Source organism: Bufo bufo, chromosome 1, assembly GCF_905171765.1.
Source record: "Bufo bufo chromosome 1, aBufBuf1.1, whole genome shotgun sequence".
Taxonomy (NCBI): Eukaryota; Metazoa; Chordata; class Amphibia; order Anura; family Bufonidae; genus Bufo; species Bufo bufo.
In genome coordinates, this window is record NC_053389.1 from 138,205,296 (window position 1) to 138,277,384 (window position 72,089).

The following is a 72,089-nucleotide window of genomic DNA, read 5'->3' on the forward strand; positions in this document are numbered from 1 at the left end:
CAGTGGTCCAAAATTCCGGGTGAGAGGTGTCAGAAGCTTATTGATGGTTATAGGAAGCAACGGATTTCAGTTATTTTTTCCAAAGGGTGTGCAACCAAATATTAAGTTAAGGGTGCCAATAATTTTGTCCAGTCCATTTTTGGAGTTTGGTGTGACATTATGTCCAATTAGCTTTTTTTCCTCCCTTTTTTGGTTTTGTTCCAATACACACAAAGGGAATAAACATGTGTATAGCAAAACATGTGTTACTACAATACTTTTCTGTGAGAAATACTTCATTTTCTTGAACATTTTCAGGGGTGACAACATTTACGGCCATGACTGTATATGTATGAAGTTTTGGGCATTTTATAGGTATTATAAATGTTACTCTGAATGTTTAGCTCCCATCCATAGAAGCTGATAAGATGGAAGTGGGTCAAGTTTTTAATGACTTGTGAAGAATACAGGTTGTCAAAAATATTGCACAATGCACATCCCACAGAGGCAGATCAGTCATGAAATGAGGTCGGAGACATTAATCATAAGGAAGTCTAACCAAGAGTAGTTGCCGCTGGTTTCAAGTATGTCTTATAGTTGGGGAATGGAAATAACAACCGTTGGTCATGGTGGGGCTACCAAATACCAGATGGCATCCCCAAGGGTAAAAGTTATACCCAGAAATCCAGAAATGTAAAATAGTACCTACAAGCTTTTCTAAAGGTCGTGCAAACTGTTGCATTAAGCAGAAAAACCACTCCTCCTCAACTGGCTGGTCACTGGTTGACACACCCTATGTGAAAATGAAACATGCCGACGCCTAGAAGTGAAAGGTATGTCACTGGAAATAGGCACATGGCCTTTTATTCAGATTTCAAACAAAGGTGTCCAGGCCTGACTTGTGCATATTTATTTTATGAGTTATAATGAGATGTTAAAATGGTAAAATTATTCCCAGGTTTATTCGTGTGGGTAATTACCTAAAACAGTCGAGTTGGCAGAACAAATAATAGATATATCATGAAACGTTCATGAAACAATTAGAAAATAAATTGGAAAATCAGACTGGCTTTAATCAGAACAGCATCATATTGTAAATAATTACATGGAGGGGACTAATGGAATAAACGATGCAGTTATTTAAAATGGAAGGAATCCCTCCAGCTTTATGACATTTAACACTTTGTGCTATATGGGTGACATTTTTGCCAAAAATAACTAGGCATATTGCAGCAACATACATTGTTTCATGATTTCTGGTCCATGGCTGAAGATGGAGCATGCATGCAATGCATTATGGAAGGACCAGAAGATGTGCTGCAACATATCTATATAGATACACTGCATTCCCTCATGGCCACTGCTTTGCAATAGGCTCGGGCAAGGAAGGGACTGCAGCTGCAGATGCATAGAGGTGTTGCAGGAATTAGAAATGTATACTGTATTCCCATAGCTTAAAGTGTCGTAATGCAACTCAATGGGTGACATCGGCACTTTTTGGGGGGCAAATGCACAGCATAGAACTCTAAAATGAGGATCCCTGCACCCTGGATGTGTTTTTTTTTTTAAACTAAAACAATTGCCCTGTCAGCAGTGACCACCATCTCTATGGCCAAGGTTAGTTATAACTAGATGTCAGTGCCAAAGCTGGTCAGCTGCCATGGTGGCAGTATTCAGGTCATATGACTGCGATGCTGGTACAGTATGTTGGTAGTGCCACAGACAAGTGGACACAACCATTAAAGGGGTTCTCCGGGAATTAGGAAAAATATAAATACTTAAATATTACTTTATTATAAATATATTCCCAAATACCTTTCATTAGTTATAATGGCTAGTTTTGTCTGTGGAGCAATCATTAGGAGAAATAAAATGGCCGCTGTCCTATTAGTACACACAAAACCTGTCCTAATCACACAGAAGGACAAGTTACTTCAGAGCAGTGAGTTAAAGAGCTGCCTCAACTTCTTCTATGATCCTAAATACAGTTTAATATTATCTTCAGCTAAATCTCTGTAGAAATGGAGTTCATGAGGAGGCATGATGTGGGTGGGGGTGATGTGGCTGATGAGGAGCAGCTCTTGTACGCAGTCTCTATTACCACAGTCTGTCCTGTCCGTCTTCTCTGTACTTCATGTCTCCTCATAAACTCCATTCCCACAGAGATTAAGTTCAAATTCTTATAATCTGTATTCAGGATCATAATCCCTGACAAGTAGGAGAGGAGGATGAGGCAGCTCTTTACCTCAGTGCTCATGTCCTCCTGTATGATTAGGACAGGTTTTGTGTGTATTAACAAGACGGCGGCCATTTTGTTTCTCCTAATGATTGCTCCCTAAACAAAATAAGCCATTACAATTAATGAAAGGTATATTGGAATATATTTACAATAAAGTAATATTTAAGTATTTTCATTTTCTAAATTTTCAGAGAACTCCTTTAACAAACAGTAGAGAGCTACCACTTCTTTCACTAGATATCTGCACAGTCCTGCCACTGTTTTATGGCACTTTTATGCACTGCTTTTTAAGGTTTGGATTACTCACTAGAAAAAAAGTATATTACAAAAAGTGTAGGTATGGTCCCTGATGGACCCAAGCATATAGTTTAATGGCATACGTAACCGATAGGGACCCATTGTAAAAATCTACACCATCTGGTTTTTCCCTCTTCCTTTACAGTTGGAAAAGGGTATACAGATGGATAGCGGCTGGCTTGGTTTAAATTCTCTTGTGGATTTGGGGTTCAGATGTCTGAATTTGGCACAGGGTCTGCAAGGGGCCCCGTTTGGTGTCAGAATTAATTTAAGGCTCTGGTCTGGGATTTGATTTAATTTAAAGGGCTTGTCCAGGCTTTTAATATTGATGGATAGGTCATCAATGTCAGATCGGTGGGGGTCCGACAACCGGCATCCTCGCTGATCAGCTGTGTGATGAGAAGGCACACGCTGTGTCTCTCTTCCTGCTTAACATAGACATAGCAGCGGCGAGCAGGAAGAGGGACAGGAGACGGCACACGTGCACCTTCTCTTCATACAGCTGATCGGCGGAGGTGCTGGGTGTCGGACCCCGCCAATCTGATATTGATGACCTATCCTGAGCAGAGGTCATCAATATTAAAAGCCTTGAAAACCCATTCAATTGTCTGGCCTGGGATCTAAATTAAAGGGATTGTCCAGGATCAGAGCTGAACCCACTTTTTTACCCAGGCAGTCCCACTAAAATATTTAATGTTCACGCAGGGCAAAGGCATTTTATGAAGATCTGGTGACTTACCAGGCTCTGGACTGCTAGGCAGAGGCTTCTGCCAGCATTGAGCCCATTGACGTCACTGGCACTAATGAGCGGGCTTTAGCGTTGCCCTAACGTGTAAAACGGCTAGGGCAGCGCTGTGAGGAATGTGGAGTTTTGATTTAATTCCGGCGATTTGCTCTAGGAGTGGGCAGAAGAAATTAAACTCCAAGGGGGGCCCTGCTTCAAAGGGTGGCCACATATTTATCTTTCACACCCCACTCAGCCACACTGGCAACTCAACTCCTCTGGCTGAGTTGGTCAACAGAACAAAAGAATTCATCAGACATCATGGAACCGGGAGTTCATAAGGGATTATGAATTGCCCGTCCATCCCAGAAATAAACCAGTTACATATCTGCAATCCTGGGACCAAGGCAGACATGCTCCTGGTTGTCGTTTAGGGGTTGGGTGCAAGGAAGGGGAGATACAGAGATCTCCCAGTAGGAACCTTATAACAGCGCCATGTTTGGTCTCCACTTGTAGCCGAAACCCAGCTGGATACAGTGCTGCCAGAACCATCTCCCTGTGATCTTCCGGTGAGGAGCTATGATCCATAATGGGTAATTCTAAATTGCCTCACCGGACACAGGGGAATATGTGACGAATACCGCACTTCGCAGCCCCGCCTGACATCAACTACGTTAGGGTTGCCATCCGTACGGGATTGACCCGGACAGTCCGGGTTTGTAATCCTGTGTCCAGCTGCAAGCCTTTCTCAGACCCGGACACAGGATTCATTTCAAACTGCAGTGCAGACTGTCTGACTTGCTCGCTCACGGTCCTGACAGCTGGCGGTGAGTGAGTGACGGCGAGCTGTGAGCAGCCGGCACTCCGGGACCGGCTCGAACCTGAAGAGGACGAAGCCGCCGGTCAGGATGGATTGGAAGCCAGAGAGCCGGGGGCTGCGGGTGGTCAGGAGCAGGAGCACGAAGACGCTGCTGAAGGAGAGCAGTAAACCCTCACCCCACAGCATGGCGGCCGCGCCGGGACTGAGCCGCTCTCACTCCCAGATCAGGCCGGATAACAATGAGACGAGCCGCGGGCCTGCGCTCCTCCCGTCCCCGGCTCTTCTGCTGCGCTCCTTTCCTATCACGACACCTCCCCTCTCCCCCAGTCTCCGTTACCGGGCCCAGGAAAGCTGCCGGACTCTCACACAACACTCTACAGTCAGTGTGCCGGCCCCGAGTGACGGTTCCCGGGGGATGAGGGCCACATTACTCTAACTGGGGGTCACTAATGGGGCATTATTCTTAATGGGTGGCACTAATGGGGGCATTATTCTTACTGGGGGGCACTAAAAGGGCCATTACTTTTACTGGGGCACACTAATGGGGGCATTACTATTACTGAGGGGGCATTACTATTACTGGGTGCATTACTATTACTGGGGGCGCTAATGGGGGCTTTAATATTCCTGGGGAGCCACAGTATGACAGCGACTTCACACCCCGTGTTAAGCCACGCCCCCACAACCACACCCCCTTTGGGGTGTGGCTTAACTTGCCCGGTATTTTTTGTTGGGAAAGGTGGCAACCCTAAACTATGTCGAGCTCACATGGTACGGTTTTGTCACTGGTTACCCTCCCTGGGGGAGGGGCGTGGCCGACTACAGGTGGAAAGGCCCATGCAGGCCAGAGGCCAGGGTCTTTCTCTGAAGGGGGCCACATCGTGTAATGTGTTTGGGGAGACCTGGATCTGCTGACATCATTGCCCCCATGTGACTACAGCTAAGGACTATAGCAACCAAGAATTCATCATCATAACACAAAGGACTACTCATCTGTATTTGCACATCTGACCACTGTATATCTTCTTTGTCTATATAGTGTTATTTCTAGTGAGCCCTTAAGGCAATTAAATATATAATTTAATCTTGCGCTGTTCTTGTATCTCGATCACGAATCCCCACGTCCATGTTTCGGCATAGTTATACGCTACTGCATGTTGGTTTCTGACCCGATATAATCCCGCTAGCAGACCGGGCTTATATCTAACAAGGAACTGGTGGCAGTCTACCCAGCTGGCAGGGCGCTGTTTCACTAGGGCAGTGAAAAGGCCCTCTCAGCTTGTCAGGGTTGTGAGTGAGTGTGGAGTCACACCGGAGGTAGCGTGGACCACCATCTCTCACTCCCCTGTGCATCCCTGTGCCTGTGTGGACAGGAGGTTTCTGTGTAAGCTGACCTTACGTACTCCCAGGGAGGGCGTAACGTCATGTTTTTTTCTAACCAGTGACGAAACCATACCACGTGACCTCGGCGTAGTTGACGTCAGGCGGGGATGCAAGGTGCGATATTCGTCACGCGCTAAAGCTGGCCCATCAGAGGCAGTGACGTCACCAAATATACTGCTGGGTAGAAGCTTCCACCGGGCAGTGTACCAAAGTAAACCAAAAAAATGTCATTGGTGTGCATGTCACATTCAGGCTTCTCCTGTAAGGCAACTTCAATATTCCATGATCTCCTCATGTCCTCAAAGACGTGAGATTTTTGACTGGTTCTTCTGAAATCAGCTTGATTGACACACAAAAATTTCAGTATAAGAAGCTACAAAAAGCTCAGGGTGGCGGAGATTTAGCAGAACTGGTGCAAAGCAAAAATGGAGCCATTGCCCATAGCAACCAATCAGATTCCAGCTCTCATTTCTCAGAGGCCTGAATCTGATTGGTTGCTAAGAGCATTTTTCCCTTAGTAGCAGTTTTAATTAAAGGGGTTGTTTGCCTTTTTCTTACTGATGATCTATCTTTGGGATAGGTCATCAGCATCTGACTGGCAGGGGTCCTGGGTGTCAGACCCCCACCGATCAGATACTGATGACCTGATGAACCCTATCATTTCTCCATCTGTTTATTAAAGGGCATCTATCAGCAGATTTGTACCTATGAAACTGGCTGACCTGTTAGATGTGCGCTTGGCATCTGAAGGCATCTGTGTTGGTCCCATGTTCATATGTGCCAGGTTTGCTGAGAAAAATGAAGTTTTAATATATGTAAATGAGCCTCTAGGAGCAACGGTAGCATAGCCATTACACCTAGAGGCTCCGCTCTCTCTGCAACTGACACGCCCTCTGCACTTTGATTGACAGTCCAGGAAGTGTAAACATCATCACACCTGGTCCTGTCAAAGTGCAGAAGGGGAAGCAGTTGCCTCTAGGTGTAACTGCAACGCCCTCGTTGCTCTTAAAGGGTCATTTGCATATAAAGATCATTTTTCTCAGCAATACAGGCACATATGAACATGGGACCAACACAGATGTCTTCAGCTGCCAAGTGCACATGTAACAGGTCAGCCAGTTTCATAGGTACAAATCTGTCGACAGATGTCCTTTAAAGGGAACCTGTCACCGGGATTTTGGGTATAGGGCTGAGGACATGGGTTGCTAGATGGCCGCTAGCACATCCGCAATACCCAGTCCCCATAGCTCTGTGTGCTTTTATTGTGTAAAAAAAACGATTTGATACATATGCAAATTAACCTGAGATGAGTCCTGTCCCTGACTCATTTCACGTACAGGACTCATCTCAGGGTAATTTGCATATGTATCAAAACGTTTTTTTTTTACACAATAAAAGCACACAGAGCTATGGGGACTTCTGTATTTAGCGGCCATCTAGCAACCCATATCCTCAGCTCTATACACAAAATCCCGGTGACAGGTTCCCTTTAAGGGAATGATTTTAATTCACTTATTTTAATTATATTAATACAATGTAACTATAAAATGTCTCCAGTTGCTCAGGACCATATGATGCGGAACTAACAATACTCCCTGCTGAGGTCTCTGCGGAGAGGATAGGATGGAATTATTCAAGCTTCAGTAAATTATTGATATATGACCTTTATGCTGGAATGCTACATACTTCTTAATATGCGCTTAATGCCTTTAATTTTCCAGGAGGATTAAGCCGCGGGTCAGTGTGTGCCGTAACTATTATATGCAAGGTTACGCATTCAATCATTTCAACATCTGCACATCAGGAAGGAGACAAATGTGGGTTGTTAAGTGAACTTTTATTGCACAATTTTACCACAACTTATACCGACTTAGGTTTGTATAGGGTTTTTTAGTGCCCTACAGCAAGCAGAGATCTTGAAAATGGTGAGAAATTACATGGAGAGCCCACTGATTTCAATGAGGATTCAGGATGTAATTCTTCATTTGTCCTGTGGTGGCGCTGCTGCCAGGTTGCTAACAACACTTGCTGCTGGGTTTCCCCACAAATTATAATTGCCGCCAAAGTAGGTAAGCCCTATATGCATCCTATAATACCCATAACTTTACAATCTGTGCAGTGGACAAGGTGCCTTCAGTTATTTAGCGTGCTCCTGTACACCCGTGGTCCCTGGGGGACAGAAGTGCCTTTGTGCAGATCTGTGAATGAGCCTAATGGTATGGTCACAAGCCAAAATAAAAAATACGCCATGGAATCTACAAGCTTCGGGTTAGGCTACATTCACATGAACGTATTTTGTTTCCGTGTCTGTTCGGTTTTTTTTGCGGATTGGATGATGACCCATTTATTTCAATTGGTCCGTAAAAAATTCGGACAGCACACGGTGTGCTGTCCGCATCTGTATGTCAGTTCCGTAGCCCTGCAAAAAATATAGAGCATGTCCTATTTTTGTCCGTTTTGCGGACAAGGATAGGCATTGTTACAATGGATCTGCAAAAAAACGGATGCCAAAAGGACGTAATCCGTATTTTTTCGGATCAGTGTTTTGCACACACGATGTGCTGTCCGCATTTTTGGTGGATCCATTGAAATGAATGGGTCCTCATCCAATCCGCAAAAGAAAGGGAACGGAAACAAAATACGTTCGTGTGAATGTAGCCTTAGCCCAATTCAGCGAGACTAATGGCTGCCTTACACTGGCCGATAATCGCTAACGAGCATTCACATGAACGCTCGTTAGCGATTATCTTGCAGTGTAATACTGCCACCGATTGCCCGATGAATGAGCAAATGCTCGTTAATCTGAAAATTCATATTTTTAAGCAGGGTTCAGCAAAAACGCTTCCGTTATGAGCGGATCCAGTTGTATTATCTTAAAATAGCCATGACGGATCCAGCAATAAAACCATTGTAAGGGCTCATGCACACGAACGTATGTACTTTGCGGTCCATAAAAAACGGATCCGCAAGAAATACGGATGACATCCGTGTGCATTCTGTATTTTGCGGAACGGAACAGCTGGCCCTTCATAGACCTGTACTATCCTAGTCTGCAATGCGGACAATAATAGGACATGTTTGATTTTTTAGCGGAACGGAAATAAGGACATATGGAAACGGAATGCACACGGAGTAAGGCTACATGCACACGAACGTTGTTTGTTTCCGTTCCTTTTTTTTGCGGATAGGATGCGGACCCATTCATTTCACTAGGTGCTGTCCGCATCAGTATGTCCGTTCTGTTGCCGCACAAAAAAGAAATTGTGCATGTCCTATTTTTTTCTAGTTTGCGGACAAGGATAGGCATTATTACAATGGATCCGCAAAAAAAACTGATCCGCAAAAAAATGGATGCCATACGGAACATCATACGTTTTTTTTGCGGATCCGCATGTTGCGGACCGCAAAACACATACGGTCATGTGCATGTAGCCTAAGGCCTCATGCACACGACCGTTGTTCGGGTCCGCATCTGAGACGCAGTTTTTTGCGGCTCGGGTGCGGACCCATTCACTTCAAAAATATAACATGTCCTATTCTTGTCTGTTGCCCGATGAATGAGCAAATGCTCGTTAATCTGAAAATTCAGATTTTTAAACATGCTTAAAAATCAGCGCTTGCCGGCGGCAGATTATGCTGTCTAATAGCAAGTTGCCCCCGCCAAACCACTAGTCCAGGGGTAGGCAACCTCCGGCACTCCAGCTGTTGTGAAACTACAACTCCCAGCATGCATACTTGCTCTGCTCTTCTAAAAACTCTTATACAAATGGATGGAGCATGCTGGGAATTGTAGTTTTACAACAGCTGGAGTGCCAAAGGTTGCTGATCCCTGCACTAGTCAGTATGGGGACGAGTGATGGCATAGCGATCCCTCCTTCCCATGCTGTGGAGGAGATCGCTGCATGTAATAGCATCGGTCTCCTCTGCTAGCGAACAGGCGATTGCCGGGAAGGAACGCTTCCCTCCCGACAATCGTCTGCCGCATCGGCCTGTGTAATACAGTCTTAACACTCCACCGAAATACGTTATTTCCTAATGCGCATTTCAGATCCATGGTCGTATGAACACCGCAGATTCCCACTGGAAAGAATGGGGCATGGATTTCATGTAGGGATACGTACTGAAATCCAGGTGACCATACTCTAATCATTTAAAGGGTACTCCCGTCTTCTACAGTTAGAGTACATCCAAAGCCGTACATGCCCGACAGCAGCATGTTCCGCCAGTACAGTAGTGAGAATGGGCTTCCTGTGAGCGTCATTCGCCAGTGGAGATGTGGCTGTACGCTGTCCTCTTCAGTGAAGTCTATGAAAGTTCTGAACAGAGAGCAATTTCCTCAGCTTTTTGCATAGCTTTCCATTGAAGTCTATGGGGAGAGTGGCTGAAACACTGAACCACTTTCACATCAGCGTTTTTGCTGGATCCGTCATGGATCAGCAAAAATGCTTCCGTAAGGCTACATTCACACGACCGTATGCGTTTTGCGGTCCGCAAATTGCGGATCCGCCAAAAAAAAGGATGGCATCCGTTTTTGTTTTTTTTGCGGATCCATTGTAACAATGCCTAAAACAGCTGGCCCTTCATAGACCTGTACTATCCTTGTCCGTAATGCGGACAATAATAGGACATGTTCTATTTTTTAGCGGAACGGAAATAAGGACATATGGAAACGGAATGCACACGGAGTAAGGCTACATGCACACGAACGTTGTTTGTTTCCGTTCCTTTTTTTTGCGGATAGGATGCGGACCCATTCATTTTACTAGGTAGGTGCTGTCCACATCAGTATGTACATTATGTTGCCGCACAAAAAAGAAATTGTGCATGTCCTATTTTTTTATAGTTTGCGGACAAGGATAGGCATTATTACAATGGATGCGCAAAAAAAACGGATCCGTAAAAAAATGGATGTCATACGGAACATCATCCGTTTTTTTTTGCGGATCCGCATGTTGCGGACCTCAAAACACATACAGTCATGTGCATGTAGCCTAAGGCCTCATGCACACGACCGTTGTTCGGGTCCGCATCTGAGACGCAGTTTTTTGCGGCTCTGGTGCGGACCCATTCACTTCAATGGGGCCGCAAAAGATGCGGACAGCACTCCGTGTGCTGTCCGCATCCGTTGCTCCGTTCCGTGGCCCCGCCAAAAAAATATAACATGTCCTATTCTTGTCTGTTTTGCGGCCAAGAATAGGCATGTCTACAATGGGCCGCCCGTTCCGTTCTGCAAATTGCGGACGGCACATGGGCGGCTTCCGTTTTTTGCGGACCGCAAAAAATGGAACGGTCGTGTGCATGAGGCCTAACTTCTGTTTTTTTTGCGGACCCATTGAAGTGAATGGCTCCGCATACGGTCCGTAAAAAAAACGGAATGGTCACGGAAAGAAAATACATTTGTGTGTATGAGCCCTAAGTCAATGGGTGTTGGATCCGTTTTCTATTGTGTCAGAGAAACCGGATCCGGCACCAATGCATTGTGTGTCATGCCGGATCCGTTTTGCTCCGCATCCCATGCCGGACAGAAAAACGCAGCTTGCAGCGGTTTTCTGTCCGGTATGGGAATGCAACCAAACGGAACAGAATGTATTCTGTTCTGTTCAGTTCAATTTTGCCCCCTTTGACAATGAATGGGGAGAAAACGGAAGCGTTTTCCTATGTACTTTGGTGTATAAATATAAATATGTGAATCTTCAGATACTGTCTTAAAAGGTGCCTGAGGAAGGTGCATGAGTAATCTCAGAAGCTTGCAATTGTGTCATCGTCTTTTCAGTTAGCCATTAAAAGGGATCAACAACCGAGGAATCTCAATTTTTTGGGATTTGGATTTCCAACAAATCCAAAACTTCTGGATTTTTGCAAATCTGGGGTCACAGTCACGGCAGCTTGCAACTCGTTCTGTGACCCCATTCAGTTCATCATGCGATGTGTCACAGCCAAGATCATCATGGAGCACCAGCCTTAGGCCTCATGCACACAGCCGTTGTTTTGGTCCGCATCCGAGCCGCAGTTTTGGCGGCTCGGATGCGGACCCATTTACTTACTACTTGGTCCGCATCCGTTGCTCCGTTCCATGGTCCGCAAAAAAAATATAACATGTCCTATTCTTGTCCGCGCTTTGCAGACAAGATTAAAGGCTGTCCGTGCCGTTCCGCAAAATTGCGGAACGCACACGGACGCCATCCGTGTTTTGCGGACCGCAAAACACACAACGGTAATGTGCATGAGGCCATAGGCCTCTTGTACACGAACATTTTTTTTCCCGTTTCTGTTCCGTTTTTTGCATTCCGTGTACGGACCGTATGAGGAACCATTCATTTCAATGGATCTGCAAAAAAACCGGAAGGTACTCCGTATGCCTTAGGGTTTTCGTATTTCCGTTCAAAGATAGAACATGTCCTATTTATTGTCCGCATAACGGACAGGGATAGTACTGTTCTATCAGGGGCCAGCTGTTCCGTTCCGCAAAAAACTAAATGCACATGGAAGTCATCCGTATTTTTTGCGGATCCGTTTTTTGCGGACCGCAAAATACTGAAAAAGCCATACGGTCGTGTGCAAGAGGCCTCACATGGCGCCTATGCAAATAAACGGGGCGCACATCGAACACTTTGATCACGACGAGTCTTCCAGTGGGGAGCCACTGTTAAAGAGGTATTCTCACAACAGATATACTATGGTATAGTCACAGGATTTTCATTGGAAATATTCCTTTAAAGGCAACCCATCGTCAGTGGGCAAGGCACGGTGCCCAAGTCCAAAAAAGACCCTCCTGTCACAAGCACTCTGGGTCCACAGCCAAGCTCCCGTCTCAGCCGCTCCCAGTCTATGCTGGACTGTGATGCAAGTGAGATGTGCTGCTGCCAGCCAATCAATGCCCTCAGCAGTGACCTGTTCCCGAAACGTTACTGCTGCGGTCAGTGATTGGCTGGTACGTGCATATAGACAGCACAGAACCAGGAGTGGCTGAGATGGAGCTTGGCTCTGGACCGCTTGTGACAGCCCGGGTTCACATTTGAATGATGGCCTTTTGGATTCTTGCAGGCGCGATTCCATCCTGAGATTTCGCGCATGCGCCGTGTGATAACCTTTCAGGCGCCTGCGTATTGATTCCCAACTGCAGTGTGCTTGGCTTCAGTGAGTCAGTGCACAGGTGCAGACTCACGTGGGTAGGAGCTTCAGAGAACATTACTCCACATCAGTGTCAGTCACAGAATCAGGAGCGCCTGCGCACTGACTCACTGAATCCAAGCACACTACAGCGGGGATCAATGCGCAGGAGACAGAAACGAGATCATGCGGCGCATGTGCAAAATCTCAGAATGGAATCGCATCTGAAAGAATCCAAAAGGCCGTCAATTAAATGCAAAGGGGTGGGATAGGGGCGCGGTGAGCTTAACTTTAAGAACCTCACTTGCATACGACCTGGGAGGGAGTAAAAGTTGTTTTACAGCGATCATGCGCCTCGGACATCTTACACAAGAACGTCATTAGAAACCTGATATCAACGGCTGTAAGGTACCGCCGGCGGTTTATGGTCGATTCTGGTGCTGACAGGTTCTCTTTAAGTGTGGCGCTGTTTCTGTGGAAATAAAAAACTAAACTGAATTTTTTTCTTCTAATTTTGCAGCTATTATGGCAAACCAGAAAAAATTAAAACTGATCGCCAACTGCAGATCCAAGGTACACTGCATCAGAAAGACAGGCTTATTTTAAAGGGCTACAACCTTTTTATATACGGTGGGGATTTTCTTGCACCACTTCTCCCACTAAAGAGTCTCACCTTAGGGTACTTTCACAGTAGTCTTAAAAGAATCCGGAACTGCCTGCTGGATCCGGAAATCCGTATGCAAACGGATAGCATTTGTTTCCGGATCCGTCTGACAAATGCATTGCAATACCGGATCCATCTCTCCGGTGTCATCCGTTAAAACGGATCCGGTATATATTTTTTTTTCACAGATTTAAAGGTCTGCGCATGCGCAGACCGGGAAACCGGATCCATTTTTCCAGAACACTTGGTACCCGATCCGGCATTAATACATTTCAATGGAAAGTGTTTTGGAATTTTGGCCGGAGAAAATACTGCAGCATGCTGCGGTATTTTCTCCGGCCAAATAACGTAAAAGGGACTGAACTGAAGACATCCTGATGCATACTAAACGAATTACTTTCCATTTTAGAATGCATTGGGATAATTCTGATGCATTTTTTTTCCGGTATTGAGCCCCTATCAAGGAACTCAATACCGGAAAACTGGGGTATTCCCATCTCAGACAATGGGGGCATATCGCTAGGATATGCCCCCATTGTCTGATAGTTGTGGGTCCCACCGCTGGGACCCGCACCTATAACGAGAACGGAGCGGGGGAGAGCTGTGGCTGGAGGACCCCAGATTTCCCAGGGTTCGTCCACCACCAAGCGCCGCTCCCATAGAAGTGAATGGGAGCGTACCGTGCATGCGCGGCCCAGGCTCCCATTCATTTCTATGGGGCCGACGGAAATAGCCGAGCCAGCGCTTATAGAAATTAATGGAGGGCGGCTGCGCATGCGCAGTGCACCCTACTTTGCTTGTGGGCCCCGTTTGCGATATAGTTGCGGGTCTCAGTGGTGGGACCCGCACCTATCAGACAATGGGGGCATATCCTAGCGATATGGCCCCATTGTCTGAGATGGGAATACCCCTTTAACGCTAGTGTGAAAGTACCCTAAAGTCTGATATGGTTGAGACCAGAGAACAATATAAAGCAACTGTACAAGTAACTTCAAATGCACTTCCCTCCAACCACAGTGCAGAGTATAATATCATACCTGCCCCTGTTCTGTACGAGCCATAGGCTTACTACTAAACCAGGTCTTCATAAATATGGCGGCCGTCCTCCACAGAACTAGTCTGCACTGGAGACAAATTCCTGACAGAAGAGTATAGCCCTATCCGCCAACGGCCCATCCCGTCCGGGTGACGTCATATAAGCCTCGCCCAATCAGCTGTCACTTCCAGTTGTGTCGCTGTGACAGAACCCACCGGTCTCTGACGGTGCCAGGATAGTTCGTGTCGGTCCCGCTCCCGCCTGACGCCGTCATGTGAGTGTGTGAAGGGGTGGAGGTGTTTATTGGGCTGTGGAGGGCCACGGACGCCCCATTCCTGGCTTCTTTGGCTCCACCCTTAACCCCATGTTGTCTGGCTCAAAGTTCTGTAACTTCCCTGTTTTCTCCTTTTTGCGTCTATATTTTGAGGTGTTTTTAATAGAGTGCGGTATAAACCTATGTGATCTGTCTGTGGGGCGAGTGAGGGGTCAGGCAGGCCTCCCAAGTGTCCTCCTTGTGGACCCAAGTCCCTCTGTGACCCTTAAATCTCCCTCTTTTTGACCTGGGGAATTAATGTATAAATGTCCATTTATAAATTTACTAAAGTGTCTCTATGGTTTCTACCTGTTTATTTCACCATAAGTTAATTATTTTAGTGCAATTTCTACCTTACAATAGTTATAATCCGATGATTTATGTGCTAATATTTAAACGGATATTGAAGCGCAAGAACAAAATAGTCCGAGGGGCTCCTCCACATGCTGTAAAGAACACTCCCCTAATAACCGATCCCCAGGTACTGCCGCTGTGACGGGGGTCAGTAATTGTGCTTTGGGCGAAGTTAGAGGCGTGGCCTAGTATGGAAAAAAACTCCGGCATATATTGTTCTTCTTTGCGATTTTTCAAAAGTTGGGCGGTATGGGTCAGGAGATAGACCGTATATAATATACACACCATATTCATTAAAGGGGTTCTCCAAGTTTTTATGAATGTTGTTCAACAGGAAAGGGTTATAAAAAATATGACTTGTGCCTCCTATTCACCACCGGTCCGGGCCAGTCTGCGATTCTGTACGTCAGTCATGTGACTGCAGCAGCCAATCGCTGACCTCAGCAGGGATCCGTGCATGTAGGGCAGGTGACTGTGCCAGGACAACTGCCAAATGTCCACCTAGGGTTTTCGTTAACCCCCTATTTTTGCCCAACCTCAGTTGGGTTCTATAGAAAGCCGTACACGGCGGGGTTGATCTCGGACGTTCCCGTGGAAGTTTGCTGTGAAAATCTGAGCGCCATATTCCTGATGGAAAGTTACAGAATTGCCAGTCCCCTAATCAGATGAAGGGCAGCACCCAGTGACTGAGCAGCAGCCGCCACCCTGCACGTCTGCCTGCAGAATATAGGCTGTCCTGTCCAGTCTCCTGCCTTATGTCTAGGGCCTGCAGAATACAGGCTGTCATAAAACATAACGTGTCTAGTGAATGGGAGGCTGTGGGGACTGGATGGTCCTGCTCACATTAGGGAGCCCATGACAACCAATCGGATTGATCCTTTCATTTTCCAAAGGAGCTCCGAGAAATGAAAGGTGGAATCTGGTTGCTATGAGTAACTAAGCCAGTGTTCCTTTGCAGTAGTTTTGGTAAATCTCTCCCCGTCCTGAGCTTCTGTCCCTCTTCACATTACGCCCCCCGCCTTTGTTGATTGACTGGGCCAGTGTCTGTATCCTGCTATCGCCTGGCCCCCTAATCTCTCACCTGAGTCGGGAGCCAGAATTTCAGCGCATGCGCAGGGCAGCTTTTTTCCAGACTGTAGGGGTCCCTGCTGATCACTAGCACGGGAGCCTGTGCCCCCCTGCTTGAATCGAGTAGCGGACACACTGCCGCTCCATTCAACTGTATGGGACAAGTTCTCTGCTGTATCCGGCAGTCCCATAGCCGTGTGTGTCGACCGCTCCATTCGAACGGGAAACATGGGCCCCCATTCTAGTAATTGGCAGGGGCCCCAGCTGTCGGACACCTGACATGCATCCTCTATCGGATCCTGTGGATAAGTTGCTGTAATGGGACGACCCCTCTAAAGGACACTTCAGTGCATTTTATACACAGGGTCGGTGCAGTCTCCATAGGAAACGCAGGTCTTCCTCCTGTGCAGGGAGGTGACAACCATTGCGGCTGCTGCAAACTGCTTCCTAGAGTACTTGTCGCATTTTAGCCCATCAGATGGCTGGAAATTAGTGTCTCTGTACTTTAGGAAAACTTCTGATATGTCATAGAGACTTGATTGGTGGGGGGTCTGAGCACTGAGACCCCCATCAATCATTAGAACGAGGAGAGAGCTCACGTAGTGCTGACCCTCCTCGCTGCAGGAGATCGAATTGAGGTGGGACCATGGACTTTCTGGCGAGGCAACACACTACATGAACACCTCTCTCCTCGTTCTAGCGATCAATGGGGGTCTCCGCACTTGGGCCTCCACTGATCAAAACATTTGATATGTCGCTATGTCATATCAAAAGTTTTCCCAAAGTGCAGGAACACCTTAAAGGACATCTGTCCTTTGACACAGGCTGACATGTGCTCTTGGCAGCTGAAGACATCTGTGTTGGTCCCATGTTCCTATGTGTCCACATTGCTGAGAAAAACGCTGTGCTTGGTGTGCAGAGAGAAGGTTGCGGCACTAACAGGGGCGTCAGTGCCTTCTCAAACAGCTGATCAGTGGGAGTCCTGGGTTTTGGACCCCCACCCATCAGATACTGATGACCTTTCCTGAGGATAGGTTATCAGTATCAAAATCCCAGAAAACCACTTTAATATATGCAACTGAGCCTCTAGGAGCAACAGGGGCGTTGCCGTTACACCTAGAGGCTCCGCTCTCTCTGCAACTGCCGCGCCTTCTGTACTTTGACAGGGCCATGCAGGGAAAATGTGATCACACCTGCCATGCCCTGTGAATTACAGTACAGAGGGCGCAGCTGTTGCAGAGAGAGCGGAGCCTCTAGGTGTAATGGCAACGCCCCTGTTGCTCCTAGAGGCTCAGTTGCATATATTAAAGTGGTTTTCTGGGATTTTGATACTGATAACCTATCCTCAGGATAGGTCATCAGTATCTGATGGGTGGGGGTCCAAAACCCAGGACCCCCACCGATCAGCTGTTTGAGAAGGCACTGACGCCCCTGTTAGTGCCGCAACCTTCTCTCTGCACACCAAGCACAGCGCCGTGCACTGTATAGTGGCTGTGCTTGGTATCTCTTCTGTGGGGCTGAGCTGCCACCAGGCCGCGTGGCCGATGTACGGTGACGTCTAGGAAAAGCTGCCAGAGGACTGGAGGGAGCGTTTGTGCCTTCTCAGACAGCCTAAAATCTCCACTGGCTGCAGCAGCCCCCCTGCAGTAAAGGGTGCCATGTTGCAGCCGATTACCGCCTGGTATCGGAGAAGGGTTCACTGAGCAAGGGGGTGCGGTATAGCTCTCTGTAGCATGGGGTGGTTAGCTTGGTGCAAGTGGCACAGACTAACTTCCTGGCTCTGCAGAGTACCTTTCTGAGTAACAGGCGGAGCTGGGTGTTGTTACTGGCTGACCTCTGTGATGTGTGACTCACACTTCTGCTTCATTTCAATTGTGATCACTTTTCACCGCATTTTATACAGCCCGGGTTTATTTTGGGGCTGGAACATGACTTTTATGGGACTAGGTTATTATGACTGACAGCTGCGGTACTATAGATGATGGGGGGGGCAGATAATAAGGCATCCTGTGAGCCGAGGCTTCCGGTCACTGGATTGTTACTGAATGCTGGAGGCTGTAGATAAGAGGTCAGCTGCCTCGCTCACACGTGACTGTAGAATGTAGCGTGTTCTTGTTACTAGACGGCGTCACATGAGGAGCTGCAGTGTAACCCCCATCGTGTTGGCCTGCCCAGCTATTCGATGCTTAGGAATTATCATCCCCAGCGATGTATGGTATCATGTCTGTAATAGAGAGATCGGGTACCGCTCACCCCTCTCCCTGCAGGAGGGATCACTCCTGGGTCCTGTCTGCTGGGATGCCAACACTTGGCACAAGATGTGAGTAGCCAGTGACATGTAACTGGCATAGGGAAGCATACAGCGGCCGTGGAGGGTGGCCTGCCATAGTGAATAGAGGACAGTAACACTACACAGGGGCCATTTCTGGATGGTATTCTGGCCAACACCCTTGTGGGGAAGGTATGGTAATCTGCTGCCGCACCTCAATTGGAAGAGGAGGGCAAACCAACGGTAAAAAAAAAAAGTTTCTGCAGCTGATAGTGTGGTTTGAAAGAGACCCCGTACAGTTACTACAGCCACGTACTGTTGTCTCAGAACCACGTGGTGGTTATCACTATTTTCATTTACAATTGTGGGGTGGGTATATTATCCCATATAGGCGGGTGTAGAGGATGGGAGTGGTAGTGGCCCTGATGAATTATCCCATATCGCTGCTCTGTCTGCTAAAGCCTCAAATGGTATGGATTTTACCAGGGAGCTGGTTAAACGCCCCCAGAAGTACCAGTCACAGGATAAAATACATGTTGGCTGTTTGGTCTAAAACTACCTCCAGAGCCCTGTGTGCCGGCTCCGTAGTCCCGTACACTGCCACGTATGAGCATGTGGGTTCTAAAGCAAAATAGGCCACTATTTCATTGCGAAAAGTAAAAAAAAGTACATTACAAAAATCCTCTAAATCACATTCAGAACAGGTTATAGTAAAGTGCGTGTGAAGGATCATTTACACTCAGATAAGCTGACCAATGGAGAACGGGTACGCCGGGCACCTAAAAGGTCTCCTCTGCTCCATTGCCAATGTGTGCTCTTCACTGCGTCTGCCTCAGAATGTCCGATGGTAAGATGGGAGCAGTGATGGCCAGTTCGCCCGCGAACACATGCGGGCTGCCATCTTGACTCACAAGTCCAGCGAGGCGCAGATAAGAGCTTACCTGTGCCTCGCCGGACTTGTGAGTCAAGATGGCAGCCCGCATGTGTTCGCGGGCGAACTGGCCATCACTGGATGGGAGCGTTTCTCTATTACCTGTAGATAATCTCTATGAAGCCAAGACATTGGGGCAGGCTTACTGACCCTGTAGATGGGGTAAGCTCCTGCCCCAGATTTATCACTGGGAGGATGGGTGAGGTGCTGGGACAGAGGCTTTTCTCTGACTCCACACCAGTTATTGGTTGGCTTATCATCAGACAGAATTCTGCACCAGAATTGTTGATCAGTTTTGCATCTTAGGCCACGCCCCTTTCACATGAAGTCACTGTCTCTGCTAAGCCACACCCCTTTTCCAGTGAGTCACATGACATTGTAGAAACCTTACTTGAGCCAATTTGCGCTACTTTTGAGACAGATTCTAGGTGCATGCACGTCAGTAAATCTGGGCCATGATTTCCATAGGTAAAATTTTTGCTTAAAGGGGTTGTGCCACAAAAGAGACTATACTTTTTTTTAAACCCAGCACCTGGATCTGAATAAATTTGTAATGCCATGTAACAAAAAATTTAGCATAGCTCCTGAGCTATTCAATATAATGTATCTGTATAGCGCCACCTGCTGTTTGTTCGTTTACTTATTACTCCCTCCCCCTAACTGATGTGGTCGCATGCGCTCAGCTTAAATCTTTAAGGCCCCTTGCAGACAAGCGAGTATTCCGCGCGTGTGCCATGCGTGATGCAAACGCATTGTGCCCGCACGGAATCCGGACCCATTCACTTCAATGGGGCTGTGTACATGTGCGTTAGTTTTCACGCATAATGTTCTATATTCTATAGGGCCAGCGTTGCGTGGAAATTGCAGAAGTGAATAAAGCTGCGTGAAAATCACATCCGCAAGCAAGTGCGGATGAGATGCGTTTTTCACGGATGTTTGCTATTAGCTGTTTGTATACCTTCAGTTTTTTTTTAATCACACGCGTGTAAAACGCATAGCACCCACGCGGTGAACTGAACGCGATCGCAGACAAAACTGAATGACTTTGCCTGCAAAATCGCGCATTTTTCACTAAACACATTCGCAATGCATCATCCGGACACGCTCATCTGCAAGGGGTCTAAGGCCTCTTGCACACGACCGTATGGCTTTTTCTGTATTTTGCTGTTTTTGTTTCAGTAGTGTTTCCATTCTGCTTCCATTCTGTTTTTCTGTGTTTTGCGGCTCGCAAACGGAAGCATGGCGTATGCAGTAATTACATAGAAAAATTGGACTGGACATAACGTTTTCAATAGATGGTTCTGCAACAAACGGAACGGATATGGATTGACATACGGATGCATTCCGTATCCATTCAGTTTTTTTTTTACAGCTCTATTGACTTGAATGGAGCCAAGGAACGTGATTTGTGGGCAATAATAGGACATGTTCTATCTTTGAACAGAAATACGGAAACTGTGCATACGGAGTACATTCTGTTTGTTTGTTTTTTTGACCCATTGAAATGAATAGATCCGTATACGGAACATAAACTGGAAAAAAACCATGGCCTAACTCTCACCAACTGTATCTTCTGTTAGAAGCTGTGGCACCTACTTGTTACGTGCTATATGATGTCTGATTTTATTGCATAGCCCCTTTAACGTGACAATGTAGCTGTTAGATCTTGTGACTGTGATTTTTATTTATTTTTTATGGCTCAGCAGAGAAGTCTTGTGTTTACAGCTTTCCCTATAAACCTTGTGGAGTATTGCCAGGGAAATTCCTTGCATAAAGTTCGCAAGCCATCTTGGCAGGGATTCATAAATTGATTTACTGGAAGCTGACATCTAGTGGTAACTTGTTGTATTGCAGTTAGAATATTTGCAGGAGTTATCCATTCTCCCTAAAAGAATCTGTGTTGTCAGAAACTTGCGATTGCATTGTCGCTGTTTGACTATTCTAGTGGCGTTATTTGCATAGGAGTCTCATACGATTAAGTATTTTCACATATTTCAACTATAAGGTTAAAGGCTATGGGCACTCAGAAATGCTCTGATAAGAGTTTTGTTCAGTGCTGTCCTCTCCTTGGCGATTCTGTGGGCGTTCCTGTTGATTTCACATGCACCAGCACAAGCTCTGCTGCCCCGCCCCCACCTCCTGTTACACAGCGCAGCAGCAGCTACTTGTATGCTACAACCTGTAATCGGCAGATCTATTTCTCACTTTCCATTCAGTAGAAAGTCCATTATTTGTAGACAGCAATAGATATTTCTGCTGGATCTACAGTCAGAAGCATGGCGTTATAAGCCTGATAGATCTCATTATTGACAGATCTCACTACATGCACTCCCTTCTGAACACAGTATTGTGTGCAGTCCGCACAGTGAGCGCTCACTTGTCCCACACAGATTAGTACAGTGTGATGATACACAATGCTATGTGCGTGTGGTGGGCGCCATGTGGCGGAGCGGTGCGTGCGGTGGGCACCTCGCTGTATACACCCCCTGTTCTTTGAGTATGTATGTGTGTGTATATATATATATATATATACATACCTACCTACCCCCCCCAGCTCTGTTTATATATTCCTCCTCATGCCCAGCACTTTTTTGCAGGCCTGGGCCAGAGGGGCACAGGAAGCAGGCACATACCTGAAAAAGGCGAGTGATGTGTGCTGCTCCTTTTCACTGCTGCGCTGCTTCTCCTGCCTGCCACTCCATCTGGTCTTCAGGAACTTGGTGAGCATAGTGTGCTGCCAACTAGTACTGTTCTCTAGCTGGTGGCAGGCACTGGCTGCTGCATTATGGGGGTAGAGTGGGCGGCCTTCTTGTATTTGTGTTTGAATGGGAGGATGAACAAGGGGCAGGGAGCGGTCCCCCAATGTCACCGCACTGTATGTGAAAAGGGGGGGGGGGGGGTGTCAGCGCTGTCAGCTGTCATTATCATACACTGGGTATGGGATGTGTTTTACAGCCCCTAATAGACATGGCAAAGTGCCGATGCCTGGGATGTGTATTGGGAGCTGTAAAACACCTTGCAGACTGGGGCTGTCATTAGCGGGGAGGAAGACATTGCACTCCCGTGTGGAGCGAGGAGGAGTTGGAGAATCCGTCAGATGAGAGCCGCCTGCTGTACATAGGAGGTACATGCAGCTGTAGAAGGAAAACTAAGAAAAAAATAACACAACCAATTGGAGAATTATATTTATATATATATATATATATATATATATATATATATATATATATATATATATATATATATATATATATAAAAAATTTTTTAACAAAGGTGTTTGTATCATTTTAAAGAAAAAAAATCAGACCTTTCACACTCGGCTTAGGCTACTTTCACACTAGCGTTCGGGGCTCCGCTTGTGAGCTCTGTTTCAAGGGGCTCACAAGCGGCCCCGAACGCATCCGTCTGGCCCTAATGCATTCTCAGTGGATGCGGATCCGCTCAGAATGCATCAGTCTGGCAGCGTTCAGCCTCCGCTCCGCTCTGCAGGCGGACACCCGAACGCTGCTTGCAGCGTTTGGGTGTCCGCCTGGCCGTGCGGAGGCAAACGGATCCGTCCAAACTTACAATGTAAGTCAATAGGGACGGATCCGTTTGAAGTTGACACAATAAAGCTCAATTTTCAAACGGATCCGTCCCCCATTGACTTTCAATGTAAAGTCTGGACGGATCCGTCTGAACTACTTTCACACTTAGAAAAAATTCTAAGTTATAATGCAGACGGATCCGTTCTGAACGGATCCAAACGTCTGCATTATAGGAGCGGATCCGTCTGTGCAGACACCAGACAGATCCGCTCTGAACGCAAGTGTGAAAGTAGCCTTATATGTAAGGCTGTTTCCAGCTGATCTGTACTTTTGTTACTGATGCGTCAGTCACGTTAGGGCAGAGCACCACCACGTTCGCAGTCATTACTTGCAGTCTTTACGTTCAGTGACCAAGGTCACCGATTAGCAAGATTCTTTGTGTGCCTGGTCTCCTATTCTAGACTGGCAGCAGGGCAGAGCTCCTGTTGGAGGAAGTTACAGCCAGAGAAGCAAATTAACCCTTTAGGACCTGACCTGTTTTAGCCCTAATGGTGTTTTCCAGCTTCATAAAGCCTTTTACATTTGGTCAGTACTATGCTCTGCCTAAAACAAAAAAAAGTATTCATCTGCTCCTTTCCAGTTCCTAGGGCCTGATTTGTGCTCCTTCTGGTCCCTGGCCTGTGCACCTCCGAATGGGGTCCATTGTGCCACTGGAGCTATCGGTGGCCTTAGCAGTGTCAGTATGTGGCCCGGTGGTATCCAGGAAAAGATATGAGTTATCCTTAGGATAGGTCATCAGTATTAGATCTGTGGGGGACCCCCCATCGATCAGCTGTTAGAAGAGGTCTTGAGCACCGCAGCCTCTTAGGCCAGTGACATCACTCTACATTGGTCACATGGCCTAGTTACAGCTCAGTATCATTAAAGGGAACCTGTCACCAGGATTTTGTGCATAGAGCTGGGGACATGGGCTGCTAGATGGCCGCTAGCACATCTGCAATACCCAGTCCCCACAGCTCTCTGCGCTTTTGTGTTAAAAAAACGTTTTGATCAATATGCAAATGAACCTGATATGTGTTCTGTATCCGGAGATGAGTCCAGCGGAAAGGAGCCCAGCACCGCCCCGCGTCCTCCGAATCTCCTCCTTGCTGGCTGACGTCACAGAGCTGGAGCGCCGAAATCTCGCGATGCGCGAGCTAGCGCATGCGTAGTTCGTTCCCTGTGCTGATGGCAGCACAGGGAATGAACATGATGCCGACACTGCGCATGCGCTAGCTCGCGCATCCTGAGATTTCGGCGCTCCAGCTCTGTGACGTCAGCCAGCAAGGAGGGCACAGCGGCTCCCTGAAACAGCTGATCAGCGTCCCCAACCCCCTCCCCGGAGATTGTGATAATCGGAACCTATCCTGAGGATAGGTCAAGTATTCTGATTTGGGTGAGTACAACTATAGCGATATGAAATGTGTAGTTTGTTTTACTGCTTTTTCACAAAAATGGCACATGGCATGGAAAAAGTTTTTATGTTGCCACAGTCTTTGCTTTTTTATATTTACATTTTGTAGGAAGTCATTTATAAAAAAAAAAATAATGGTTTTATTATGGTTACAACCACCCTGCCATCCATCAGTGGTGGTCGTGCTTGCACACTATAGGAAAAAGCACTGGCCTCTCTCGTGCCCGCGACTGTGGGAGCGCAGATAGGCTAGTGCGTTTCACTATAGTGTGCAAGCACGACCACCACTGATGGATTGTAGGGTGGTCATAACCATGGAAACGAGCAGTGTCTAATGTAATGGAAAAATGAATTCAGCCAGGAAAGGAGGCAATATGGACAATCACAATACATTAGTAAGTGCCTTGTAATAACTTTCTCTACATAAGTGTCATTTGCTGAAGCGAGACAACCCCTTTAAGGCAGATGGAGTTGCCATGAATTTAACTGAAAAAAGGTCTTTCCGGTTCATAAAAACCTTTTGTTCTTTTATTAAAAGGGAATGGAAGGTTCCTGATGGGGAAACTCTTCATTCCTAGAACCATTAACAGACTACCCTATAATGAAGAGGGTGAAAAGTCACTGCTAGAATGCCCAAACTTAGATGTACCCTCGACAAATGCTTTACCCTTTAAAATCATTAAAAGATCCCATGGACAAAAAAGTTGATGTGTCTAAAAAGATTCTGGGAATCGGTGTCAGTGTTATTTAGACCTAATCTGGCTTAAACTTCAGTGTCCACATCTCTTAAAAGGTGGTTCTTGGTCGAGGGATGCTAGTTCTAAATTTAGGTTATGTATTCTCCCTTTTCATAGAGATCTTTTGTTTGGCCAAGATTTGGAGAAGATTTTACAGAAAGCTAATGATTCTAAAAAATCTTTTCTAGTCAATTCCAGGAAAAGGAAGTATACCTTTTGAAAACGGGGAACTTCTTTCAGTCAAAAAAGGAAAAGAACCAGGCCAGGGAAAACCAAGGGTTCCTTGTTTAATCTCAAAGGTTCTGAAACTCATAACAATGACGCCAGGCTTCAGGTAGGGTGAAGGCTAAAAGTTTTTATTTAACATTGGAAGAAAATTACAGAAAACCCTTGATTTCTGAACACTTTGGGAAAAGTTACATCTCCTTTCGTCTTCCTCCTTAGTTCAGAGCTCTCAAATGCTACAGCAGGCATTGGAGAGTGATATTTTAAAACTAATTGCACTGAAGGCATTAGTGCCAGTTCCTCAGGATCAGTTGGAAATGGGTTATTCAGTTGTATTCCTATTAAAACAGCTAAACGGGTCACATCAAATAAAAATAAATCTAGGAATGAAATAAAGTCCACAATAAACTCCTGAAGGATGGAGTCTTCATAGCTTCTTTTGAACCTTCAGGATGCTTACTACCATGTCCCAGTTTGTCAGGAGGATCAAAAATTCTTCAGGCTTGCAATTCATCTGGGGGGCAGATTTGCCTTTTTTTTAATTCCAGGCTTTACCATTTGGGATAACATCTGCCCAAAGGATATTCACGAAAATAATGGTGGAAGTAGCGGCCCATTTAAGAAGTTCAAATGTGATAATTGTCCCATGCTTGGTCGATCTTCTCACTGTGGGCAGTTCGGCAGCAGGCCCGGAAAACTGTTCTTCGGACTTGCCAGCTTCTGGGTTGGATCATAAACTCCCTGCTCAGAGAGCAGTGTTTCTTGGAATCCTCCTGGATTGCAAACGATAAAAAAGCTTTTTCACTTATCAGAAAACTTTGAAAGTCAGATCAGGTGGATGTCTTTCGGAGTCATCCTTTCTGTTCAATCAGGGAAGCCATGTCACTCCTCGGTACTCTAACCTTGTGTATCCTGGCAGTCAAATGAGCACACTTCCATTCTCAAATTCGGCAGCATACTGTCCTAACAAGCTGGGACAAGAATCTTTGGAAAACAAGGTGTCCATCTACCCGGTAGTGACCCAGTGTTTAAAGGGGTTCTGCAGCTTGTTTAAACTGATTATCTATCCTCTGGATAGATCAGCATCTGATCGGCGGGGGTCCAACACCCGGGACCTCCACCGATCAGCTGTTTGAGAAGGTAGTGGTGCTCCAGCAGGGCCGCGGCCTTCTTACTGTTTACCGCTGGCCCAATGACGTCACGACTAGTATCACTGGACTGGGCGCGGCTAAGCTCCATTCAAGTGAACAGAACTTAGCCGTGCTCAAGCCAGTGATACTAGTCGTGACGTCACTGGGCCAGCGGTAAACAGTGAGAAGGCCGCAGCACTGCTGGAGCGCCGTTGCCTTGTCGAACAGCTGATCGGCAGAGGTCCCGGCTGTCGGACCCCCGTCGATCAGATGCTGGATATCCACTGGATAGATCATCAGTTTAAACAAACTGCATAACCACTTTAAACTGGTGAAAATCCCTAGATCATTTGGAGAAAGGAGTCTCCTGGATAATAAAAGATCTACAGATGCGAGTCAGTGGGGTTGGGGGGCTCACTGACCACTCCCCTGAAAATAACATAAAGACCCAGTCCAGAGAGTCCTCAAATTTGAGTGAGCTGTCTGGAAGATGTTGAAAAATCTTACATTAGAACTAACAGGGAAAGATGTACAGATAGGATCTGATAACCCTTCAGTTGTAGCATATCTAAACCACTAAGGAGGTACCAAAAGTATGGCCTTTTTTTATAAAGCAGGGTCCATCCAGGGGAGTGGAGACTCAGCGATATAAGTCTTCCATCAAGTAACTAAGACTGTGGATTCTCAGGTAGATCTCTTTGCTTCAGCCAAGAACATGAAGCTCTTGATATTTTTCTCTCCGTCCCAACAGGTGAATGGGGATGGATGCGGCCTCTACGAAAAGGAAAAACTTAAAGGGAACCTGCTTTTACCATTTTAAGCTGTCACCATCGCTATGTTCACTAAAGTACCTTATTTCCAGCAGTCTTCTTTTTACTTTATTTCGTTTTGTCCTTTTGATATAAAAGCCCTTTTTATGATATGCTAATGAGGGTCCAAGGTGCCCAGAGGGGCGTTTTTTTTTCCCTCTCCGGTGCCCAGTGACGCCCCCCTGCAGTGCCCAAGAATGCCTCCTGATCGGCCGGAAAACTCGCTTAGGCGCAGTACCGCCTGCGCGATCATCAACCTCCTGAGGGCAACAGCCTCAAAAGTCTCACTGGGCATGCGCCGAGCCCAGTGATGTAACCTGAGCGCTGTTGCCCTGAGGAGGTTGATGATCGCGCAGGCGGTACTGCGCCTGAGCGAGTTTTCTGGCCGCCGACAGGAAGAAGGACGGGGCATTTCTAGAAGGTAGACTATGACGTGGGGAGGGGGCGGAACCGTTTGCCGGGCTGTGGGAGGTTATTTCAGGATTAGGAGGCGTTCTTGGGCACTGCAGGGGGGCGTCACTGGGCTCCGGAGAGTAAAAAAAAACGCCCCTCTGGGCACCTTGGACCCTCATTAGCATATCATCAAAAGGGCTTTAATATCAAAAGGACAAAATGAAATAAAGTAAAAAGACGACTGCTGGAAATAAGGTACTTTAGTGAACATAGCGATGGTGATAGCTTAAAATGGTAAAAGCAGGTGACAGATTCCCTTTAATTACTCTTTGGTAATTTCCTTTCCTTGAGTCCTCCACAACAGCACACTATGTGGAATCCTTCATATCAATGGGTCCGCAAAATAAAACTGAAGTTACTCTGTGCATTCAGTTTCTATATGTCTGTTCAGCAAAAAATAGAACATGTCCTATTAATGTCCGCGTTACGGACAAGGATAGTACTGTTCTATTAGGGGCCAGCTGTTCTGTTCTGCAAAATTACAGATGACGTCTGTGTGCATTCCGTATTGTTTGCGGACCGCAAAATACATACGGTTGTGTGCATGAGCCCTAAGGGAAAGATCTGCACCTGTTCTGTGTTTTATAGCCTCCCCTGGTTTTCGCTCACAATCGCTGATGGAAATCACTGACTGAACACTGACTGTAAATAAGGCACAATGCTGTTGTGGAGTACTCAAGAAAAGGAAATTACCAGTTAGGTCTTATGCACACGACCGTTCCGTCTTTTGCAGTCTGCAAACCGTGGATCTGAAAAAAAACGGAAGCCTCCCGTGTGCCTTCTGCAATTTACGGAACGGGCGGCCCATTGTAGAAATGCCTATTGTCCGCAAAACGGACAAGAATAGGACATGTTATTTTTTATTTTTTTTGCGGGGCTACGGAACAGAGCAACAGATCAGACAGCACAGTGCTGTCTGCATCTTTTGCGTCCCCGTTGAAGTGAATGGTTGGTTGGTTCCGCATCCGAGCAGCGAAAAACTGCGGCTCGGATGCGGACCAAAACAACGGTCGTGTGCATGAGGCCTAAGAGTACGTTTTCTCATGCCACTGTCATGGGCTCTGTTCAGAACATCCCTCAACAGTTCCTTCATATGTGATGAAAAGAATAGCACAATATGCAGCACTTATTTTCCTGTCAAAATGACAGACTCCAAATTTGGATCCTTGATGGATGACTATTACTTATAAAATCTCCTCCTGTGATGTAAACGTTCTTTTATCTTCAAGCCCAGACCGCCATGATGACTTCTTCCAGCCACATCTTGTCTCTGCAGAGTTTGCCACACAGACATCTTATGTTCCTGACTTTTCCATCGTCCTCCCCACTTTCTCAACACATACTCCCTATTCTAGTGTCCGCACGGTGGCATCCAGTGGCCACCCTGAATACTGTGCCCGCTGTGCTCCCCAATGCTACCAAATGCATCTCTGCAGAAACAGAACCCCTGAAAATATTACAGAAATATTACCTCTTAAAGGGAACCTGTCACCTGCAAAACGCATATTAAACCGACCACAGTACCTTACAGTATCCCCCAGTGCGTTGCTAATCATATTTTTCTTTGCTCTTTGCGTTTCTTCATACTTGTTAAAAACGCTGTTTTAATGTCGGTTGGCGCTGTCTCCGAGTCAGGCTTGAAGTCAAGGGGGCAGCGGCCTCCTTGCTTCAAGTAAAGCTAAGCCCGCCCCTTACCCCTCCTCTACAATTAGATGGACATGCTAGATGGATCCTCACTCACCCGCCTACGTTTTGCTGACTGTGGATGCTCCGGACAGTTTGATTGCGCGCCCGGCCGTCATGCTGTAACAGGCAGCGTACAGCGCATGCGCTAGAAGAGCGCGATCCCGGCAGCATGTCCATCTAATTGTAGAGGAGGGGTAAGGGACGGGCTTAGCTTTACTTGAAGCAAGGAGGCCGCTGCCCCCTTGACTTCAAGCCTGACTCGGAGACAGCGCCAACCGACATTAAAACTGCGTTTTTAACAAGTATGAAGAAACACAAAGAAAAATATGATTAGCAACACACTGGGGGATACTGTAAGGTACTGTGGTCGGTTTAATATGCGTTTTGCAGGTGACAGGTTCCCTTTAAATAATTACAACACAGTGCCTTCAAAGATTGCCACTGACCGACACAGTTCTGCAAACCTGGTGTTGCACAAAAATAATGTAGACAAGCTGATACTGTGCCAGGGCGTCCCCCACTGTAATAAGTCCTCTCAGAACTAAGTCCCATCAATAATAGAAATTCTCGGTCAGAGTTTTTCATAGGATCTTTCATAGTGTGATTTAGATGCCCAGTGTCCTAGGAACCTGAGGCATATCTTAAACATATGTTGTGGTCCTGTGGGGGTCTACATATAATATGAAGATCTGTGTTTTTAGGTTCCGCAAAAATTACATGGTTTTGTGATTCCCAGGACTCCATTGGTTGGACTTTTAGAATATGTACAGAATCTGCAGGTTATGGATGGTCGGTAGCAGGCGATAGCTAAAATATGGGACTTAACACACACAATAATTGCACAATACTGGCTTCAGCCTACCTATCATATAATATTGCTGTGGGGGGGGGGGGATCATTGTAAAGGGTAACACTTAGTAAATGTTCAAAGCAATTGAATTACTACATGGCAAGCCCAGGATTGGCATCTCCAGCGTTGGTAAGGGCGTGAATGTGGGATACAGCAGATTTCAGTGTCTTTGTGGAGAGGAAGGCGTCCCTAGATAATATTGGAAGATAGGTGGTACCTAGTAATGGGCATACTGTAGATATTGCTCGCTTGTACCGAGCTGGGGACACTGCACGGAGGGGGGTGGGGGCTCATATTAAAGGTTTAATTTTTGTCGTGTACTTGTACTGTATATACTGTACCATTGATATATTTGAAAAACTTAATAAAAACTGTTTGTTTAAAAAATGGTAATAATTTGCCTCCAGTGGTAATAATTTCCCCCCCAGAGTGCCCACATTAGTCATAGTGCCTTCCATAGCAGTAATAATGCCCCCATAGCTCCTCTTGTAGTAATAATAACCTCCTAGGGCCCAAAGTAGTAATGTTTCACATTCAGTGATTTCCATTGGTGATTCTGAGCCCAAACCAGGATTGGAGCCTCCACAGACATAAGGTATAAGGGAAAGATCTGCACCTGTTCTGTGTTTAGAGCTGCACCTGGTTTTGGCCCCAAATCACTGATGAAAAACAGACGTGTGAATGAGGCAGCATGGGTACAGTACAGAGGATTTACCCACCAAGGGGCACGGCTTATATAATCAAACGGCACAGAAAACAGACTATATTAGTGCCGTATAGTAATCTTACATACACATTAGTCACATCTAGCCAAAAAGTGGCCAACTCCTTAAAGATTTTGATGATGATAAAAAAAGTCTAGGTGTAGAGCCAACAATAACCCCTTAAGTACTGGGACCATTTTTGGTTCTGCATTTTCGCTTTTTCCTCCCCACGTTCCAATAGCCGTAGCTTTAACTTTTCGTTCATATAATCATGTGAGGGCCTATTTTTTGAGGGGCAAGATGTGTGTGTGTGTGTGTGTATATATATATATATATATATATATATATAATTTTTTTTTTTCTTTGAATGGCACCATTTACTTTACCATGTCATTGAAAAGCAGGAAAAACATTTGTAGTTAAATTTAAAAAAAAAAATTCCACCAAGGTTTTGGGGGTTTTGACATCAGTGTTCACTGTGTTCTAAAATTGACATGTCGTCCTTATTCTGCGGCTTAATGCGAATACGGCGATACCAAAGTTGTATAGAAAAACATTAGAAATTATTATTATTTTTTTTTTCTTTGAATCACCATTTTTTTTGCCAGCTATAATTTTTTTATTTCTGCTCACAGAGCTGTATGTGGGCTTGTTTTTTGCCGGGAGGGAGGTGACTAAAAAAATCGTGGCACCTGAGGAGATGGCGGAGTTCGGTGGGCTTGCCATTCCCAGTCAGTGCGGCTGTATGATACAGCAGGCACCCACCACATATGGAGCGGGCTCACCGCAGCAGCCTACTCCATACATTTCCTCTACTAGTGTGACGTACGTCATGGTGGTTGGAGGGGTGAAGGCCCTTTTACATGGGCCAAGGACTGGGGAAATCCTGAATTCTTGATTTCCTTGTGTAAAGGTACGACCGATCACCCGACAAGCATTCATCAGGTGATTGCATCAGCACATAAAATCGTTTTCTGCCTTATTGTCTGGGGTAAATGGGGCTCTACTGCCCACAAGCTTTGAATCTGCATGAGGAAGTCCTCCCCATACGTAGGAAGTGTTTGCTGCCTGTAAATCCAGCTATCGCCTCTGCTGATGATTAGGTTTCGTGAGCAGAGGTGATGGCTAGATTTACATGCAGCTAATCTTCTCCTCTGTATGGGGACCGCTGCTGTGTAAACGGGGTCATCTGCTGCTCATGCAGAATGGTTTTAGGTGCAGTCGCCCGATTCGTTCGTTTACACATTTGAATTGGCCGGTGTGCAGTTACCGCCATGACTGCATCTTTCATGCAGCAACATCATACTTGCCAACAGTTCTGAATTTGCAGTATTGTCCATAATTTTCAGAGACAATCTCTGCAAGTTTGGGCTGTCCTGTACTGAAAAATGGGTGAGGCTTATGTGAGCCCCACCCATAAATGGGTGTCTGTCTTGTTTGGCCATTACCAGGGCAGAGCCTATTTGTCTCAAATTTACCAACCACAAAGTTGTTTAATTTTCACCTAAAATCCTAGTGTCTCAATAATATACAATGAGGGAGATTTATCAAAACTGGTGTAAAGTAGAACTGGCTTAGTTACCCATACCAACCAATCAGATTTCATCTTTCATTTTCCAAAGGAGCTCTGAAAAATGAAAGGTGGAATCTGGTTGCTATGGGCAACTAAGCCAGTTCTACTTTACACCAGTTTTGATAAATCTCCCCCATTGTCCTGTATAAAAAGTGCAGCTAATAACAATGTGTATGTATGGGGATGAATGATCGTAATGACAGCGGTGATCATTGCTGTGTGTAAATGCAGCAATGAATGTTCCTCATTGCCCGCCCTCAGCCTATGCCCTAAATCTCTCAATTGGGAATACCTCTTTAGGTGTTATTGCAGCCCTTGGTTCAGTACGACTGTGTCCTTCAGACAAAAGATTGTTGGACCCTGCTATAAGCATTATTGGCCCCAGTTTAGCCATGGGAACGCCTGAATGAGGTGGAGGTACACAAGTATAATATGCTTGGGATCTCAAACTGGAAAAGTTGTAAAAGGCCTTGAAGCCTACGTGAGCTTTCTCCTCTACTGGGTCATCATCAGTGCTGGACTATGTGGTGTGTGTTCTGTCTACTTAACACCAGAGGGCAGTATTGCTTCAGTCATTCTAGGGTTCAAGAGCTAAACCTCACATTATAAATGTCATTGACTCTCACGTGCCTTACTGTATCATTTCTCCCCCCCATATTTGAGAATTTGTAGTTTGATAGATTGACTAAGGGAAGATGGTCTGAGATGCGGCAAAATTATTTAGAGGTGTGCACTTCCTAATAGTTCTTCTGCTATTAGACAAAATTGATTCGCAGGAAGCTGTGGCAGTGGGTGACTGCAGCGGTCATGTCTCGTATACGGGTAGATCACTGCTGCAGTTTATAATCGAGCAGTAGCAGGACAACCAAACCAGCAGCCCATAGAACGATGCTGGAGAAAGCGGTATGGGTAGCTCTCAAAGGCATTATCCCTTGGAAAATATTACAATGCAATGAATAGAGCTTTTCAATTATGTAGTATTACAATATACATGCAATAACTTAAAAAAAAAAAATTGTACATTACATTTTCCTCTCTTGTAGCGCCCCCTTTTTTTCCTTCTTGGCCCACCTTCTCCTTCATTCAGAGGCGGACTGACATGCTCAATAGCTTTGCTGCTTTCTTCCTCGCTGCAGGTGTAGTGATCTCATAGTGGATTGGCTGAGACACCTTACATTCATTCATCACGATTTCTAAGTTCCTACAGATGTATAGCTACGGTATATCTTTCTCTGGACAAAAAGAAATTGGGGGGGCATAATGTTCGATATGTGTCTCTGGGGTTATAGGTACTATTTTCTATGCAGGGGAAGAAGGGGTTAACTGATAATTTCAGTGCTTCCTGGGAGATGCAGGTGCTTGAGCTACTGCCCACCCGCAGAAGGTGAAGAAAGTGCTCCACATAAAGCCTCAATTACACGTCAGTGATTTCCATCAGTGATTCTGAGCCCAAACCAGGTGCGGCTCTAAACACATAACAGGGGCAAATCTTTCCTTTATACCTTATGTCTGTGGAGACTCCAATCCTGGGTTTGGCTCAGAATCACTGATGAAAAACACTGATGTGTGGAATGAGGCTTAAGGGTAAATGAGTAAGGGGTGTTTTTTTTGTTTTGTTTTTTCAATTTGTTGGGATAACACCTTTTAACCACTTGCCGCAACGCCGAAAGGAGTCATCGCGGCGGCTCCCCCAGGCTACGCTAACGCCGATTGGCGTCATCTCGCGTGAGCCGAGATTTCCTGTGAACGCGCGCACACAGGAACGGAAGGTAAGAGAGTGGATCTCCAGCCTGCCAGCGGCGATCGTTCGCTGGCAGGCTGGAGATGTGATTTTTTTTTAACAGCGTCTAATATACCTGCTACCTGGTCCTCTGGTGGTCCCCTTTGTTTGGATCGACCACCAGAGGACACAGATAGCTCAGCAATATGTTGCACCAAGCACCACTACACTACACCCCCCCCCCCCTTGTCACTTATTAACCCCTTATTCACCCTTGATCACCCCTGATCACCCCATATAGACTCCCTGATTACCCCCCTGTCATTGATTACCCCCCTGTCATTGATCACCCCCCTGTAAAGCTCCATTCAGATGTCCGCATGATTTTTACGGATCCACTGATAGATGGATCGGATCCGCAAAACACATACAGGCGTCTCCCTGGAGCCTTCCAGGGGGGGTGATCACCCCATATAGACTCCCTGATCACCCCCCCTGTCATTGATCACCCCCCCTGTCAGGCTGCATTCAGATGTCCGTATGATTTTTACGGATCCACGGATACATGGATCGGATCCGCAAAACACACATGGACATCTGAATGGAGCCTTATAGGGGGGTGATCAATGACCAGGGGGGTGATCACCCCATATAGACTCCCTGATCACCCCCCTGTCATTGATCACCCCTCTGTAAGGCTCCATTCAGACATTTTTTTTGGCCCAAGTTAGCGGAAATTTTTTTTTTTTTTTTCTTACAAAGTCTCATATTCCACTAACTTGTGTCAAAAAATAAAATCTCACATGAACTCGCCAAACCCCTCACGGAATCCAAATGCGTAAAATTTTTTAGACATTTTATATTCCAGACTTCTTCTTACGCTTTAGGGCCCCTAGAATGCCAGGGCAGTATAAATACCCCACATGTGACCCCATTTTGGAAAGAAGACACCCCCACGTATTCCATGAGGGGCATATTGAGTCCATGAAAGATTGAAATTTTTGTCCCAATTTAGCGGAAAGGGAGACTTTGTGAGAAAAAAATAAAAACAATTTCCGCTAACTTGTGCCAAAAAAAAAAAAATTCTATGAACTCGCCATGCCCCTCATTGAATACCTTGGGGTGTCTTCTTTCCAAAATGGGGTCACATGTGGGGTATTTATACTGCCCTGGCATTTTAGGGGCCCTAAAGCGTGAGAAGAAGTCTGGGATCCAAATGTCTAAAAATGCCCTCATAAAAGGAATGTGGGCCCCTTTGCGCATCTAGGCTGCAAAAAAGTGTCACACATCTGGTATCGCCGTACTCAGGAGAAGTTGGGCAATGTGTTTTGGGGTGTCATTTTACATATACCCATGCTGGGTGAGATAAATATCTTGGTCAAATCCAACTTTGTATAAAAAAAATGGGAAAAGTTGTCTTTTGCCGAGATATTTCTCTCACCCAGCATGAGTATATGTAAAAAGACACCCCAAAACACATTGCCCAACTTCTCCTGAATACGGCGATGCCACATGTGTGACACTTTTTTGCAGCCTAGGTGGGCAAAGGGGCCCACATTCCAAAGAGCACCTTTAGGATTTCACAGGTCATTTACCTACTTACCACACATTAGGGCCCCTGGAAAATGCCAGGGCAGTATAACTACCCCACAAGTGACCCCATTTTGGAAAGAAGACACCCCAAGGTATTCCGTGAGGGGCATGGCGAGTTCCTAGAATTTTATATTTTTGTCACAAGTTAGCGGAAAATGATTTATTTTTTTATTTTTTTTCCTTACAAAGTCTCATATTCCACTAACTTGTGACAAAAAATAAAAACTTCCATGAACTCACTATGCCCATCACGAAATACCTGGGGGTGTCTTCTTTCCAAAATGGGGTCACTTGTGGGGTAGTTATACTGCCCTGGCATTCTAGGGGCCCAAATGTGTGGTAAGAAGTTTGAAATCAAAATGTGTAAAAAAAATGACCAGTGAAATCCGAAAGGTGCTCTTTGGAATATGGGCCCCTTTGCCCATCTAGGCTGCAAAAGTGTCACACATGTGGTATCTCCGTATTCAGGAGAAGTTGGGGAATGTGTTTTGGGGTGTCATTTTACATATACCCATGCTGGGTGAGAGAAATATCTTGGCAAAAGACAACTTTTCCCTTTTTTTTTTTTATACAAAGTTGGCATTTGACCAAGATATTTCTCTCACCCAGCATGGGTATATGTGAAATGACACCCCAAAACACATTCCCCAACTTCTCCTGAGTACGGAGATACCACATGTGTGGCACTTTTCTGCAGCCTAGGTGGGCAAAGGGGCCCACATTCCAAAGAGCACCTTTCGGATTTCACCGGTCATTTTTTACACATTTTGATTTCAAACTCCTTACCACACATTTGGGCCCCTAGAATGCCAGGGCAGTATAACTACCCCACAAGTGACCCCATTTTGGAAAGAAGACACCCCAAGGTATTCGCTGATGGGCATAGTGAGTTCATAGAAGTTTTTATTTTTTGTCACAAGTTAGTGGAATATGAGACTTTGTAAGAAAAAATAAAAAAATTATCATTTTCCACTAACTTGTGACAAAAAATAAAAAGTTCTATGAACTCACTATGCCCATCAGCGAATACCTTAGGGTGTCTACTTTCAGAAATGGGGTCATTTGTGGGGTGTTTGTACTGTCTGGCCATTGTAGAACCTCAGGAAACATGACAGGTGCTCAGAAAGTCAGAGCTGCTTCAAAAAGCGGAAATTCACTTTTTTGTACCATAGTTTGTAAACGCTATAACTTTTACCCAAACCATTTTTTTTTTTTTTTTTACCCAAACATTTTTTTTTTATCAAAGACATGTAGAACAATAAATTTAGAGAAAAATTTATATATGGATGTCGTTTTTTTTGCAAAATTTTACAACTGAAAGTGAAAAATTTCATTTTTTGCAAAAAAAAATAGTTAAATTTCGATTAATAACAAAAAAAGTAAAAATGTCAGCAGCAATGAAATACCACCAAATGAAAGCTCTATTAGTGAGAATAAAAGGAGGTAAAATTCATTTGGGTGGTAAGTTGCATGACCGAGCAATAAACCGCTAAAATTGTGGAGTGCCGATTTGTAAAAAAGGGCCTGGTCTTTAGGGGGGTATAAACCTGTGGTCCTTAAGTGGTTAAAACATTTGGGGGCTCGCCATAGATTTTTAATTATCTTGGACAACCTATTACCCTGATAACTATAACTGGGTCTCCCCTGGATGTCAGTTACAGTGGAAAAGTCCCCAAAAAATTAGGGGGGGGGGGGGGGGAATAACTCCCGCACCAACGCCCTGTGTATTTCTGATCACCGCCGCACGTTGGGCGGTGATCGGAACAGATTTCCTGCTAAAATCATTCAGCAGGCACTCTGTAACAATGCTAAAGGGGGGTCCTGTGTGCTGTCCGCATCCGTTTTGCGGACAAGAATAGGCATGTCTACAATGGGCCGCCCGTTCCGTTCCGCAAATTGCGGAAGGCACACGGGCGGCTTCTGTTTTTTGCGGATCTGCAGTTTGTGGACCGCAAAAAAAACAGAACTGTCATGTGCATGTAGCCTTAGGGAAAGGTTAGATTAGGCAGGGAGACTGAGGGGTAGTTTTAGGGAAAAAAAGCTTTATTTTTGGGCTTCACCCTTTTATTTTATTTATTTTTTATATTTGTGTGCGTGCGCTGACTCTTGGCGTCCGCCTACTGTTAGCGCATCGCCCACCCCACCGCTGATCAGCTTAAATTTTTGGGGGCTTTAATTTTATTTTTAAATAAATATTATAAATATTTATTTATAAATAAAGATTATAAATATTTTTTTTCTGTTAGGTTTAGGGTGGGTTAGGCCTTGTTCACATCAGCGTTCAGCCTTTCTGTTCTCCTGCTCCGCTATAGGAGCAGGAGAACGGAAAGGACGGATTCGGGTAATAACTGAGCCGAGCGGAGCCTACAGACCCCATAGACTATAAATGGGGTCCGTTAGGTTTCCGCTCAGAAGATTATTTTGGAGCGGAGACAAAAGTCCTGCATGCACAACTTTTGTCTCCGCTCCAAAATCATCTTCTGAGCGGAAACCAACGGACCCCATTTATAGTCTATGGGGTCCGTAGGCTCCGCTCGGCTCAGTTAAGTGCCGAATCCGTCCTTTCCGTTCTCCTGCTACTATAACTGAGCAGGAAAACGGAAAGGCTGAACGCTGATGTGAACTAAGCCTTAGGGTAGTGAACGTGAACACTTGTCCCCCCACCACACACTCACACTAAATAAAGTTTTACACACAAACACACGCACACACACTCCCCTATGGCCCGCCAGGCGTTCTCAGCCAAGGAGGCATACGCCCTGCTTGTCTCTGACTCAGAGAGCCCCAGTGAGGACGAGGATGACCCCACTTTCCTCTTGTCACCCGCGTCCTCCTCATCTAGTGAAGATGATGAACCCCCCCCCCCCCCAAGGCGGCAGAGACGCTGCCAGGTGGAGCCAGGGGACCCCCATGCCAGGGACCCTGTGGCCCACACTAGTATGAGCCGCCCTGGGGCTCGTACTAGTTTTCCGGTCCACCTGAGCCCCCTACCGGTGAACTTGTCTGGTGTACCCCAGAGGACTTTGAACCCGTGATTCCTGACTTTGTTGGCCAACCAGGAATCCAGATTCCCACACTGTATATGACTCTCTCTTTTTTTTTTTTTTTTTTAAGTACCTCGGGAACTGGAGGCGCCCGGATCTTCCATGGCCAACACTTTCCAGGTGTGGTCCCCCATACTGGAAAGAAGGGACGGTACCAAAAAAAGTGCAGTGTGCAGGAGGGGGATACGGAAGGCTACCACCACTCAGTGTGACACGTGCCCCGATCATCCGGGCCTCTGCATTGACTGTTGCTTCAGGGAGTACCACACTTCCATGGAGTACTAAATTTATAATCCCCCTTCCCCAATTTTAATTCTATTTGGCCAGACAATCGCCCAGGGGGGAAAAAAAAAACTGTCTCTCAGACTTTGGAGACGCTAAAACAAAATTTAAATTTTTCTTTCAAAAGTGATATCTTGTAAAACTAAAAGAATAGTATACATATTAGGTATCGCCACGTCCGTAAGAACCTGAACTATAAAAATACCACAAGACCTAACCCTTCAGATGAACAGAATAAAATAAACTGTGCCAAAACAGCTATTTGTTTTGCAAACTTTTCCATTTTAATCCTTTTTTTTTTCCCATTTAACAAAGCAAGGGTTAACAGTCAAACAAAACTCTATATATTTATTGCCCTGATTCTGTAGTTTACAGAAACGCCCCATATGTGGTCGTAAACTGCTGTATGGCCAGGGTGCACAAGGAAATGTAATGAGCGCCATATGGTTTTTGGAAGGCAGATTTTACTGGACTGTTTGTTTGTTTTTTACACCATGTCCCATTTGAAGCCCCCCTGATGCACCCCTAGGGTAGAAACTCCATAAAAGTGACCCCATCTAAGAAACTACACCCCTCAAGGTATTTAAAACTGATTTTATCAGGGTTAAGGAATTAATTTGCACTCCATGGCAGCGGTGCAGCTCTGTTGTCTATAGAAGCAACCCTGTTAAAAATTTAACTTCTGGCCCCTGCGGCAAAGCTCGTACTGGGTCCCTTGCAAGGACTCTGCAGTGTGTGTGTGTGTGTGTGTAAAATGTATATCTCCAGTACAAGTCTCATGATCTAGTCACCTCTGCGCTGACCACTATAGTCCACTCTTCTCGTCTTTTGCCTTCAGGGGTGGACTGGGAACTTAGTGGCCCTGGAAACAAACCTAAACATGGCCCCATACTGTAGGCAGGTCCAAATTGACAAAAGGCAAAACTGACAGGAAAAAATGAGTTGGTTGCATACCTTGCTGGCGGCCGTGACAAGTGCTTGGACAGCACCATAAGCATCGGCCCACCAGGAAATTTCCCTGTAGGGTCTATGGCCAGTCCGCACATCTAGGAAATGATCCCAATGATAACATTGTAACCAGGTTGTCGCACAAAGACCCCTCCAGTTCATATAGTCTCTCTTGATGAATGGCTACCATGTCACCCCCCTCGCTGAGAAAACCACCTCCAGCCCTGCTCAGAATCTTTTCTTGTCCTACAGACCAGCTTGGTCCAGGCTCGGACTTCTTGGCACCCCTCTCCATCACACTCTCGGATATTTGTATTTCCAGGCGTTATGCTTTTTAGTCAGGTGTTCTCCCCCTCTGTTCTTGGTTTTCCGTCTGCACTAATTGCCTACTGTCACCAGTCTGGGACTGTGTCTCTAGCTGGAGCACGTGGAACATAGTGCTTTAATGGGTGTTCTCTGTTTCAGAAATGTACACGTGAAACCTGGAGGGATCGGCCAGGAGACTTAGAGATTTACATATGGAACAGGCTGAACTGTACTTGGCTTTGTTTCAGAGGTTTCAATGAAAACTCCTCTGAACTGTTGCGTAATGCGACGGCGCGACGATCTGTAACCTCCTGTACATTAGCCTGCAGCCACACACTGCTGTACTGCTCCTCCGTATGTAAGTCATCAGATGCTCAATGCTTCTCTGGAAGGGGAAGGATGTAAGCTCCTATGACAAGATCTCTACTGCAGTGTCCTCCAGCCTACTCTTGTGACTGGTAGGCAGCTACTAAGACAGTAGGGTAGCTTTTCCAACACTTTTGAGGTTGTATGTTTGTCCTGAACTTAGCTTTAGCGGTAGAAGTGGCAGCAACTTTCCTGACTTGAGTCAGTCCCAGTCCTATCCAGACGCAGCTTTAATTTGGGGTGCACAAGTGGCCTGCACTTTGGATGCATTGAGAACTTCCACACTGTGCCTGTTTTCCCCAACCTCGTATGAAATACAAAAAAACTTCAAGTACATCTGACTATTGGCCTGCATTAATAATGTATACATTCTTGCAATGCTTGATGCTAATGAGATGAAGTAAGCGGCTTTGATGTAACCTGTTGGGCAAGAATTTTACAACCTTCCTCTGAACATTTAGTTTCCGTGTACTTGGTGCCAAGCCAGCACTTCCCTCCCCGTGGGTATACTGTAGCTGGGCATAGTACAGTAGACATGTGCTGCAGTTATGTAAATGTACAGTACATGGCTGGGCTCCATCACACCTTGTACTATACAGGGCTTGGTGTGTGGGGAGTTATTGTAATTTCTACCTCTACTGGTTGGAATTCCCTGCACCACATCATACTGGCAACATGATAACATAGTTTATAAGGCAGAAAAAATACATCTGTCCATCCAGTTCGGCCTGTTATCCTGTAAGTTGATCCAGAGGAAGGCAAAAAAAAAAACCCAGTGAGGTAGAAGCCAATTTTCCCAACTTAAGGGGAAAAAAATTCCTTCCTGACTCCAATCAGACTAACTCCCTGAATCAACGACCCATCTCTAGTAACTATAGCCTGTAATATTTATTACACTCCAGAAACACATCCAGGCCCCTCTTGAATTCCTTTATTGTACTCACCATCACCACCTCCTCAGGCAGAGAGTTCCATAGTCTCACTGCTCTTACCGTAAAGAATCCTCTTCTATGTTTGTGTACAAACCTTCTTTCCTCCAGACGCAGAGGATGTCCCCTCGTCACAGTCCTGGGGATAAATAGATGATGGGAAAGATCTCTGTACTGTCCCCTGATATATGTATACATGTAGTTATTAGATCTTCCCTCCCCCCCCCCCCCTTTTTTATTTTTTTATTTTTTTTTTATTTTTATTTTTTTTCTAAAGTGAATAACCCTAATGTTGATAATCTTTCAGGGTTCTGTAGTTGCCCCATTGCAGTTATTACTTTAGTTGCCCTCCTCTGAACCCTCTCCAGCTCTGCTATGTCTGCCTTGTTCACAGGAGCCCAGAACTGTACACAGTACTCCATGTGTGGTCTGACTAGTGATGTGTAAAGTGGTAGGACTATGTTCTCATCACGGGCATCTATGCCCCTTTTGATGCAACCCATTCTCTTTTTGGCCTTGGCAGCAGCTGCCTGACACTGGGTTCTACATGTCAGTGTTACCCAGTGTTTTACCATTTAGTATGTACTGGTGACTTGTATTATTCCTTCCCATGTTAATAACCTTACATTTGTCAGTGTTAAACCTTCTCTGCCCAAGCCTCCAATCTATCCGGATCCATCTGTTGCAGTATACTGACCTCACCTGCAAAAATGTATATTTTACTGTGCAAGCCTTCTACAAGATCATTAATAAATATATTGAAGAAAATAGGGCCCAATACTGACCCCTGAGGTACTCCACTAGTGACAGGGACCCAATCTGAGTGTGTACCATTAATAAGCACCCTCTGTTTTCTATTACTGAGCCAGTTACTTGCCCACATACAGACATTTTCTCCCAGTCCAAGCATTCTCATTTTATATGTAACAGGAGGGATAGTTTAAGTGGCACTACACACTGATTTCCTCTTTATAGTACTCCCATATGGGTGTGCTGGCAGTCACTCAATTGGCAACAAGGGTGCATAGATTCACAACCTGGCGGTGCTCCACTGTATAGACTGTTATAGAAAACAAATATGTGCGGCTTTGAGGAAAAGCAAAAAGATGCAGTGGCACTCACCATAAGTTGCAGTTCTTCTTTATAAATTTCACAGCTGAGATAAAATGTAAAAGAACAGACAGCAGCAGGTGGACATAATGTACTTGCAGTGCAAAGGGATTGCGGCGACGGCCGTTTCGCGCGTACAGTGCTTTGTCGGGCCAGCAAATACTTAATTCTCTTAGGATACGGGGGTGCATGCCATCTGGTCCTGGCGATTTGTCTATTTTAAGCTGTACTTCTTCCTGGGTCAGACAGGCTACTTTTAATGGGGAATTTACTTTTACATTCTGCATTTCATCTCAGTTTATTTTCTTCAGTGAATACAGTGGGGGAAAAAAAAGTAATAGCTTTGCTTTCTCCTCATCACTCTCTGCAATTCCCCCCTGTAACTCTGTAGAGGGCCGACGCCTTTAGATTTATACTTTTTACCATTTATATAATAAAGAACTTTTTAGGGTTCTCTCTTTGGCAATTTAATCTTGGTCTGCTTTAATTTAATATATAATAGTTTTTCAGTGCTTCCTCACTTTTTATTTTTTTATTTTTTAAATGCTTTCTGTCATTTATTGTTTTCTTTACAGTTCTATTTATCCACATTGGTGGTTTCTTGTTCCTTAACCTTTTATTCCCATAAGGTATGTACCTCTCACAATTAGATTTTAGGATGCTTATAAAAATATCCCATTTTGTGGCTGTATTTTTATTTTTGAGGACTTTGTCCCAGTTAGTTAGGCCTATGGCCTCTCTTAGTTGGCTACATTTATTAGTAGTAGTATTAGTATTTTTGTTCCTTCCTGAAGAAATACTCTTTTGAATGATAATTGGAAGGTTATTACTTTATGGTCACTATTTCCTAGGTGTCCCCCGACCTGCACATCTGTTGTTCTGTCAGGTCTATTGGTTAATACTAAGTCCAGTATGGCCGTCCCTCTAGTCGGGTCCTGATCCAGTTGGGAAAGGTAATTGTCTTTGGTTATTGCCAATAACCTGTGCTTTTTGAGAGATACAAGTTTCAGTTTCCCAGTCTATATCTGGGTAGTTAAAGTCTCCCATAATAACCACCTCATTATGATTTGCCGCCTCATCGGTCTCGTTTAGCAGCAGATTTTCTGTGGACTTTGGTATATTAGGTGGTTTATAATAAACTCCTATTAGTATTATTGCCTCCATGTATTTATACCCACAGTGACCTCACATGTTTATGTCCCTCACTTATATCTTCTCGGACTGTGGGCTTTAGACAGGACTTTACATAAAGGCAGATCCCTCCCCCTCTCCGGTTTTAACAATCCTTTCTAATGTCTGTTATTCCACTATGTCATAGTCCTCCACACATATCACTAATTCCAGTTCACCAGTTTTATTAGTCAGGCTACTGGCATTAGTATACATACAATTTGGAGGTTTATGTAATTTTTTTTTTTTTTTTTTTTTTACCCTACGGCTTTCCTTCTGAACTGTTCTAGTTCCTCCCCAGTCCCAGTCCAATTACCTCGCCCCGGTCTCTTTCTGCACTATCTTCCCATCCTATAACATAATTACCCCAGTCTCTAGTTTAAACACTCCTCCAACCTTCTAGCCATCTTTCCCCCCAACACAGCTGCCCCTTCCCCATTGAGGTGCAGCCCATCCCTACGATAGAGCCTGTAGCTGACCGAAGAGTTGGCCCAGTTCTCCAGGAACCCAAACCCCTCCTTCCTACACCAGTTATTGAGCCACTTGTTAACCTCCCTAATCTCCCGCTGCCTTCCTTGTGTGGCTCATGGTACCGGTAGTATTTCGGAAAACACTACCTTTTTGAGGTCCTTGCCCTAAGCTTGTGACCTAAATCCCTAAAATTATTTTTAAGGACGCTCCACCTACCTCTAACTTTGTCGTTAGTTCCAATATGGACCATGACTGCTGGATCTTCTCCAGCCCCTCCCAGTAATCTGTCAACCCGAACCGCGATGTGTCGAACTCTAGCGCTAGGAAGACAACACACTGTTCAACGATCCCGGTCTTTGTGACAGATCGCCCTATCTGTACCCCTGATAATTGAGTCTCCCAGTACCAGCACCTGTCTGGCCTGCCCTGCTCTCCTGGTCCCCTGCTTACTGGAGCTGACATTTCCCTGACTGGCAGAGGAAGGGTCCGGCTGCAGCAGTGCTCTCCCTGAACTGACATTCCCCTCATCTGCCAACCGTGCAAACTTGTTGGGGTGTGTCAGATCAGGGCTAGCCTCCCTGGCACTCTTCCCCGCTTTCTAACTGTTATCCAGCTAGCTACCTCGCTACCACCCTCCCCCACATCTACCCCATAGAGTGCTTGCTCAGTGAGCAGCAAACTCTTTTCCAAATTGTCAACACTTCTCTGTGTTGAAACTCACCCGTTTAGACACTGTGTGATTCCAAGCGGGCGATTTTGCTCACATTTTTAACAAAGATACGCACCCTCAAACGGCTGTTCCAGGACTGCATACATTTAGACAAGATGTGCACTGGACTGCGCTGTCAATAATGGAACACGTACTAAGTAGGGATTACGCAAGAAAAGAGAAAAAAATACCATATGTTGAAGTGAAAAGAATCTAACTTACTTTAGTCCCCTCCAAAAGTCCCTGAATCTCAAGTCACGTAATCTAAAGTCACAAACTTAATACAAACACACACTGGAAATCAAACATGCGAAAGTTCACAAACTCTCAAACCAGACAGCTTCTTTTTTTTTTTTTCCCCTCTGGATTCAAAGGACTGAGCTGCCCTCAAGACTGGCTATTTAACTTCTCCTAATTAGATAGCCACACCCTAATTACTCGCCTGTGCAACACCCTGGAGAAGGAAGAGAAAAAAAATTTCATCACAGTATACTCTCAGCTGCTATGAAATAAACCTGGCAGCAAAAGCAAGTCACAGTGTATAAACTAGACTACGCTGCTCTGACTTGTTAGGGAGTACAATAAGGTCAGGCACAGCCACTCAGCAATGCACACAAATTAATTTAGCTCTCACAGATACTCACGTAATCTAAAGTCACACACTTGATACAAACACACAGTGCAGCTCTCAAACCAGTCTGCTTTTTTTTTTTTTTTCCTTCCTGGATTCAAAGGGTGATCATGTGAACAGCTAGATTCTGCCACTAGCTCAGAATGCCACAAAAATGCTTAATCGTTGTACAGTATGGGCAGTTGTGCCCACTGCACAAGCCACCAGACTTGCTGATTAGGGCCAGCATCCATCTTGCAGTATATGCCAGAGGTTGAAGGGTCACGTGACTCTGTTCAGACTTTGGGCACAGATCACTTTCTGATTTTTAAGTAAAGCTGTTCTGATGAATTTATATGCTGTTCCATCATGCTCTGCATGCGTCGGGGCCTTCACCTGCCTCTTGGGCATGCTGATGATATGGGTGTGGTAGTGGAGGCATAAGAGACTTCTCTATTGCACTCAGAACTATTGTGGAGGTACTAGGCAGCAGAATAAGGGCTCATGCACACAAACCTATTTTTTGTCCGTTCCGTGTTTTGCGGCCCGTACGGACCCATTCATTTTAATGGGGCCACAAAAAAACGGAGATGACTCCGTGTGCATTCCATATCATATGTCCGCAAAGATTGTCCTATTGTCTATTTTGTGGACAAGGACAGGGATTGTTACAATGAATCTGCAAAAAAAGAGGATGCATCACTCGGATATTATCTGTGTGCATGAGCCCTAATGAATATGCTTGTGGTTAGTAAATGGTGGCATACAGTAATGGCATATTTCAAAGCGGTCAGCAACTTGGCATCACTGGAAAACTTCATTGAAGCTAAAACACTGGGTGAAATAAGTGTGTATTCAATAACAGACACTTCCATTTGTATCTTATGGCATATCATAGCCTCAAAATCAATGCATTTTTTTGGAAAACTTCTTAATTAAAAAGCTTATAATTTTGTGCCTACAGCTCCTATGTAATCCTTGGTGCTTGCATGGTGGCCAAGTACAAACAAATCTAGTAATCCCCCTCCATTATATCTAGTCCCTACATACGGAAACCTAGCAGGGAAAAGGGGACAAATGGATGGCAAATCTGACTGTAGGATCAGACCACACATGGTTTGTTTGTAGTCTGTTACAATGGACATACACAGGTCCACCTCGGAGAAGTATGCACAAAGCAATCTTCAATTTAGATGGATTGTAATTTTAAAAAAAATTGGTTGCAGAGTTGTACATATCGGATGGAGCCAGGTAAGTTGATGCCGCATGTTCATAGCCAACTCTCTACCTCATTCATTGGGTTTTACTTCTGTACAGATATAACCAGACATTTGCCATTGGGAGAATACATTTTTTATTTTTTTTATCTAATTTTAAACCGCTGCATTTCTAATCCTTTGGTTCTTTCAGGTCATCCCCTGCAGCATCCGGTGATGGTGCGAGCAGTAACCGGCGCCTCCAGCAGACACAAGCTCAGGTCAATGAGGTGAGCATTCGGTTCATCTGCTCCAATACATTAATGGCTGTCCTGCAAAATAGATCATGTGTGCAAACCACGGGACAGCGACTTAATTTCAGCCCGTTGATGATTTACTGCCGTCATCTACATCCTAATTTATTTTGAAGCGTATGGCGGTGCTTGTAGAGGGGTTAATGTGCCTGACGTCAGCCATAGAACAATATTATTTCAGTCACTTGATTGCTGTGTCAGAGGGTAATGGCATTGTCACGCTGCAAGTATCTCCTCGGCAGTGTTCACAGACCTAGTTCTGATGGACGCTTTATTTATCCAGCATCAAAGCAGATAATTCATGCAGAGAATGGGTTTCCGGCAAACGTCTATTTTTGGCCATCGCTTTTGTCCAGTTTTCTCTGCGTCTATGTATTTTTATTATTTATTTCTCACTGTGTGTCAGTGGCTTGAAATACTACTCCAGCCCCGTGTCCTGCAGCTCCAAATTACTCTTCTCCTTTTCTTCAAGCCAATTACCGTACCCTTCCTCAAGCTGTGCTTCAGCTGATCATATTGATTCAGAGTCGAGGGACAGAGATTTTGAAGAATGGATTTTCCCATTCATAATTTTCAGAATGACTTTTTGCAGGAAGTAATTTCTTTTGTTGGCAGTTTTTTTTATTTTTTTGTCAACCTTTCAGTGCTGTACTGCAAAGCTTAGGGTACTTTCACACTAGTGGTGTTCGATTTCGGCTGGCAGTTCTGGCAACGAAACTGCTTGCCGGATCCGGCAAACCGTATGCAGATGGAAATAGTTTTTTTTCCGGATCTGTTAGACAGATCCAGTGAAAAAACAGATCCGGCAACGCGGCAATTTTTGGAACACTTGGTACCGGATCAGGCATTAATACATCTCTATGGAAATTAATGCCGGATCCGGGAAGTGTGGTAGTGCTCCAGGATTTTGTCCGGTCAAATACCGTACAAGGAACGGAAGACATCCTGATGCGTACTCAACGGATTGCTTTCCTTTCAGAATGCATAAGGACAAAACTAATGCGTTTTTGTTTCCGGTATTGAGACCCTTTACCGGATTTCAATACCGGGAAAGAATAACTCTAGTGTGAAAGTACCCTTAGGGTTCAGTGCATGACCTCAAGTTTCTAATCACAAGAGAGCCTTGCTGTAACTGCAGGTTATAAATGGGAAATGGGCAAAGATGTTAGTTTTGGAAGAAGTTATGCTTGAAGCGGTGCCATATCCTCAGACTCGCTCATGTCTGTAGAATGGAGGCCTGCTACCACATCAAAGCGTCCGCTTGAATGCAAAGCTGGCCGGGATTCCAGAAACGGCCAAGCTCACTGTGCTACTGTTGAGGTAACACTTATCCACTTTTATGGGATCTATGGAAAAAATGTAGCACCGCACGCTTGACTATTTCCATAATCCTGGCCACCTCTGCATTCATTTCCAGACAGAGGCCTCCATTCTTGAGATAGGTGCTGGTCCCAGAAATGACACCTATATCCGTCAACTGATTATGGCACATCCTCTGGATAGTCCCCATTCTGTTGCTGAAGCTTGTTACAAAGCTCCAAATCCCCTGCATAGACATGGGGGAGAATTTATTAAGACCAGATTTCAATACGCTAGGCTTACTTTACACCACTACTTTTAAACACTGTCTAGTGGGGTATAAAACATGTAATAAATTTGGTGCAAGGCATATACACCAGTTTTTGTCCTCCCATTGTGCCAGGAGTCTGGTGCATTATGTGTATTACAGTTGGATAGACCTATTGGTTCTTTTATTCTTGTATTGCCTTTTTAGTGTTCTTTTTATTTTTTTATTTTTATGTCCAAAAAAAGGTTTTGGAAATTAGTCTTCATGCAGTGTGTTGGAGTGGTCACTATGTTTCTCTTAAATCGTTAGGTGGTTGACATCATGAGAGTCAATGTGGACAAAGTCCTGGAGAGAGACCAGAAACTTTCTGACCTGGATGACCGAGCAGATGCTTTGCAGGCTGGTGCCTCACAGTTTGAGACCAGCGCGGCCAAGCTGAAGAGGAAGTACTGGTGGAAGAACTGTAAGGTAACATTCTCTTGGGCGATCAAGGAATTGCTGGTAACTGCACTGCCTGCAGTAATAGTACATGGAAGATGGAACAAGCTTCCTCCTCATCTGATGCACTGGTCCAAGCAATCCAAGAAGGAGGGAAGGAATGTTTGTTCCTCAGACAGGCTGCTGGTTCTTATGTCTAATAAAGGACGTGGTGACTGATCACTTATTGAGGCTGGGAGAACATGGAGAGCTCACTTGGTATGCTGATAATTAGAAGCTAGCACAGAACTGTGAGCTGGCAGTGCACTGCTCCCGATTTGTGGGAGAACAGTCTTTGCCTACACATTCTGGATCAGAGCTCATGAAAAACTGCAAATTAGAGATGGCGCCAGGGAGAGGGATGAGAGTATGAGTGCTGCTGAAAATCACATCATGCAGGTGTCTGTGGTCAGAAGTACTGTAGTTAGAATTCAAGCACACACATCATGGCTTATTCTAAAAATGTATCTGGGATGATCGGTACATTTTTATGCAATCATTATCCCACAGGCTGTAAAGTAAAAAAATATTTAGTGTCCGCAGGCAATGTCCTGTTCATAGAGGTTCCCTCATACTAACTGTGCTTCTCTCTACAGATGTGGGCAATATTAATTGCAGTCATTGTGATCATCATCATTATTATCATTGGTGAGTACAAAACTTGGACAGTAGGATGACTTTGAACAAAATGATATTAGGCTATGTCTACACGACGACATTTGTCACGCGACATTTTGTTGCACCAATGTCGCGCGACAATTTTTATAATGGCAGTCTATTGTATCGCACTGCAACATACTGGATTTTTCTGCGACTGTTGCGTTGCAGTCGCTGCATGTTGCAGTGCGACACCATAGACTGCCATTATAAAAATTGGCGCGCGACATTGGTGCAACCAATGATTCTACTTTATAATACTGTGGTTTGGGAGGGGGGGGGGGGGGGGTTGGTGCACTGTGCAACCAATGAATATAGTTTACGCCTGCGTTTGTATTCAGGCATACACTATATTCATTGGTGGTGCAGTGGCCACAGCCCCTGCTATCAGCCCATTGGTGGCAGCGGCACAGAAGGGAGGGACTGCCTCCTTCTCCCCTGTGCTGTTGAGAAGATCTTTTTACTACAAAACGACAGTGACAACTTTAAGACACTGATTTTGAAGTAAAAAGATCAGAGCGGCACGGAGCATTATCAATCATTTTCAGGCATCCGCTCGTGTGAAACATCCCTTAGTTCCTTTTCAGATGTCTTCAGCCTAGCACCCTCGTCTGCATTACACCACTTCCATTGACATCGATAAGCTGTATGTGCAAAGCCTAAAAATAGTCCGCCCTCTGGATTTAGTTATGGCCTTTACCTGGACGGTCTTGCTAATAGCAGGGAATGCCAAATGGTGAACCTTCCCCATTATCTGGATATGCTTCTGGGAATGGATTTTCAGAGTTAACTCTCAAAGAAATACTCGGCACTGTTGTGTCTGCGTGTATATTAATGCTTATAATATACTTTTTGTGAGCAATTTTCATTTATTTCTTGCAGTGTGGAGCGTGTCCTGATGTCCAGACCACTGCTAGATGTCAGCTGAAGTTGGCCTACATGACGACGCAGCTCACCATATCCAATCTGCTGTAACCAGGAGTCAATATTCTGATGTCCAATTCTTTTTATTAGTTTAGGATTGTGTTCTGTTTTTTTGTGTTTTTTTTGCATTTCTTGTTCAGAGTTAAGTGCCTTTTCTGAAATATTGTACCCTCCATATTTTAAATGCTATTTAGGACATTCTGCACAGTCTTAACACAACTTGTTCACCCTCTTGTTCGTGCTTTGGTGATTATATATTATAATTTAATTATTTTTGTTATCTTCAGTCAAAAATAACCTGTGAGTCAAATATTTGACAAACAGCCAGCCTCCCTGCCAGGGCTTATGCCAGCTCTCCTGATATGTCTTTATTACAAATACTTGAATTCCCCATGGTATAGCTATTCTGGGGCATGATGTTGTTGGTGGTTTAAGCTCTTTATGTACACATTAGTGTATTGTTGGCTGAACCCGCTGAGAGTGGTGGGTTCGGCCAACAGTCTAATGCTTTTGGGGAGTTCCGAAAAGATGTTAGGGGGGAGAAGGATCAGGCAAAATTTATATTTGTTCTTCCTAGAGATAAGCCACCACCACTAGTAGTGTCTGGGAGTGACGTTCTGCCCTCTTAGGGTACTTTCACACTAGCTGTTTTTCTTTTCCGGTATGGAGTTCCATCACAGGGGCCCAATATCTGGAGAGAAAAAAACTGATCAGTTTTATCCTAATGCATTCTGAATAGAGAGCATTCCATTCAGTTTTCTCTCCAGCCAAAAATACTGAACACTTGCCGGATCTGTCATTAAAATTGCAGCATTGACGGATCCGTTCTTCCGGTCCGCGCATGCGCAGACCTGTAAATCTGTGGGAAAAAAAAAACTCTGCTGCAAGTGTGAAAGTACCCTTAATATACATAGATGTTTAGCCAAGTCAAACGTGTATTTGTATGGGGGAGTCAGGAGAGAGCTGGCGGCTGAACTATCGTTTGCTATTGAATCAGCTGATCATTAAAGAGGTTATCAAACTCTTTTTAACGGGTGAACTATCTTCTGGTTAGGTCATCGTAATCTGATAGGTGGGGGGCTGACACCCAGGACCCCCACCGATCAGCTGTTTGAGAAATCCGGCATTGGGACTGAGCTGCTCCTTGCTCCAGTGCCTTCTCAAACAGATGATCTGTAGGGGTCCCCGGTTTCAAACCCCCACCGATCAGATGCTGACGACCTGTCCAGAGGAAATCTATTACAAAGAGTTGGACAACCCATTTAATTCTCCCTTGCCATAAGAGGGAGTGGAATGACCATGCAGAGTTCTATGAAAATATCATCCACAATTGTTGTTTAATGGGAATTTCAAATATTTAATGAAACCATTGTGTCAGAGGAACAGGCAGACATCTGTCCGCAGTTGCCATAAGCAACCTTTTTGTGTTGCCTTGAATTTTCTAGGATAAGCGTCTGTGACCTATGGCTCTCCAGCTGGAATTAAACTGCTGCTCCCTGACTGGCAGTGGCGTACTGTCAGGGCATTCAAGGAGTTGTAGCTGGAGAGGCACAGGTTGCAGATTTCTGTTGTAGCGTCTTCAACCCAGTTCCCTAGAGGTGCCTATTCTAGAGCGAAGCGTCGTCCATCTCTCATCTCCTCATACTTTAGCAACCCCACTATGCTGGGAGTGGTTGCCCAAGGGTTGCACTTGGATGTACCAGGTATATGCAGAGTAGTTGCTGGCGACCTATTTAATGATGCTGCTTTACCTGCAGCTGATGAAATATAGGTTAGGTAATACTTGATGACTGACGTGCTGCATCAGAATGATTGCATATTCCTAAAGCTGCATTTTTACTTGTCGTCTTATACCTGCTGACTTTTAGTGTGCCAGTTTATCTGGGCACCGTGTGAATATGGGCACACTTATTGCCAAAGAAACTAGCTAAAGACTTGTCTAACTCGCTTTCCTAAAACCATTTTCATTATGGGGACGAGTGAAGTCCTGTAAAGCTTTTTACATACAGAAGGCATATCCTTATGCATATGATGCCAATGTAACTATGCCATCCTTCCCATCAGCCAAAAACTTCAAGGTCCTTAAATAGATGCCATGTGCCTTTGTGTGCTCCTCTTACCTATTAGTGCCTTACTGTCAGATCAGAATTCCACCTGACAAGCTTATGTCATAAAAATGTACCTTCTCTATCTCTCGTAGTTCCAAACTACGCTGACAATTCTTGTGACTTCTCACAGTCCTCCTATCTATTCCATTGGCTTTCACCTGTTTACCTGACAGAGGTAAATTGTAAGGTTGGGAGCAAGCTGTAGATCGGGCATCATAAGAACTGTAAGGGGGGGGGGTTTTGTGCACAGTTTTTGTGAAATTATTATTTTTTTTTTTATTTTTTTTTTGAGCCAGAAGTGGATCCAGCAGGAGTGACAAGTCCTTAGTTTATATTTCCCTTTTCTTTCCATTGCATTTCTGGATTTGGCCCAAAAACTGTGCCATAAACCTGTGCGCAACACCACCCTTAAAGGGGCTGTGCTTGGTATTGCAGCTCAGGCCCTATTCACTTGCAGCTCAGCCTAGGCAATGTGACAGAGGATTGTCACTGGCCTAGGAAAAGCAGAGAGAAGGACGCAGCGCTCACAGGAACGCTGCTGCCTTCTCAAAACAGCTGATTGACGGAGGTCCCGGGTGTCTGACCCCAACAATCAGTATTGGTCTTGGAAAACCCCTTTAATTCTGTGTCTCTTCAGGGGTTTTGGAGCTCTGTAGCAGGAAAGACAGATCAACCTACTTAAACATATAGTAATACATTGGCACAGAATCCAGTGGAACCCCGTACCCTGTTCACGAATTCTTCTTCTTCTTTTTTTTTTCTTTTTTTTTTTAAATGCTGAGCCCATGATTTAAATGGATAGGTCAGCCTAGACCGGAGGGGCAAGATGTGTGCAGAACTGGCCTAAAAGGAAGGTTTAGTGCCAACTGTTTTACCTAACAAAGATCTCTAGATTAATATTTCTATAATACATTTTTGTGACTTTATATTTTTATTACCAGAAATTAAACTTGAGAATTTGATTGTGCAGCACTGGGACAGGGGATGTTAGACAGTTATTTAATGTCCTGTTAGTTTGTAAGGGCTATCTCCAACGTTTCTTTTGTGAATAGCTGAAATTGTCACTTAGTTACTTCTGCTTATTATTACTTGAAGTGTGTAATCTTTATGAAATTGTAGCCTCAATGCCAATGTGACATGCTGAAAGCTGCAGAGTTCTACAGAAAAGGTGAATGACTCGTCACACCAGTCTCCTTTAGTTCTGCAGAAGTGCCTCAATGGTTTCCAAAGCTGCCTACAAATGCAGATTGCATAGAGTGTTTACTGCTTCTAATTGCATCACGCTTGCACTGTGTTCTTGGGCTAGAGCTAGATGGACTCGTACGGTATATATTGTGGTTACTTCCATTCACTTCTATGCCTCCATCTGCAGATTTACAGTACATCATGGATATGTAGTTAAGCCATTATGGGATGCAGAAATGTAATGTCACATCCCAGAGTTTTGTTGATGTAACCGTCTGTCTCTAGCCTTTAAAGGGTTGTATGCGATTAGACTGGAGGGTGTGCTCCCTTCTCCAGAAACACTACTTTCACATTGGACTGTGTCACAGCCCATGGACAAGAGGTGTGCTGTTTGTGAGTGGAGGGGAAAGCATACCTGTTATTTTATATTTATTTTTTCTAAGCTCCTACAATCCTTTAAAGGGAACCTGTCACCTGGATTTTGTGTATAGAGCCGAGGACATGGGTTGCTAGATGGCCACTAGCACATCCACAATACCCAGTCCCCATAGCTCTGTGTGCTTTTATTGTGTAAAAAAAACCTTATTTGATACATATGCAAATTAACCTGAGATGAGTTGTGTACAGGACTCCTCTCAGGTAAATTTGCATATGTATCAAATCAGGGTTTTTTTACACAATAAAAGCACACAGAGCTATGGGGACTGGGTATTGTGGATGTGCTAGTGGCCATCTAGCAACCCATGTCCTCGGCTCTATACACAAAATCCAGGTGACAGGTTCCCTTTAAAGGATTGTAGGAGCTTAGAAAAAATAAATATAAAATAACAGGTATGCTTTCCCCTCCACTCACAAACAGCACACCTCTTGTCCATGGGCTGTGACACAGTCCAATGTGAAAGTAGTGTTTCTGGAGAAGGGAGCACACCCTCCAGTCTAATCGCATACAACCCTTTAAAGGCTAGAGACAGACTGTTACATCAACAAAACTCTGGGATGTTCATGTAAAAAAGCAAATCTTAAAATATATATTTTTTTTTTTTTCCAAAGTGCTCTTCCTGCCAGTAGTGCCTAACCCCTGTGATGGATGCTGGTATATTGTATCATTTTTTAGTATACTATTTCTGAATGCCGGTCCATCTTTGTAGACCAGATGTCCGTCATACTCTGATAAGCCAGCCTTTCAGTTAAGAATAAAAAATAAAAATAAAACTGGGGAAAAAGTCTGTATTTTCATGAATGGAGGAGGTCAATTCTGATGGCAAATTTTAAACCTGTGGTAGATGTAAAATTGTGAACAATAAAGTTGTTTTCTGCAGTTTGGTTTTTGGCTATACTTTCTATTGATTAACACTGGCATCGACAGATTGTAAAGAGATTTTGCATGTCCTCTTGGGTGCTTTCTTATATCTACATGTCTGCATCTGAAGCCCCCGCATCACGGACAAGAATAGGACATGCTATTTTTTTATATTTTTTGCGGAGCAACGGAACAGAGCAAAGGATGCCGACAGCACACTGTCGTGTGCATGAGGACGAAGTCCTCAATTTCCCCAGTCGTCTCCATGACCGCACATCCTGAGACTGACTTCCTCTGATAGGACAGGAAAAAACACAGGTTTAAAAACCCCACCCCTACCCCTCATTGCCAGTGTTTTTTCCTTTATTGCCAAGGAAAGAAGACCAGAGGTGCTGGGAGCTCTTTTGGGTTCCTAGCCTAATTTTGATACCTGGATCATCTTGCACTGCAGACCAGCTCTTCCCTCCTCCTGTGTGGTCTGCGCCCGGGCCCCTTTATTTTACAGTGGCCCCAGTGAAGCTCCCTCCTGCGGCGGTCTAGGAGGGCTTAATGCGGAGTGGAAGGCGGCTTCCTCTTCCTCTTCTGCCAAGGTTAAACCCAGGAAGTGTGGTCTCTGTTCTAAATGACTACCTTTCTCAGGGTCTAAACCTTTATGCAAGGAGTGTACTGCGCCTGTTGTCAAGAGGAGCTAATCAAAGCTAAGAGGCAGAAATCTGTATTCCCAGTTCCGGATAACATACAGAAGATCATAAGAGCGGAATAGGATAAACCTGAAAAAAGGCTCCTTTATTCCCTGTGTCCTAAAAAGGCGTTACCCCTTTAACGAGGCAGATTGTACAGACTGGAAGTCCATTCCCAGAGTCGATGCTCCAGTGGCCAAGGTCGCAAAGCGCACTTTCCTTCCCTTTTGAGGATGCTGTGCAGCTAAAGGACCCTATGGACAGAAAGCCTCCTTAACAAAACGTGGGAAGCTATGACTGCTTTTTTAAAACCCGGAGTAGGGGCGACATGTGTAGCTCGTACCTTATCGGTGTGTCTGGAGCAATTAGAGCTTCACTTAATTAACAAGCCCCCCCAAGAGAGCAGATCTTAGACAACCTTCCCCCTGCTTAGAAAGGCCACTAATTTCCTGGCATACTCCTCCTCTGAGTCTGTAAGACTTTATGCCTGTACAGTAGTACTCTCTAACACCATCAGAAGAGTCCTGTGGTTGAAGGCCTGGTCCGGTGATATGACCTCTAAAAACAAATTAATATCCTTACCGTTCCATGGGCAGTATGTGTTCTGCCCTGATCTTGATAAGATCTTAGAAAATACTACAGACCACAACAAAAGTTTTCCGAAGACGGATCCAAAAATAGAAGGCAGTTTTTTCGTAAAGGAAGGAATTTTCTTTTTATCCCCAACAAAGGAGATCCTTCCTCCTCCAAGCAATGACTCCATTCTTGTTTGGGGGGGGAAGACTCGGCTCCTTCATAAAATCCTGGGAGCAAGTCATCGCAGACCCATATATAAACAGTATCGTAAAAAACTGTTATGCTATAGAGTTGGATTCTCTTCGCCCACAAAAATTCATGATAACCCTACTCCCCTGGCCTCAGAGGTCCTCGGTGTCCGCAGGCATAAGGGAATTATTATGCCTGGGGCAATAGAGTTTTCCCAACAGGGAAATAGGAAGGGGTCACTATTCTCCATTGTTTCTAATTTAACCACCTCAGCTACCCTAGCTTAAACACCCTTAATGACCAGACCACTTTTTACAATTCTGCACTACACTACTTTCACCGTTTATTGCTCGGTCATGCAACTTACCACCCAAATGAATTTTACCTCCTTTTCTTCTCACTAATAGAGCTTTCATTTGGTGGTATTTTATTGCTGCTGACATTTTTACTTTTTTTTGTTTATTAATCGAAATTTAATGATTTTTTTTTTTTGCAAAAAAATTACATTTTTCACTTTCAGTTGTAAAATTATTTTTCAAATAAAACTACATTTCTATTTAAATTTTTCTCAATTTATTGTTCTACATGTTTTTGATAAAAAAAAATGGTTTGGGTAAAAGTTATAGCGTTTACAAACTATGGTACAAAAATGTGAATTTCCGCTTTTTGAAGCAGCTCTGACTTTCTGAGCACCTGTCATGTTTCCTGAGGTTCTACAATGCCCAGACAGTAGAAAAAAAGCCACAAATGACCCCATTTCGGAAAGTAGACACCCTAAGGTATTCGCTGATGGGCACAGTGAGTTCATGGAACTTTTTATTTTTTGTCACAAGTTAGCGGAAAATGGTTTTTTTATTTTTTCCTTACAAAGTCTCATATTCCACTTACTTGTGACAAAAAATAAAAACTTCCATGAACTCACTATGCCCATCACTAAATACCTGGGGGTGTCTTCTTTCCAAAATGGGATCACTTGTGGGGTAGTTATACTGCCCTGGCATTTTAGGGGCCCTAATGCGTGAGAAGTAGTTTGAAATCAAAATGTGTAAAAAAAAAAAAAAAAATGCCCTGTGAAATCCTAAAGGTGCTCTTTGGAATGTGGGCCCCTTTGCCCACCTAGGCTGCAAAAAAGTGTCACACATATGGTATCGCCGTACTCAGGAGAATTTGGGCAATGTGTTTTGGGGTGTCTTTTTACATATACCCATGCTGGGTGAGATAAATATCTCGGCAAAAGACAACTTTTCCCATTTTTTTTTTTTTTTATACAAAGTTGGCATTTGACCGAGATATTTATCTCACCCAGCATGGGTATATGTAAAATGACACCCCAAAACACATTGCCCAACTTCTCCTGAGTACGGCGATACCACATGTGTGACACTTTTTTGCAGCCTAGATGCGCAAAGGGGCCCAAATTCGTTTTAGGAGGGCATTTTTAGAAATTTCAATTCCAGACTTCTTCTCATGCTTTAGGGCCCCTAAAATGCCAGGGCAGTATAAATACCCCACGTGACCCCATTTTGGAAAGAAGCCCCCCAAAGGTATTCAATGAGGGGCATGGCGAGTTCATAGATTTTTTTTTTTTTTTTTTTTGCACAAGTTAGCGGAAATTGATTTTTTTTTTTTTTTTTTTTCTCAGTCTCCCTTTCCGCTAACTTGGGACAAAAATTTCAAACTTTCATGGACTCAATATGCCCCTCAGCGAATACCTTGGGGTGTCTTCTTTCCAAAATGGGGTCATTTGTGGGGTGTTTGTACTGCCCTGGCATTTGAGGGTCTCCGCAATCATTACATGTATGGCCAGCATTAGGAGTTTCTGCTAGTCTCCTTATATTGAACATACGGGTAATGATATATATTTTTTTTCCGTTCAGCCTCTGGGCTGAAAGAAAAAATGAACGGCACAGATTTCTTCATTCGCATTGATCAATGTGGATGAAAAAATCTCTGCCAAAAAAAGAGAGGAAAGGCGTCTGCCAGGACATAGGAGCTCCGCCCAACATCCAAACCCACTTAGCCCGTATGCCCTGGCAAACCCGATTTTCTCCATTCACATCAATCGATGAATAAATCATTGCCAGGTTTTTTTATTTTATTTTTTATATACAAAGTGTTTGCCAAAGCATATGAACACCGCGCCCCTCAGCTCATATGCCTCGGCAAACGTATCTTTTACTGCAGAGGAGAAATCTCGTCTTGCAGCGCCGCATACACTGACTTTTGTGTAATCTGACAGCAGCACAATGCTTCTGTCAGAATGCACATCAGTGCTCCAGCTGGTTCATCGGTTGGTCCACCTAGAAGGTAAAAAAAAAAAAAAACAGGCCGCAATGCAATAAATTTATTTTACATTATATAACATTTGAACGGAACATTTAACTTTTATAAACTTTTACTTTTTGAACAGAACATTAACTTTTTTGCTTACTGGTGATTTTTTTACCTTTTTATAGGACAAACCTCTCCTTCCCCATGGGACAATGTGCAAAGCGCAAATCGCCCAAAGATGTGGCAAAGTACATTATGCACTTTGTCCCAGGTGAAAGGAGAGGTTTGCAACAGCTGTGAGGGAAAGGGCCCTAATAGCCCTGTGTGCCTGTCCTGTGAAACGCAATCACTATGCTAAGTGTACCTGTGTGTGTGGTACTTCCGGAAACACTCCCTAAAGCATAGGGCAGGGTGGTCAGGACAGAAATAGCGGGTTGTCACGCCTTATTCCACTCCTGCTACAGACACATCTGCAAATTTGGTGTTGAAGTGGTCTATAAGGGGCCGAATTTTGTGGAGCCGGTCAAAAGGTGGGTGGCCTCTGGGACGAGAGGTGCTGTTGTCGCTAAAGTGCAGGAAACGCAGGATGGCCTCGAATCGTGCCCTGGACATGGCAGCAGAGAACATGGGCATGTGATGAATTGGGTTCGTGGACCAATATGACCGCAATTCATGCTTTTTGGTTAGACCCATGTTGAGGAGAAGGCCCAGAAATTTTTTTAATTCGGAAACTTGGACGGGTTTCCACCGGAAAGACTGGGCATAATAGCTTCCCGGGTTGGCGGCTATAAATTTAGTGGCATACTGATTTGTTTCTGCCACGACTAAGTCCAAGAGCTCCGCAGTCGAGAACAGCTAAAAAAAAATCCCAGTGCCGAACCGATCTGAGCTGTCTCAACCCGAACTCCAGACTGGGCGGTGCAAGGGGCAACTACTGGTGCGGCTGAAGTTGGGGGCTGCCAATCAGGGTTTGCCAGCACCTCAGGGACTCTAGGGGCCTGTCTGTGCGGTGGCTCGACGGGGTAACTACTGCACGTGCCACCGTACCAGCTTCAACTGCCCTTCTGGTGCTCGCCACTTCACCATGTTGTACGGCAGTGCTGGTACTAGGTCCAGGGTGGGCTGCGCTGCTGGTGTATGCCTCACCACGTAATCCGACAGCACCAGCCCCACTCTGCTGCCCTTGAAGCGGATCCTGCGCAACCTGTGGTCTAGCAACACGGGGCCGGGTACGCCTGGTGGTATCAGGGACATCAACCTCCTCGTCTGAACTTTGGGTCAAACTGCCACTGCTTTCTACAGGTTCATATTCTGACCCGCTGGATTCGTCAGATGAGGGTTCCCATTCCTCATCCGACTGGGTCAGAATCCTGTAGGCCTCTTCAGAAGAATACCCCTTGTTTGCCATTTGGTCAACTAAATTTAGGGGGTATTCCCTGAGACTACCCAAGAAAAAAAGCAAGCCTGTCTTACAAATGGGAGGCTAGCGAAGTACCGGAGGCCGCTGCGAAATATCAAAACTGATTTTTTTATCGCCGCAGCGCTTGTGAAGTGATTGTGCAGTGATCAAAAAATAAATTGTCACTGCGGCCGGGCGGGCGTGGGTAAATGCACGTGTGGGCGACCGATCAGGCCTGATCGGGCAAACACTCCGTTTTGGGTGGAGGGTGAACTAAGGTGACACTAATACTATTATAGATCTGACTGTGATCAGTTCTGATCACTTACAGATACTATAAAAGTACAAATGCTGATTAGCGATACGCTAATCAGCGACTGCGGTGCGGTGGGCTGGGCGCTAAAGATCACTAACTACCTAACCAAGGGGCCAAAACTATCCTAAAACCTAACAGTCAATACCAGTGGGGGAAAAAAGTGACAGTTTACACTGATTACTTTTTTTCCCTTTCACTAGGTGATTGACAGGGGTGATCAAGGGGTTAATTGGGGGGATCTGGGGCTATGTGTGGTGTTGGTGTGTACTCACTGTGATCTGTGCTCCTCTGCTGGGACCAACCGATGAAAAGGACCAGCAGAGGAGCACAGAAGGCATTTAACACCTTATATTTATAAATATAAAGTGTTAACTGGCTTCTGATTCGGTTTTTTGAAAATAATCAGCCTGCCAGCGACTATCATTGGCTGGCAGGCTAATGGCGACCTTGTCCTGTAACTTTTGCCGGCCCGCGATGCGTATGCGCGGGCCGGCTGTGAGCGTAATCTCGCGTCTTGCGAGATGACGCGTAGATGCGTAAACGCGATCCTGCGTTAGGCGGTCCGGAGGCGGTTAAAAATTGAACTGCAAATTCTGGACCATTATAAATCTGAATCCACTAGACAGACACACAACCTATTGCAGGTTCAAAATGGAAACTGTCAAATCCGCCTTGAAACTCCTCAAAAAGGGAGCTATGATGGCCACAATAGACCTCAAGGACGCCTATTTTCATGTTCCTATCCATCCCCTATCCAGAAAATATCTGAGGTTTACAGTGAAGCTGAAAGAGATTCAGCACTTTCAATTCAACTGTCTTCCTTTCGGAATATCTTCTGCTCCTCACATCTTCTCCAAGATTTTGGCAGAAGTAGTGGCTTCCCTAAGCCAAAAGAGAATATTAATCCATATCTGGACGATCTGTTAGTTATAGCAGAAACGTTGGATCTCCTACAAGCTCATCCTAAGGTGGTCCTATCTGACCTTCAGAACCTGGGCTGGATAGTTAACTGGGAGAAATCCAATCTTATCCCAAACCATCAAAGAATATTTTTAGGCATCCCCCTGGATTCAGTCCTCCAAAAATCCTTTCTTCCATCTCCGAGGGTCTAGGATCTAAAGTTAGGGATCCAACAATTTTTAAGAGAGCCCTTTTGTTCGATCAGAAAGGCCATGAAGATTTTAGGTCTCCTATATTCTTGCATTTCAGCTGTCGCCTGTGTCCAATTCCACATGAGGCCTCTGCACGACCTCATCCTCAGGAAATGGAACAGATCTCAGTTAACCCTATACCAGAGGATGTCTGTAACCAAAGAGGTAAAGACCTCCTTACAGTGGTGGCTTAGAGACAAAAATCTGGAGTCAGGAGACTCTTGGAGCCAGGAGGAGGTGCTATTGTTGACAATGGGCGCCAGTTCCTGGGGCTGGGGTGCCCTTACTGCCACAGGTTCCTTTCAGGGGACTTGGTCCAAAGCTCAGAGGAGGATGTCATCTAACTACTAAGAACTTCGGGCTATATGGGAACGCCTCAAAGCAACTCGGACCCAATACAAGAACCGTCATGGGATATATCAATACCAGGGTTCTCTCTATACAGGAAAGACAGAGAAGGCAAGAAGGGGGGAGGGGTGGCCCTGTATGTGAAAGATAACATAAAATCTAATTTGATACAAGTTAGCGAGAACAATTTAGAGTCAGTTTGGGTTACCGTGCAGCTTGATAATCATAAGGTAACTCGTGTAGGTGTGATATATAGACCACCTAGCCAAGTCAAAGAATTAGATGATCTACTAGTTGAGGAAATAGCTAAAATGACATTGAAGGGGGAAGTTATCATTATGGGAGACTTCAATCTTCCAGATGTAAACTGGAAAACCAAAATAGCTAGTTCTGCCAGGAGTACAGATATTCTAAATTCCCTACTGGGATTATCTCTACAGCAAGTAGTGGAGGAGCCAACCCGGAAGGAGGCCATTTTAGATTTAGTATTCACAAATGGGAATTTGGTATCTGATATTACTGTAGGGGAAAGCTTGGGATCTAGTGATCACCAGTCAGTGTGGTTTACTATAAGTACAGTGACTGAGTCACACCACACAAAAACAAAAGTTTTAGATTTTAGAAAAACAGACTTTTCTAAAATTAGATTAGTGGTATACAAGTCCCTATCAAACTGGAACAGTTTCATTGGAGTCCAGGAGAAATGGGACTACTTAAAAGTGGCACTATTGAAGGCAACAGAAAATTGCATTAGGCTTGTCAGTAAAAGCAAAAAAAGGAAGAGACCACTGTGGTACTCAGCAGAAGTGGCCAAAATCATTAAAAACAAAAAGATAGCATTTAGGAATTATAAAAAAAAACAAAACGAGGATGACAGACAAATTTATAAGATTAGGCAGAGAGAGGCCAAACAAGTTATAAGAGCTTCCAAAGCACAGGCAGAAGAGAAATTAGATCAGTCAGGGAAAAAAGGCGAGAAGGCATTCTTCAGATACATAAATGAAAAAAGGAAACTAAAACAAGGAATTACCAAATTAAAAACAAAAGAAGGAAGGTATATAGAAGAAGATAAAGAACTAGCTGACTGCCTCAATGAATATTTCTGTTCAGTTTTTACAAAGGAAAATGAAGGAGAAGGACCTCAGTTAGGAAAGAAGACTAATGAATCTTTTGATGCATGTGTCTTTACAGAGGAAGAGGTTCTAAGTCAGCTGTCTAAAATTAATACAAATAAGTCACAGGGGCCTGATGGGATACACCCAAAGCTATTAAAAGAGCTCAGCGTTGAACTAGCAAAACCATTAACAGATTTATTTAACCAATCGCTGGCAACAGGAGTCGTCCCAGAAGATTGGAAATTAGCAAATGTTGTGCCCATTCACAAGAAAGGTAGTAGGGAGGAATCGGGCAACTATAGGCCAGTAAGCCTGACATCAATAGTGGGGAAATTAATGGAAACCATACTTAAGGAGAGGATTGTGGAACATCTAAAATCCCATGGATTGAAAGATGAAAAACAGCATGGGTTTACTTCAGGGAGATCATGTCAAACTAATCTTATTGATTTTTTCGATTGGGTGACTAAAATAATAGATGGAGGAGGTGCAGTAGACATCGCTTATCTAGACTTTAGTAAGGCTTTTGATACTGTCCCACATAGAAAGCTTATCAATAAAGTGCAGTCTTTGGGCTTGGACTCCCATATTGTTGAATGGATTAGGCAGTGGCTGAGGGACAGGCAACAGAGGGTTGTAGTCAATGGAGTATATTCAGACCAAGGTCTTGTTACCAGTGGGGTACCTCAGGGATCTGTTCTGGGACCCATATTGTTTAATATCTTTATCAGCGAAATTGCAGAAGGCCTCGATGGTAAGGTGTGTCTTTTTGCTGATGACACAAAGATTTGTAACAGGGTTGATGTTCCTGGAGGGATACACCAAATGGAAAAGGACTTAGGAAAACTAGAGGAATGGTCAAAAATATGGCAACTAAAATTTAATGTTGATAAGTGCAAGATAATGCACCTGGGACGTAAAAACCCAAGAGCAGAATATAAAATCAGTGATACAGTCCTAACCTCAGTATCTGAGGAAAGGGATTTAGGGGTCATTATTTCAGAAGACTTAAAGGTAGGCAGACAATGTCATAGAGCAGCAGGAAATGCTAGCAGAATGCTTGGGTGTATAGGGAGAGGAATTACCAGTAGAAAGAGGGAGGTGCTCATGCCGCTCTACAGAGCACTAGTGAGACCTCATTTGGAGTATTGTGCTCAGTACTGGAGACCATATCTCCAGAAGGATATTGATACTTTGGAGAGAGTTCAGAGAAGAGCTACTAAACTGGTACATGGATTGCAGGATAAAACTTACCAGGAAAGATTAAAGGACCTTAACATGTATAGCTTGGAAGAAAGACGAGACAGAGGGGATATGATAGAAACTTTTAAATACATAAAGGGAATCAACAAGGTAAAAGAGGAGAGAATATTTAAAAGAAGAAAAACTGCTACAAGAGGACATAGTTTTAAATTAGAGGGGCAAAGGTTTAAAAGTAATATCAGGAAGTATTACTTTACTGAGAGAGTAGTGGATGCATGGAATAGCCTTCCTGCAGAAGTGGTAGCTGCAAATACAGTGGAGGAGTTTAAGCATGCATGGGATAGGCATAAGGCCATCCTTCATATAAGATAGGGCCAGGGGCTATCCATAGTATTTAGTATATTGGGCAGACTGGATGGGCCAAATGGTTCTTATCTGCCGACACATTCTATGTTTCTATGTCATGTACTAGTCCACTCGGACAATTCCACAGCTGTAGCCTTCATCCAACATCGGGGAGGTACAAGGCATGGTCACCTTCAGAATCTCTCAAAACAGATTTTTGTATGGGTAGAGAAGAACCTAAAATCTGACTGTGGTACACCTAAAGGGTTCTGTCAATCTTCAGGCGGACTTTCTCAGTCGACAGACTGGATCCAGGTGAGTGGTCCCTATCCCAGTCGGCCTTTCAGCGGATCCTAAATCAATGGGGCAATCCGAGTCTAGATCTGTTCGCCTCAAGAAGAAACCACAAAGTACCACATTATTTCTCGCTCAATCCAAGGGATCCCTGTGTGGCAGTAGACTCCTTCACTCAGAACTGGACATCTGGATTGGTTTATGCCCCCCATTCCTGATGATCCCAAAGGTTCTGCAGAAATTCCAATCTGAAAGATGTGTCCTTATCCTGGTCGTCCCCTTTTGGCCTAAAAGGGGCTGGTTCGGTCTCTTAAAATCCGTCAGCCAGGAAGATCCAATCCTGTTCTCCCAGAGGAAAGATCTTCTAATGCAGGGTCCAATCTCTTATCCGAACCACAGTCTTCTCAAGCTGTCAGCCTGGTTACTGAGCAATCCATCCTCTTAGGTCTGGGTCTATCACAAAGGGTTGTAAATACCCTTTTGCTCAGTAGAAAATCCAATACCTCTAAGACCTATCTTAAGGTTTGGAACAAATTTACATCCTTGTGTGGTGTTAGGTTTAACCCATCTACCCCCAATATCCCTCTCATCCTGGAATTTCTCCAGGACGGGGCGGATATGGGTCTCTCCCCGAATACCCTGAAGGTTTTAGGTTTCCGCATTAGGTGCCCCATATAACACTAGTCTTTATGAGGTCTCCTGGGTGTCTAGGTTTTTAAAAGCAGCTGATAGATTGAAACCCATAATTAAAAATATGGTCGCTCCATGGAACCTGAATACTGTTCTTACAGGATTGTCAGATTCTCCATTTGAGCCTCTGGACTCCCTGACTATTAAGTGGCTTACCCTTGACCATTTTCTTAATAGCAATATCCTCTGCGAGAAGTTTGTGAGCTTCAGGCTTTATCTATCCAGGAGCTCTTCCTTAGAGTATTTGAAGACAAGCTCATATATTCAAATTAGATCCCAATTTTCTCCCTAAGGTGGTTTCTACTTTCCACAGGTCACAAGACATTGTTATTCCCTTGTTTTTGTGCCAACCCCAAAAACGAGCAGGAAATAAGATTTCATAATTTAGATGTTAGAAGAAGTGTACTTCATTATCTAGATGTCATCAGGGATTGGAGGATTGACTTATTTATTCAGTTTTCCGACCCAAATAGGGTAAAAAAGCGGCAAAAAGCTCTATATCCCGCTGGATTAGGTGTGCCATTTCTGAGGCCTATAGAGCCTCCAGTAAAGAAGCTCTTCCGTCCCTCAGAGCCCATTCAGTAAGATCCATGTCTACTTCCTGGGCTGAAAGTGCCTCTGCGTCTTTAGAACAAATTTACAGAGCGGCCACTTGGAAGAGGGCTCACACCTTTACCAAGCATTATAGGGTTGATGTATTTGCCAATGAGGACATGGCCTTTTGACGCAAGGTTCTAGGTGCTGTTGTTGTCCCCCCCCCCTTCCCTTAAAGTTTACTTTGTTAGTTCTCAGGATGTGCCGTCATGGAGCCGACTGGGGAAATGAGTATTAGGGCTTGTACACTGTGTGAAGCCCGTTCTGTGTAACGCAAATGCGGTCCGCAATGCACGGGCACTGTCCGTGGGGCAGGCGCATGGGGATTGCAGACCCATTAACTTGAATGGGTCTGCGATCCCTCCGTCCCGCAAAAAGATAGAACTTGCTCTATCTTTTTGCGGTGCGGAAGCACGGAACGGAACCCCAGAAAGCACTCCGTAGTGTTCCGTTCCGTTCTTCCCTTCCACATCTCCGGATTTGCAGACCCATTGAAATGAATGGTGTCCGTGTATTGCGGATCCGCAATACAGAAACGGGCAGCACACGTTCGTGTGAACGAGCCCTTACACTCGCCGGTAATCTGGTTTCCTGGAAGTCTCCATAACAGCACATATATTCCCACCCTTTTGCTGGTAATTTTACTTTGGTTTATGTTCTACCCCTTTTTCTGGTTTCGTTAAAAATACACTGGCAATGAGGGGTAGGGGTGGGGTTTTTAAACCTCTGTGTTTTTTCCTGTCCTATCAGAGGAAGTCAGTCTCAGGATGTGCTGTCATGGAGACTTCCAGGAAAGCGGATTACCAGTGAGTGTAATACTCATATCAGATCTATGGGGGTCCAACACCTGGCGTGCCCACCAGTCAGCCTTTTCAGGCAGCCATATCACCTATACAGTTGTCAGTGCTGTGGCTGCCCAAAACAGCCGATCAATGGTATGTCAAGCCCCTACGGAATTGATTTTGATGATCTGTCCTGAAGATCCTGAGAATATTTATACCCTGGACAACCCCTTTTAAAGGGGTTGTCCCATAACAAACACATCCCCTATCATAGGATTGGCTATAAATGTCTGATCAGCAGGGGTCTGACCACTGGGATTCCAGTCGTGTACAAGCGCTTGGTTATCTCCACTAGTCCCGTGGAGCCAAATGGAATTGCACCGTGCACTGAACACATGGTGCCCCTGTTCTTGAAACTGGAGGTGGCCCTAGTAACCAGACACCCAACAGTTATACATGCCCTATCCTGAGTTCTTATGTCCTTTGAGAAATCGAAAGCACAAGGATGTTTTTTGTTTTGTTTCTTATTCTTAAATCTGGCAAACTGATTTTGCAGTAGCCTTATTGAGTTGTATGGTGCTTTAAAAACTAGTAGCACACTGAATAAAAATACTGTTGTATAAATGACCACAAATGCTTAACTTGCCCTTTAGTGGTGCATCAGGGAAACTGAATACTTAGGGGGACTGCACACATTGTAATACACTCAGAGTAATGCAGTACCAGCAACATGTATGAGATTTAACAAATCTCATGTACACTTTGCTTTTTTTTTTTCTTAGGTGAGGTCCTGCTGTGTGGAAATTGAAATCTGCAGCATGTCCATTGTTGCAGTTTTTTGTGCGGATTTCACCCTTTTTAATAGAAGGATGAGATCTGTGGCAAAACCGCATCAAATCTGCAGCAAAAACCACATAAAAACTGAGTCTCAAAAACCTCCAAATAGTGTGTGTTTTAATTTTGTTTTGTTTTGTTTTTTTCTCTGTGGTTTTTGTGCAGATTTCCTGCACACAAATTGACACCACGTGCAGCCCACCCTTAGGGCTCTTTCACACAAGCATGTGCAGTCCGGAAATCGCACCCTATGTGAGAGTGATCCTCTGTTCCGGACACTGCTCATCTTGCCGGAGCGCACGGCCCTATACTGATTTATAATGCTATGTGCTTCTGCATGACCTTATTCCTACAGGATCATAGTTACAGCTTTGTCAGTATGTTCCATATTGATTTATTTTTCCATCACACTGTACATTGCTCATTTCCATGGTTATAACTACCTTGCAATCCACCAGCGGTGGACGTGCCTGCACACTACTATAGGAAAAAGCTCTAGCCTTTCTGGTGGCTGGGACATTACAATCCCACATAGGCTAGTGCTTTTTTCTATAGTATGTAAGCACATTCAGTTATGGATTCCTCTACCACGGACCATAACTTATGGTCCGTGGTAGCAGAATCCATAACAGAATTCTTAGATAACCCGAACCTTGTACGCCGAAATTGAAAACACAAGTTCGTTCAACACTAGTTGTAACAATGCAAATGAGCAGTGTATAATGTGATGGAAAAATCCAGCCAGCAAAGGAAGCAATATGGACATAAACAATACATTAGTAAGTGGCTTGTATTAACTTTCTCTACATGATGAATGCCATTTGCTGAAGTAAGACAACCCCTTTAAAGTTAGATAATCTAAGGTTGGGTAGTATTACTGATTTGTACATGGTCAGGAATGGTAATCTTATTTATGTATTTTTGGGCATGTAGCAGTTTAACCCCTTCCCGACACATGACGTACTATTACGTAATGGAAGCCACTGCGTTCCAGGATTTGACATAATAGTACGTCATGGTGATCGGGCAGGCACCAGAGCGATGCGCGCCTGATCACTGCAGGGGTCCGGCAGTCCCTGGTAGCCTGGCCCCTGCTGTATCCGCCTGCATCGCTGTAAAAGCCAATGCCGGCGGATTAACCCTTTCTATGCCGCGGTCCGCGCTGACCGCGACATAGAAGGGGTTTGTGTCGGGTGAGGGAGAGCATCGAGTCCCCACGCTGCTGTGGCGGGGACTCTATGTGTCAGAAGGAAGCCCGATGCCATGCAGAGGCTGCCCAATGCCCTGCACGGCATCGGGACCTGCCTTCTACGGGTGCCCAGGAGATCCAGCCTCAGGCTGGGTCTCCTAGGCAACCTGTTAATGTACTACTTGCTGTAGTACACGAACAGGCAATGCATTACAATGCAGAGGGGATCAGACCCCCAAAAGTGATTTTTATTAAAATGTAATAGTTTTTAAGGAAAAAAATGGAAAAAAAAATGCCCCTTTCCCCTTATTTTATAATAAAAAAACAGAAAAAAAAACATATTAGGTATCGCCGCGTCCATAATGACCGGCTTTATAAATGTATCACATGATCCACCCTGTCCGATAAACACCATAAAAAAAAAAAAATGGTGTAAAAAATAAGCCATTTTTGTCACCTTACATCACAAAAAGTGCAACACCAAGCAATCAAAAAGGCGTATGTCCCACAAAATAGTATCGATAAAACAGCCGCCTCATCCTGCAAAAAATTAGCTCCTACCGAAGACAATCGCCCAAAAAATTAAAAATAAATATAGCTCTCAGAACATGGAGACACTAAAACATCAATTTTTTTTGTTTCAAAACTGCTATTGTGCTAAATTGAAATACATAAAAAAAAAAAAAAAATTACATATTAGGTATCGCTATGTCCGTAACAACCAGCTCTATAACAATATCACATGACCTAACCCCTCATGTAAACACCGTAAAAAATGTAAAAAAATGTTTTAAAAAAATGCAATTTTTGTCACCTTACATCACAAAAATGACAACACCAAGTGTTCAAAAAGGCATATACTCCCAAAATAGTACCAATCAAACCGTTACCTCATCCTGCAAAAAATGAGATCTTACCTAAGACAATCGGTGAAAAAATAAAAAAGCGATGGCTCTCAGACTATGGAGACACTAAACATCATTATTTCGGTTTCAAAAATGCTATTATTGTGTAAAACTTAAATAAATAAGAAAAAGTAGACATATTAGTAATATTGCCATGTCCGTAACGATCTGCTCTATAAAAGTTACATGACCTAATCCCTCAGGTAAACGCTGTAAAAATAAATAAAAACTGCGCCAAAACAACCATTTTTTTTTTCACCTTGACCCAAAAAATGTAATAATGAATGATCAAAAAATCATATGTACCCAAAAATAGTACCAATAAAAACATCAACTCTTCCTGAAAAATACGAGCCCCTGCACAAGGCTATCGGCAGAAAAATAAAAAAAATGGGGCGTTCAGAAAATGGAGACACAAAAATTTTTTTTTTTTCAAAAATGCTTTATGTAAAACTGAAACAAACCTATTTGATCACTTTTTTGAGTTTCTACTGTAAGGGTGCATCAGGGGGGCTTCAAATGGGACATGGCATCTAAAAACCAGTTCCGCTAAATCTGCCTTCTAAAAACATATGGTGTTCCTTTCCTCCTGCACTCTGCCGTGTGGCCATACAGCAGTTTATGACCACGAAGGGTGTTTCTGTAAACCGCAGAATCAGGGTAATAAATATTGAGTTTTGTTTGGCTGTTAACCCCTGCTTTGTTACTGGAAAAAATGGATTAAAATGTAAAATCTGCCAATCTGCCAAAAACGTGAAATGGGTTAACAAAGTTTGTAAAATCAGTTTTGAATACATTGAGGGGTGTAGTTTCTAAAATAGGGTAATTTTTGGGTGGTTTCTTTTATGTAAGCCCCACAAAGTGACTTCAGACTTGAACTGGCCCTTTAAAAAGTGGGTTTTGGAAATTTTCTGAAAAATTTCAAGATTTGCTTCTAAACTTCTAAGTCTTCTAACGTCCCCAAAAAATAAAATGTCATTTTCAAAATGATCCAAACATGAAGTAGACATATAGAAATGTAAAGTAATAACTATTATACAGTCCTGATCAAAAGTTTAAGACCACTTGAAAAATGGCAAAAAAATCATATTTAGCATGGCTGGATCTTAACAAGGTTCCAAGTAGAGCTTCAACATGCAACAAGAAGAAATGGGAGTGAGACAAAACATTTTTTGAGCAATCAATTGAATGAAAACAACAAATAAACTGAAGCAGGCTGTTTTTCAGCTGATCAAAATTTTAGGACCACATGCCTTTAAAAGGCCAAATCTGTGCAAAGATGTGGATTCATTGTCATTTTCTGTCAGGTAGTCACACGTTTTGAACGTGGTCGGGTTGTTGAACTGCATAAGCAGAGTCTCTCACAGCGCGCCATTGCTGCTGAGGTGGGACGCAGTAAGACAGTCATTTGAAATTTCTTAAATGATCCTGAGGGTTATGGAACAAAAAAGTCAAGTGGAAGACCCAAAAAAATTTCATCAGCACTGAGCCGGAGGATCCAATTGGCTGTCCGTCAAGACACTGGACGATCCTCAACCCAAATTGAGGCCCTTAGGCCCCTTTCACACGAGCGAGTATTCCGCGCGGATGCGATGCGGGAGGTGAACGCATTGCACCTGCACTGAATACCGACCCATTCATTTCTATGGGGCTGTGGACACGAGCGGTGATTTTCACGCATCACTTTTGCGTTGCGTGAAAATCGCAGCATGCTCCTCTTTGTGCGTTTTTCACGTAACGCAGGCCCCATAGAAATAAATGGGGTTGCGTGAAAATCGCAAGCATCCGCAAGCAAGTGCGGATGCGGTGCGATTTTCACGCACGGTTGCTAGGAGACGATCGGGCTGGAGACCCGATCATTATTATTTTCCCTTATAACATGGTTATA

The 72,089-nt window shown here is 44.5% G+C and overlaps 1 protein-coding gene across 1 annotated transcript; it reads left to right on the forward strand.

Annotated features, from left to right (window-relative positions):
* The first annotated feature begins 14,408 nt into the window (after window positions 1-14,408).
* Window positions 14,409-51,419, forward strand: VAMP3 (vesicle associated membrane protein 3). Its single transcript, XM_040429911.1, has 5 exons — window positions 14,409-14,526; window positions 47,003-47,078; window positions 48,979-49,137; window positions 49,743-49,794; window positions 50,686-51,419. Coding segments are annotated over exons 1-5 (306 nt in total). The 5' UTR covers window positions 14,409-14,524; the 3' UTR covers window positions 50,703-51,419.
* The last annotated feature ends 20,670 nt before the right edge of the window (window positions 51,420-72,089 follow it).

What these genes read in the sequence shown, in the direction of transcription:
- VAMP3 (XM_040429911.1), top strand. An exon ending in CACAAGCTCAGGTCAATGAG is followed by an intron (nt 47,079 to 48,978) that starts GTGAGCATTCGG and finishes TTAAATCGTTAG; the next exon opens with GTGGTTGACATCATGAGAGT. An exon ending in ACTGGTGGAAGAACTGTAAG is followed by an intron (nt 49,138 to 49,742) that starts GTAACATTCTCT and finishes TTCTCTCTACAG; the next exon opens with ATGTGGGCAATATTAATTGC.